This window comes from Triticum urartu, chromosome 3A, assembly GCF_056163025.1.
Source record: "Triticum urartu cultivar PI428250 chromosome 3A, HENAU_Tu73, whole genome shotgun sequence".
Classification (NCBI taxonomy): domain Eukaryota; kingdom Viridiplantae; phylum Streptophyta; class Magnoliopsida; order Poales; family Poaceae; genus Triticum; species Triticum urartu.
This window is the reverse complement of record NC_141875.1, coordinates 532,276,168-532,347,744: the sequence shown is the minus strand read 5'-3', so window position 1 is coordinate 532,347,744 and position 71,577 is coordinate 532,276,168. Positions and strand designations below refer to the sequence as shown.

Sequence of the window (71,577 nt, the reverse complement as noted above, 5' to 3'; positions counted from 1 at the left end):
CGGTCAGACCGCATAACAACATACGTTGTTCCCTTTGTCACCGGTATGTTACTTGCCCGAGATTCGATCGTCGGTATCCCATACCTAGTTCGATCTCGTTACCGGCAAGTCTCTTTACTCGTTCCGTAATACATCATCCCGCAACTAACTCATTAGTTGCAATGCTTGCAAGGCTTAAGTGATGTGCATTACCAAGAGGGCCCAGAGATACCTCTCCGACAATCGGAGTGACAAATCCTAATCTTGAAATACGCCAACCCAACATGTACCTTTGGAGACACCTGTAGAGCTCCTTTATAATCACCCAGTTATGTTGTGACGTTTGGTAGCACACAAAGTGTTCCTCCGGCAAAGGGAGTTGCATAATCTCATAGTCATAGGAACATGTATAAGTCATGAAGAAAGCAATAGCAACATACTAAACGATCGGGTGCTAAGCTAATGGAATGGGACATGTCAATCAGATCATTCAACTAATGATGTGATCCCGTTAATCAAATGACAACTCTTTGTCCATGGTTAGGAAACATAACCATCTTTGATTAAAGAGCTAGTCAAGTAGAGGCATACTAGTGACACTCTGTTTGTCTATGTATTCACACATGTATTATGTTTCCGGTTAATACAATTCTAGCATGAATAATAAACTTTTATCATGATATAAGGAAATAAATAATAACTTTATTATTGCCTCTAGGGCATATTTCCTTCAGTCTCCCACTTGCACTAGAGTCAATAATCTAGATCACATCACCATGTGATTAACATCGATAGTTCACATCATCATGTGATTAACACCCATAGTTCACATCGCCATGTGACCAACACCCAAAGGGTTTACTAGATTCAGTAATCTAGTTCACATCGCTATGTGATTAACACCCAAAGAGTACTAAGGTGTGATCATGTTTTGCTTGTGAGAGAATTTTAGTCAATGGGTCTGCCATATTCAGATCCGTATGTATTTTGCAAATATCTATGTCAACAATGCTCTGCACGGAGCTACTCTAGCTAATTGCTCCCACTTTCAATATGTATCCAGATTGAGACTTAAAGTTATCTAGATCAGTGTCAAAACTTGCATCGATGTAACTCTTTACGAAGAACCTTTTGTCACCTCCATAATCAAGAAACATATCCTTATTCCACTAAGGATAATTTTGACCGCTGTCCAGTGGTCTACTCCTAGATCACTATTGTACTCCCTTGCCAAAATCAGTGTAGGGTATACAATAGATCTGGTACACAGCATGGCATACTTTATAGAACCTATGGCTGAGGCATAGGGAATGACTTTCATTCTCTTTCTATCTTCTGCCGTGGTCGGGCTTTGAGTCTTACTCAATTTCATACCTTGTAACACAGGTAAGAACCCTTTCTATGACTGTTCCATTTTGAACTACTTCAAAATCTTGTCAAGGTATGTACTCATTGAAAAAAACTTATCAAGCGTCTTGATCTATCTCTATAGATCTTGATGCTCAATATGTAAGCAGCTTCACCGAGGTCTTTCTTTGAAAAACTCCTTTCAAACACTCCTTTATGCTTTGCAGAATAATTCTACATTATTTCCGATCAACAATATGTCATTCACATATACTTATCAGAAATGTTGTAGTGCTCCCACTCACTTTCTTGTAAATACAGGCTTCACCGCAAGTCTATATAAATCTATATGCTTTGATCATACTATCAAAGCGTTTATTCCAACTCCGAGATGCTTGCACCAGTCCATAGATGGATCGCTGGAGCTTGCTTATTTTGTTAGCACCTCTAGGATTGACAAAACCTTCTGGTTGCATCATATACAACTCTTCCTTTAAGAAATCCATTAAGGATTGCAGTTTTGTTATCCATTTGCCAGATTTCATAAAATGCGGCAATTGCTAACATGATTTGGACAGACTTTTAAGCATCGATACGAGTGAGAAAATCTCATCGTAGTCAACACCTTGAACTTTGTCGAAAACCTTTTGCGACAATTCTAGCTTTGTAGATAGTAACACTACTATCAGCGTCCGTCTTCCTCTTGAAGATCCATTTATTTTCTATGGCTTGCCGATCATCGGGCAAGTCAACCAAAGTCCATACTTTGTGCTCATACATGGATCCCATCTCAGATTTCATGGCCTCAAGCCATTTTGCGGAATCTGGGCTCACCATCGCTTCTTCATAGTTCGCAAGTTCGTCATGGTCTAGTAACATGACTTCCAGAACAGGATTACCGTACCACTCTGGTGCGGATCTCACTCTGGTTTACCTACGAGATTCGGTAGTAACTTGATCTGAAGTTACATGATCATCATCATTAGCTTCCTCACTAATTGGTGTAGTATTCACAAGAACAGATTTCTGTGATGAACTACTTTCCAATAAGGGAGATGGCAATTACCTTATCAAGTTTTCTACTTTCCTCCCACTCACTTCTTTCGAGAGAAACTCCTTCTCTGGAAAGGATCCATTCTTAGCAACGAATGTCTTGCCTTCGGATCTGTGATAGAAGGTGTACCCAATAGTCTCCTTTGGGTATCCTATGAAGACATATTTCTCCGATTTGGGTTTGAGCTTATCAGGATGAAACTTTTTCATATAAGCATCACAATCCCAAACTTTAAGAAACGACAACTTTCGTTTCTTGCCAAACCACAGTTCAGATTGTGTCGTCTCAACGGACTTAGATGGTGCCCTTTTAAACGTGAATGCAATTGTCTTTAATGCATAACCCCAAAATGATAGTGGTAGATCGGTAAGAGACATCATAGGTCGCACCATATCTAATAAAGTACGGTTATGACGTTCGGACACACCATTATGCTGTGGTGTTCCAGGTGGCGTGAGTAGTGAAACTATTTCACATTGTTTTATCTGAAGACCAAACTCATAACTCAAATACTCTTCTCCACGATCAGATCGTAGAAACTTTATTTTCTTGTTACGATGATTTTCCACTTCACTCTTAAATTCTTTGGACTTTTCAAATGTTTCAGACTTATGTTTCATCAAGTAGATATACTCATATCTGCTCAAATCATCTGTGAAGATCAGAAAATAATGATACCTGTCGCGAGTCTCAATATTCATCGGACCACATACATCAGTATGTATGATTTGCAACAAATTTGTTGCTCGCTCCATTGTTCCGAAGAACGGAGTCTTGGTCATCTTGCCCATGAGGCATGGTTCGCAAGCATCAACTGATTCATAATCAAGTGATTCCAAAAGCCCATCAGCATGGAGTTTCTTCATGCGCTTTACACCAATATGACCTAAACAGCAGTGCCACAAATAAGTTGCACTATCATTATTAACTTTGCATCTTTTGGTTTCAATATTATGATTATGTGTATTACTACGATCGAGATCCAACAAACTATTTTCATTGGGTGTGTAACCATATAAGGTTTTATTCATGTAAACAGAACAACAATTTATTCTCTTACATAAATGAATAACCATATTACAATAAACATGATCAAATCATATTCATGCTCAACGCAAACACCAAATAACACTTATTTAGGTTCAACACTAATCCCAAAAGTATAGGGAGTGTGCGATGATGATCATATCAATCTTGGAACCACTTCCAACACACATCATCACTTCACCCTTAACTAGTCTCTGTCTATTCTGCAACTCCCGTTTCGAGTTACTAATCTTAGCAACTGAACTAGTATCTATTACTGAGGGGTTGCTATAAACACTAGTAAAGTACACATCAATAACATGTATATCAAATATACTTATGTTCACTTTGCCATCCTTCTTATCCGCCAATCACTTGGGGTAGTTCTGCTTCCAGTGACCAGTCCCTTTGCAGTAGAAGCACTTAGTCTCAGGCTTAGGATCAGACTTGGGCTTCTTCACTTGAGCAACAACTTGCTTGCCGTTCTTCTTGAAGTTCCCCTTCTTCCCTTTGCCCTTTTCTTGAAACTAGTGGTCTTGTCAACCATCAACACTTGATGTTTTTCTTGATTTCTACCTTCGTTGATTTCAGCATCACGAAGAGCTTGGGAGTTGTTTCCGTTATCCCTTGCATATTATAGTTCATCACAAAGTTCTACTAACTTGGTGATGGTGACTAGAGAATTCTTTCAATCACTATCTTATCTGGAAGATTAACTCCCACTTGATTCAAGCGATTGTAGTACCCAGACAATCTGAGCATATGCTCACTAGTTGAGCGATTCTCCTCTATCTTTTAGCTATAGAACTTGTTGGAGACTTCATATCTCTCAACTCGGGTATTTTCTTGAAATATTAACTTCAACTCCTGGAACATCTCATATGGTCCATGACGTTCAAAACGTCTTTGAGGTCCCGATTCTAAGCCATTTAAGTATGGTGCACTAAACTATCAAGTAGTCATCATATTGAGCTAGCCAAACGTTCATAATGTCTGCATCTGCTCCTGCAATAGGTCTGTCACCTAGCGGTGCATCAAGGACATAATTCTTCTATGCAGCAATGAGGATAAACCTCAGATCACGGATCCAATCTGCATCAGCATCATTGCTACTAACATCTTTCAACACAATTTTCTCTAGGAACATATAAACACAGGGAAGCAACAACGCGAGCTATTGACCTATAACATAATTTGCAAAATACTACCAGGACTAAGTTCATGATAAATTTAAGTTCAATTTAATCATATTACTTAAGAACTCCCACTTAGATAGACATCCCTCTAATCCTCTAAGTGATTACGTGATCCAAATCAACTAAACCATGTCCAATCATCACGTGAGATGGAGTAGTTTATTGGTGAACATCGCTATGTTGATCATATCTACTATATGATTCACGCTCGACCTTTCGGTCTCCGTGTTCCGAGGCCATATCTGTATATGCTTGGCTCGTCAAGTATAACCTGAGTATTCCGCGTGTGCAACTGTTTTGCACCCGTTGTATTTGAACGTAGAGCCTATCACACCCGATCATCACGTGGTGTCTCAGCATGAAGAACTTTCGCAACGGTGCATACTCAGGGAGAACACTTCTTGATAATTAGTGAGAGATCATCTTATAATGCTACCGTCAATCAAAGCAAGATAAGATGCATAAAAGATAAACATCACATGCAATCAATATAAGTGATATGATATGGCCATCATCATCTTGTGCTTGTGATCTCCATCTCCGAAGCACCGCCTTGATCACCATCGTCACCGGCGCGACACCTTGATCTCCATCATAGCATCATTGTCGTCTCGCCAATCTTATGCTTCCACGACTATCGCTACCGCTTAGTGATAAAGTAAAGCATTACAGCGCGATTGCATTGCATACAATAAAGCGACAACCATATGGCTCCTGCCAGTTGCCGATAACTCGGTTACAAAACATGATCATCTCATACAATAAAATTTAGCATCATGTCTTGACCATATCACATCACAACATGCCCTGCAAAAACAAGTTAGACGTCCTCTACTTTGTTGTTGCAAGTTTTACGTGGCTGCTACGGGCTTAAGCAAGAACCAATCTTACCTACGCATCAAAACCACAACGATAGTTTGTCAAGTTGGTGCTGTTTTAACCTTCGCAAGGACTGGGTGTAGCCACACTCGGTTCAACTAAAGTTGGAGAAACTGTCACCCGCTAGCCACCTTTGTGCAAAGCACGTCGGGAGAACCGGTCTCGCGTAAGCGTACGCGTAATGTCGGTCCGGGCCGCTTCGTCCAACAATACCGCCGAACCAAAGTATGACATGCTGGTAAGCAGTATGACTTATATCGCCCACAACTCACTTGTGTTCTACTCGTGCATATAACATCAACACATAAAACCTAGGCTTGGATGCCACTGTTGGGTTTCGTAGTAATTTCAAAAAAATTCCTACGCACACGCAAGATCATGGTGATGCATAGCAATGAGAGGGGGAGAGTGTGATCTACGTACCCTTGTAGATCGACAACGGAAGCGTTAACTTGGTTGATGTAGTCGTACGTCTCCACGGCTCGACCGATCAAGCACCGAAACTACGGCACCTCCGAGTTCTAGCACACGTTCAGCTCGATAACGATCCCCGGACTTCGATCCAACAAAGTGTCGGGGAAGAGTTCCGTCAGCACGACGGCGTGGTGACGATCTTGATGTTCTACCGTCGTAGGGCTTCTCCTAAGCACTGCTACAATATTATCGAGTACTATGGTGGAAGGGGGCACCGCACACGACTAAGGATATGATCACGTGGATCAACTTGTGTCTCTAGGGGTGCCCCGTGCCTTCGTATATAAAGGCTCAAAGGGGGGGCTGGCCAGCCAAGAGGTGGCGCGCCAGGAGGAGTCCTACTCCTTCCGGGACTAGGACTCCCCCCTTTCCTAGTTGGAATAGGATTCGCGGAGGGGGGAAAAGAGGAGAGAGAGGAGGAAGGGGGCCAGCCCCCTCTCCTTGTCCTATTCGGACCAAGGGGGAGGGGCACGCGGCCCATCTAAGGTCACCTCTCCTCTCTTCCACTAAGGCCCACTAAGGCCCATATACCTCCCGGGGGGTTCCGGTAACCTCCCGGTACTCCGGTAAAATCCCGATTTCACCTAGAACACTTCTGATATCCAAACATAGGCTTCCAATATATCAATCTTTATGTCTCAACCATTTCGAGACTCCTCGTCATGTCCGTGATCACATCTGGGACTCCGAACAAACTTCGGTACATCAAAATGTATAAACTCATAATATAACTGTCATCGTAACCTTAAGCGTGCGGACCCTACGGGTTCGAGAACAATGTAGGCATGACCGAGACATGTCTTCGGTCAATAACCAATAGCGGAACCTGGATGCTCATATTGGCTCCTACATATTCTACGAAGATCTTTTATCGGTCAGACCGCATAACAACATACGTTGTTCCCTTTGTCACCGGTATGTTACTTGCCCGAGATTCGATCGTCGGTATCCCATACCTAGTTCAATCTCGTTACCGGCAAGTCTCTTTACTCGTTCCGTAATACATCATCCCGCAACTAACTCATTAGTTGCAATGCTTGCAAGGCTTAAGTGATGTGCATTACCGAGAGGGCCCAGAGATACCTCTCCGACAATCGGAGTGACAAATCCTAATCTCGAAATACGCCAACCCAACATGTACCTTTGGAGACACCTGTAGAGCTCCTTTATAATCACCCAGTTACGTTGTGACGTTTGGTAGCACACAAAGTGTTCCTCCAGCAAACGGGAGTTGCATAATCTCATAGTCATAGGAACATGTATAAGTCATGAAGAAAGCAATAGCAACATACTAAACGATCGGGTGCTAAGCTAATGGAATGGGTCATGTCAATCAGATCATTCAACTAATGATGTGATCCCGTTAATCAAATGACAACTCTTTGTCCATGGTTAGGAAACATAACCATCTTTGATTAACGAGCTAGTCAAGTAGAGGCATACTAGTGACACTCTGTTTGTCTATGTATTCACACATGTATTATGTTTCCGGTTAATACAATTCTAGCATGAATAATAAACTTTTATCATGATATAAGGAAATAAATAATAACTTTATTATTTTCTCTAGGGCATATTTCCTTCAGGCGAAGAGGACGGGATCACCTCCATGCCCATGATGCTCGTGTCGCTGACGCCCCCGTCAGAGGAGGATATCTGCGCCTCCATGAAGATTGGAATGATGGCGCTAGGAGGTAAGGTAGCCGCCTCATCAAGCATAGCAGCGATCGCCGCGATGTCGTCCTCCCCCTCACCCGAAGCATCCGCGGGGAGGACCGGGGTGATGGCCTTGGAGCGGGGCTGAGGGATCGCCGCACCAGTCCGGGGCGAGGCGCCACGGTCATCCTCGGAGGCTTCGTCTGAGCGTTCCGACACCGTGGAATGGCTCCGGAGACGGCGGCGCTGCTAGCGCCCAGAAGGGGGGCCGCCATTGCCCTCACGGTCCAGGTCGGCCTCCGGGTCCGAGCCATCCATGGGGTCCACAGGGGGAGCGGAGAGCGCCTCTTCGACGGAGACGTGGAGATCATAACCAGCATCGTTGAAGAACATCCGAAAGGTCATCTGGAGCTTGGAGGGGTCCGGGGTCTTGAGCTGGACATGGACGGCCGGCCCCTTGAGCAGCGAGAGAGGGTCAATCGACACAATCTTGCCCAGGAGCCGGGACATGCCCCGGATAGCCCCCTCCACATGAGCGATGGGAGGAAGCCCATGAATCTGCACCCACACAGTGGAGAGGGAGGCCACGGCGAGGGGATCCACAGATGGCACCAATATGCGTACCTTCAGCTGATGAAGCGCAAGGGTCAACTCCGCACTGTGGGTGCCATAGCGGAGGCTGACAGGATCAGGGAAGACTGCGGTGAACTCCCTATCAGAAATGGGAGCAACTTCCCAGTCCCAATCCGGCTTGAACAAGTGGCGAAGCTCTTCATCAATGATCCCCGGGGATGCCGTCTTGCCGTCGAGGACGGAGATGAGAGCAGTCAGGGAGGAGGCAGCCGCCGGCACAGGGAGATCCATCTGGAAGAAGCCCAAATCATCAAGCGTGTAGCCAAAGAGGCCAAGGATCCCCGTTGTCGGATGATCAGGGCATAGCGCGGAGGGGTGGTCGGCGCGCTTGCACTTGAAGCAAGCGGGCGGCCGAGTGCAGTCGACCTGGCAATGCCCCTCCATCCCATAGTTGAAGCACGTCACCGCCGGGGCCGGTGGACGGGGAGTTCCCGCCGTAGGCACAGTGGGGGGGGGGGGTTGGAGATGGAGGATGCCGGGGCGGACGCGGCCGCGGCTTGCAGATTCGCTGCGCGTTTCTTCTTCTTCGCGAAGGCACCACGCCCATTGCGGTTGTTGGGGCCAGACGGCGGAAATTGCGCCTGGCGACGCGGGGGGTCGTAGCGCCGCGGGGGGGATGCCTCAGAGCGGCCGGAACGAGCCGGAGAGCGGGAATGGCGAGGCGGAGACCGGCGGTCCCGGTCGCGGCCGCGGCCGCGCCACCGCTCCGGTGAGCGGTCCCGCAGGTCAGCACCACGCCAACCCCCATCAGACGCGGACGCCGCCCCCTTGCCCTTGAGCATCGAGTCACGGAGCTCGGCCTCCTGGTGAGCCCCACCCGGCGAGGGACGGCGCGAGGCTTGGGCCGCCCTACCGTCGCGGCCATCGGCACGCCGCTTAGGCCGAGGGGCGCCATCGCCTTGCTCGCGAGCCATGGCGGAAGGGACCCGAGAGGGCGTGCGGGAGGGCGGGGAGGGAGGAGGTGGCGGCGGAGATGGAAAGGAGAGAGTCAGGTGGGGAGGGAAGGAGATGGGTCGAGCCCTAGCGAGAGGGCAGGGGCGAGCTCTAAGAGCGGCCCGACCGCATGGGCCAGGGAGAGAGGCAGCCCGGCAGGGGCAGGCCGAACGGCAGAGGCCCGGGACGGCCCAGTATCCCCGCCTCCCCCCACAGGCCCAGAAAGTGGGCCACTGGAAGGCCGAACCACCTGCGTCGACGGCCCACCTAGGCCCAGCCTACAACCTGACCGAGGAAGGGGGGATAGCGTTTCCCCCCTAGGAGGCCAGGCCGCCGCCGCCGGCGGGGTAATGCCCGCCGCAGATGCCGATGGCCAGAAAGGCCGAAACTTGCGGCTGCAGGGGACTACCCCGGTCGAGGCCGCGCCAGTCACGCCACCCGCAACCAATGCCGGAGTGAACGAAGAGAAGACCGATGAGGAGGAGCGCCATGAAAACGCCGCCCGCCCCAACTCCGACCGACCGGCCATCCCCCAAGCTCGCGCTCGGGCCCCTCGGCCATGACGACCAGCCGAACGGCCAGCGCCCTGTGGCGCAGGGGAAGGTGGTGCGTGGTGGGCCTCCGGCCGCACCCGCAAAGGTAGAGGGAGGGGAAGGGGAGGGGAAGACACCGGGGCGGAGACGGACTCGGCGGCCGCCACCGCCGCCGCCAACTGGTCACCAAAGCAGCGAGGGGGCCGTGGCAGCCCGGCGGCAGCCGCGGCGGCGTCCAACCGGTCCTCCTCCGCCGCCCAGTCGGCCCAACTGCAAGCGCGCGTCGCTGCAGAGGCGGATGGGGGCAGAGGAGGGGAGGGCGACGAGGCAGGGAAGGAGGGCGAGGGGCGAGGAGACAGGGGGAGGGCGGCCGCACCGGCTAGGCACGGCGCGCCGGCGGGCATGGCGGGCGATGCGGGGGGCGGGAGAGAGGCGGCGGAGGCCGGTGTCGTCCCCGCAGTCGCCATCCCACACGCATGCATACCTGCGCCAACTCATTCTGTTTAATCCATCGATCGACATTGTCCAGTGTGGCAGTGTACATGCGTCCAAATACCTACTGCCTACCCAACCACAGTTGTACACGGAATGGAGACCCCTAATTTTGATTATTATTTTTTGCTAATCGTACAAAGGGCTTCTTCTGGTACAGAAATGTACAGGACTTTTCAAAGGGTTCTTTTTTTTTCAGTTTGAACGTGTCGTTTGACAAAAAATGCTACTTACAGTGGTTACTTCATATAGTATTCTTCTCATTATTTCTGGCAACGCTATAGATTACAATGGCTCAATGAAAATAACCACCGCGGTTACATGCAGATGCTATAAAACCATGAAGGCTATTAATGAGTTAGGATTTAATAATTTTTGTTTGATAAGGTTTAAATAGAACCACGACATGCTCCAAACAAGCTTGATTCTCTATTGGAGATGATAATCAATAATTAGTTCATCTTTATCTAGTACTGGCAGAGTGCAACGAATTATAAAGAGGCGGCGAATTAGACCACCGGTTTAGAAAATCTTTCAAAAAGACACTAGTGTCATGCAGCCTTTACATAGTTCACAACCAAAAAGAGTGAGCATATATACAACGAGAGATCAAACGATAGACGTTGGATAATCCGACCATAGGTCATTCGCAACAACAAAAGTGAGATAATATTTTGAATTTTGAAACCTAAGAGGATAGGCATTAATAAGTTAACTGCGTAGGGTCAGATTGACTACAAAGACGATTTTTATCTTCACGTAGCCATTACAATTAGAGAAAAATGTGTTTTTCGTCTCTCAAGTTCCCCAAAAGTCTACATCTGGTCCTTAAGAATTTCCTGGTGAAGTTTGGTCCCTCGAATTTCAAAACTAGACAAATTAGTTCAAAACCAGTTTTGACAAGAAAACTAACCACATGAAAGTTGTTTTGTTTGTTCAAAACCCGAAAGTGAATTGCACACGCAAGGTGGCGGGTTTTTGTTGCTGCAGTAGATCGGGGGTGAGGTGAGAGCGATGTATGTGGGTTCCTGTCGCCCGCGTAGGGGGCGGGGGAGGTCCCGCTCACATCTCTGTGTCGTCGGCGCTGCTGCAAATCAAAGGGCGGGACAGTGACACAACCCTCTCCGGGGTCGCCGGCGCAGACCAGCACGTCCATCGACACAAATGGATCTAAGGCGTGCCTGTGCCGGCTCACAACCGCAGCGGATCCGACAACAGCAGGAGGAGCGCGACCAGCACGGTGCCTCGCGTTGACGTGGGGGTCCAGCAAAGGTGTGGTTGATGATGCCCTGGCTTTTGAAGAATCCAAGCAACCCCTGAGGGCTCACCGGAGTAGGGATGCGACAGACAGAAGGGAAGGGAGGGGCAATGCAGTCAGGGACTGGTGGGGCGATGCAGGCGGGGTGTGGTGGTGCGGTGTGATGTGGGTGCCCAACGACGCACGACAGGGGTAGGGGCAAGTGCAGGACGATGACGTATCTAGAGGACAAAAAACGAGGACACATGGTTGGTTTTCCTTTCTAAATCTGGTTTGTTCTAATTTTGTCTCGTTTTAACACTTGAGGGACCAAGTCGCCGAAAAATTCTTGAGGGACTAGATGTATACTTTTGGGGAATCTGAGGGACAAAAACATACTTTTCTCCTACAATTAAGGGTGTCTGCATCAATAATGCTTATAGTGGATTTGTTATTTGTATATTATATAAGAGTGTTTGTCACACATTAAAATAGCAGTGTACTTATCTATTTGTATTATGTTCCCTATGTGATAAAAGTAAATTTTGTTATTTATGTCTCTCGGAAGGTTATTAATTCGATGGTGACGAGCTTAACTACCAAGGGGATGACGAAGAGGAACCGGCCCCCACGTTGTTCCCCGGGCGGGCGACTCAGGAGCACGTAGACCCTAGCCATCGGTACCCACTGCTCCTCCCCTCCTCCCCTCCTCGCTAGAAGAAGTCGTCGGGCTAAGCCCAGGTGGACGACGACGGTTGCGGGGGATCACCTCCCTCTCATGGCGGTCGGGTGGCGTGGGGCACCCAGGCTCACGGAGGTGTGTCCCCTATCTGATCCAGGATGGCTGCTCCCTTAGGGGGTGTATGATGGTAGCTTGGAGCTGATGGTGCGGCAACGCTGATGTGGAGTCGTTGAGGGATGGGTGGTGATGCGTAGAACCCCCGTGTGAGTCATTCTCCAGCCAGATCCGATCGGATGTGGTGCTATGGGCCAGTGTGCATCAGCCTCTCTATTGGATGTGGACCGCGACGTCAAGGTGTTGGCCTTACGTGTGTGCGGTGGCTGGCCGGCGGCGCTATGGTCCAGGACTTGGTGGTGGATATCCAGATCAGATCGACCGGATGGTGGTCATTGCAAATTGTATTGCCGCGACTTCCTACAGCTCCACGATGGTGGTCGTCATCGAAAGGTCTTTGGGAGGGTTCATCTCCCTTGATCCGGTGATTGACTTCGACGGTGAGATATGAATCATGGACGATGGCTTGGTGCAAAGGGATGGTTGTGCAGTGGCGGGGGTCACATCGCATGTAGCTGTTGGGATCGCGGAAAAGTGGTGGTGACAACACATGAGTGAATTCAATGGTGGTTCTACTCAAGTGTTGGGGAACGTTGCAGAAAACAAAAATTTTCCTACGGTTTCACCAAGATCCATCTAGGAGTTCATCTAGCAACGAGTGATCGGATTGCATCTACATACCTTTGTAGATCACGCGCGGAAGCGTTCAAAGAACGGGGATGAGGAAGGCGTACTCGACGTGATCCAAATCACCGGAGATCCTAGCGCCAAACGGACGGCACCTCCGCGTTCAACACACGTACGGTCAGCGTAACGTCTCCTCCTTCTTGATACAGCAAGGGGGAGAAGAGGTTGAGGAAGATGGCTCCAGCAGCAGCACGACGGCGTGGTGGTGATGGAGCTGCAGTACTCCGGCAGGGCTTCGCCAAGCTCTATGGAGGAGGAGGATGTGTTGGAGAGGGAGAGGGAGGCACCAAAGGCGTGGTATGAGAGGCCCTCCTTCCCCCACTATATATAGGGAGCCTAGGGGGGGCGCCAGCCCTAGGAGATGCAATCTCCTAGGGGGGGCGGCGGCCAAGGGAGGAATCCCTCCTCCCCAAGGCACCTAGGAGGTGCCTTCCCCTTTTAGGACTCTTCCTTTCTTGATCTCCTGGCGCATGGGCCTCTTGGGGCTGGTGCCCTTGGCCCATATAGGCCAAGGCGCACACCCCTACAGCCCATGTGGCCCCCGGGGCAGGTGGCCCCACCTGGTGGACCCCCGGGACATTTCCGGTGGTCCCGGTACAATACCGGTGACCCCGAAACTTGTCCCGACGGCCGAAATAGCACTTCCTATATTTAATTCTTTACCTCCGGACCATTCCGGAACTCCTCGTGACGTCCGGGATCTCATCCGGGACTCCAGACAACATTCGGGTTACTGCATATACATATCCCTACAACCCTAGCGTCACCGAACCTTAAGTGTGTAGACCCTACGGGTTCGGGAGACATGTAGACATGACCGAGATCGCTCTCCGGTCAATAACCAACAGCGGGATCTGGATACCCATGTTGGCTCCCACATGCTCCTCGATGATCTCATCGGATGAACCACGATGTCGAGGATTCAATCAACCCCGTATACAATTCCCTTTGTCAATAGGTATGTTACTTACCCGAGATTCGATCATCGGTATCCCTATACCTCGTTCAATCTCGTTACCGGCAAGTCACTTTACTCGTACCGTAATACATGATCCCGTGACCAGACACTTGGTCACTTTGAGCTCATTATGATGATGCATTACCGAGTGGGCCCAGTGATACCTCTCCGTCACACGGAGTGACAAATCCCAGTCTTGATCCGTGTCAACCTAACAGACACTTTCGGAGATACCCGTAGTATACCTTTATAGTCACCCAGTTACGTTGTGACGTTTGGTACACCCAAAGCACTCCTACGGTATCCGGGAGTTACATGATCTCATGGTCTAAGGAAAAGATACTTGACATTGGAAAACTCTAGCAAACGAACTATACGAGCTTGTGCTATGTTTAGGATTGGGTCTTGTCCATCACATCATTCTCCTAATGATGTGATCTCAGTATCAATGACATCCAATGTCCATCGTCAGGAAACCATGACTATCTGTTGATCAACGAGCTAGTCAACTAGAGGCTTACTAGGGACATGTTGGTGTCTATTATTCACACATGTATTACGATTTCCGGATAACACAATTATAGCATGAATAAAGACAATTATCATGAACAAGGAAATATAATAATAATGCTTTTATTATTGCCTCTAGGGCATATTTCCAACATCAAGCACCCGGTTCCGAGCTCTGGGGTGAAAGTCTAGGTCAGACCTGAGCGATTATACCTGGCAATAGTGATGTTTTTCTTACATTGTTACCTTGTTGAAGGCATTGATCGGAGTGGCGGCGGTGCTTGAGTGTTGCTCCCTTCTGAAGGTGTTGTTGTTGAAGAATCTCATCGTTCATATGAAGTTATGAGATGGTTGGTGCAAATAAGGTCATTGTTGGCAGATCTGATCGCTTTGGGGTTATTTTCTTTTTTCCTCGCCTATGCATAGCTTTAATCTTATGTAACTTCGCTAGTTGCCAGCGTGTGTGTGGGTTGGTGTTGACTGTGTGCATCCTAGTAATGCATAGGTCGGGTGTGTGCCCGTTGTGTTATGTATCTTCTTGGTGTTTTATTTTGAGACAATAAAATCACCCTTTGTCGGAAAAAGTTTGTTAATTCTACACATGGATAGAAGTGTGGGATATCTTAGGTTGCATTGCCTCAAAACAATTTTGGTGTAAGCCAAATTTGATAGAATAAGAAAGGAGAAAGGGGAAGGAGCGTCGAGGCTGAGATGGGGGCGACTCAGGTAATTATGGAGTGCCCGACGAGACCAAGCTTGGTGGCAGAGGCAAGAAAATAGGCTAGCTCTTATCACCGCTCTGATTAGATAGCTACCTCGCCAGAGGCGGGGGGATGGGGCGAGCGGAGGCGTCACAACCGGAGCCCTATGAGGTAGGCGACTGATCGGGTTGAGGGAGAGGAGGAGGCCGAGAGAAAGAAGACAACGCTCAAGTGCTGATTGAAATCCAATGGTTAGAAGAATCAAATTAAAAATATATTGAAGGTGAGTTTGGGATTGTACCTTCTACCTGGCCCACCCTCTCCCTTAATCCACTTTAATAGTTTATTAAAGACTAGCACTAATGCCCGTGCATTGCAACTGGAGACATTGTTACATGTATTATGTGTCCACTTATTTCCATTTGTCCCACTCCACTGTCCTTCTTCTCTCCCTCAGAGAGCTCCTCTAGTACCCGGACAACGAGGTTCTTCGCATTCATCAATGCAGTCCTTCGTCCACCTTCTGTCTAATTACGCACCACTTACTGAATCCAAATATGCACAATGTGCAACCTCCTTTAATTATGAAGCAAGTCATTTAATTGTGCACCACTTAATTATCCCGCATAGGACAGCATATTCAATTCTTCATTTAGCGGGACTCGTTCTCTTCTTCTCACGTCATTATCCTCATCCTCCGCCTATTGATTGTCAAGCCGACTTATTGAGTTGACCGATAATAGGTAAATCCAAGAAGTATATAAATTGATGGTTTTGGCTCTAAGGGATGAGGTGATACTATTTTTAGTGATAACAGGAAGAGCCGGTTTATTGAGTTGACGGGTTTTTTTAGACCCAACACGGCAAGCATTGTGTAATTGCAATCGACCTACTCGGAGTGTAGTTTACAAAGAAGACGCTAATTTATTTATTTTCCTGCAACCTAATTGAAGGAAAGTGTGAAGCCGGTCGTCACGGGAGAAAATAATTTATATGATGAACGGACCAAAAATTCAGAGAAATGCATCTTGTTTTATTAGTAAAAAATAGGCATAGATAGATATATCCCTAAATAAGGTATAGATGGATATATAGATATAAATAGGACGCTGATAAGTGACACACGCGTGGCATGAACACATACACATGGCAACTCCGAACGTTTTTCATGACACGCTTAGTGGCGCGAGGATGGTAACTTTAGTAGTCAAGCATGGTAACTTTCTTTTAGAATGGCAAGTTACAGTTTTTCTATGAGTTCATTTTTCTTTTCAGATTGCAACTTTAGTTATAAAAAATGTCAGGGCAGGATTGTTTTGTATCACTCGTGTGGCGCTTATCATTTGGATATAAATATAGATATAGATACCCGTAAATAAGAAGATATAATATAGATATAGAGGTATTAGAACATCTCCAACAGCCGCACTAAACAAGCGCCGCGCCGCAAATTTGGCCATTTTAGCACGCGCGCAACCCGCCGGGTGTCTCCAGCGGCGCGCAATAACCGCGTGCGCGGTATAAGGAGTTGGGCGCGCTGTCCGATTCGCTATCTCGCATGGTGTATTTGGGGCGCCCGCTTCCGCGCGCGGCACACTCGAGTGCTCGCGCCGCACTCTCTTCTCTCCGCCTCCTACGCCCCACGCGCCGGCGCCGGCGAACTGCACCCCATGGGCGCACGCGCCGGCACCCCGCTCACCCCATCCTATAGCCGCGACCCATCCACCGCCGCCGCAAACCCTAGCGCGGGAGGCGTTGGCCTCGCCTCCGCCGGAGCTCCTCCGACCATCGGCCTCGCGCGCACCCTCTTCATGCCGCCGCGGATGACCTCGGCGGCGGGTGGCGTCGCGCCGCCCCCGCCCCGAGCCGCCCCCCCCCCCCCCCTCGAAGCTCCCCAATGCGGCGGCCGAAGAAGGGCAAGGCATCCGCGAAGAAGAACAAGGTGGCGGACAGCTCCGGCACCTCGAAGGCGAGGAGGAAGAAGCTTGCAGGGCGTGGGACGGGCGCGGCGGCTACCGAAGAGCCGGCGGCCGACGCGCACAACGTGTTCGACGAAATGCCCCCAAGGTAAAAAAAATCAACATTTCTTTTCTTGTTATTTTTTGAATGCATTCATATAGAAGCGTATTCACATTGTTCAAAAAACTTTGTAGTCTCAACGATGATGCATACATGTCAACTATGGGTGTTGGCTCCAACAATTCGCATTGGTCTCAAACCAATGACATGCATTTTGAAGACCATGAGTTCGAGGTGGACGAGGAGGGTGAGGGCATTGTCGACGCGCCAAAAGAAAGAGCGGGCAATTACACCAACACCGATGACATCTTACTATGCAATACTTGGTTGCAAGTGTCGAGGGATCCATCCGTTGGAGGTGATCAAAGTAGAGATGATTATTGGGGGCGGATGAAAGAACACTATGATGTTCACAACGTGAGTGGAATTGACCGCTCCGAGAGATCACTTCGGTCCCGGTGGTCGACAATCAACTCGGATTGTCAAAGGTGGGCGGCTTGTCAAAAGGCAGTTGACAAGTTGAACCCAAGTGGCACAAATGAGGACGATAGAGTAAGTGGCATTTCCATACATGTTCATCATACTTGTTGTTGGTGTTCGAAGTGCTAACTTGCTTTGTTTTCATGTAGTACCACATTGCACAAAACTTGTTCAAAGAAGAGGAGAGGAAAACCAAGAAGGGGAAGATCAAGAAAGGAAGGGTCTTTACCTTGCCTCATTGCTATAACGTGTTGAAGGATGATGAGAAATGGAAGAAGCATGAAGATTTGGATGATTTGAATTTGAGCAACAAACGCAAGCGAACAATTGAGTTGAATGATGATGAGGAGGAGGAGGAGGAGGAGGATGCATCAAGTGACGGCAAGAGAAGCCCCACACTCAACTCGGTTTCATACTCGAAGCTAAAACGACCGGATGGGGGCAAGAAAGACGCAAAAGAAAAGAAGAAGAGGAAAGGAGATGATGAGCTCAAAAATGCTATGGAAGCTATTGTGAAGGCAAGAAAAGAAGCCAACAAGGTGAGGAAAATGGCAAGGAAACAAGATGCCGCGGCCGAGGAGAGGAGGGTGGCGGCCGAGGAGAGGAAGGTGGCTTTGGAGGATAGGAAGGTGAGCAATGAGGAGCGAACAAGATTGTTTGAATGGGAGAAGCACTTGTTCTTCTTGGACACATCTAACCTCAATGAGGCGCAAAAGGAGTTTGTCAATCTTTCACGTGAAGAAGTCTCGATCCAAAAAAGAGCCATGGTTCGTGCAATGGGTGGCGGTGGCCTCGGCGCCATGGGTGGCGGTGGCCTTGGCGCCATGGGTGGCATGGGTGGCTTCGGAGGTTCCGTGGGCGGTTTAGGTGCCATGGGAGGCATGGGTGACTTTGGAGCACCCCCCCCCCCCCCCGACGCTATGGCCGCCATGGGAGGCATGAGTTTTGCTTCTCTCATGGGAGGCATGGGTGCACCTCCGGCCGCCATGGGCGGAATGTCTTTCGATGTGCCTCCTCACACATATTCCCATGAAGGTGCCGTTGAAGATCTTGCCAACACCGTCGGAGCTTCACGTGATGCGGTGCGCGATGAGGAGAGGGGGGAAGAATCATCTGCGGAGGAGGCAGAATCGTCTTCCGAAGATGAGGACGAAGACGAGGAGGAGGATTGATGTGTCTTTCGTTTGTATCTTGAACTTGGTTGGATGAACTTATGGGCATGATTTTGAACTTGTGGGCATGAACTTTTATTTATTAACTTGTTTGTGTGAAAATTTATATGTCATATTCATTACATTTTGAATATTTTCAAATTTATTTTGTGTCCAAAATTTCATATATGCAATGCTCCGGCGAGTCGCGTGCGCTGCATTTTAGCGCGGCTGTTGGAGCCAGCGCTGACGGCCGCGCAAAATCAGACGAACGGCGTGCGGCAAACTAGTTTTTAGTATGTGGCGCGTAGCGCGGCTGTTGGAGATACTCTTAGATATCTTCACGGTACGGAGTCAATCTAAGAAGTGCGGCGCCACGTCCTCATCAAGACTGAAAAGTCTAGGAACAGATTTCCTCTCTAGCAAAGAAAGACAGAAAGACAGGAAATATGCGAAACGCAAGAGATAGATTAAGATGCTGGAAATTCTCAAAAAGAATAGATCAAGATGCTGGAAAACGTCAATATTCGCGTGGAAACTCGTAATGACCGTCCGTTGCACCCCCAAATGGCTCGATCGGCCCACCCAAAGACAAGAAACCGCCCGTCTCTCCTTTCGGTCTCTGCCCACCCGCTCTTAGCTCAACTCGTTCTCATCGGATCGGACCGATCCATGGCGCGTCGACACCTATGCCCGGGCAGCAAAACCCCTGCCGCATTTTTCTATCCTATCGCCGCGTTAGTTTAATCGGAACGGTCGGGTAAATGCATGAGCCAGCCGGTAATCCAAAGCTAGCGAGACCATGGCGACAAGCGGAACCATCCAAGCCGAGCTTAGCCAGGGTTTGGTGTCTTCCAGCGCCTGAGTCGTGAGCGGCAATGGCCCCTGCCGGTCTCGCCGGCAGCGAGTCGCGTCGGGGGCCCCGCCGCCGTCCGACGTGGCCGACCGCGCGGCCCCACGTGCCCCCGCCGGGCTCGGCCAGGGACCTCCGCGTGGGCCACGCCTGCCTCCCGCGACGTCTGCATGGCTTCATCCCCTTCTCCGGTGCGCCGGCTCCCCTATATAAACCCCTCCAGCCTCCCGTAACCAACCGCCTCCTCACACACACTCCGCGAACCAAACCTTCCAGCCAGAGCAACAAGCCGGCAAGAAACACCCACCGACCCGCCCAGCAGCAGCAACAGAGCTCGGGCGACTCACTTCCTTCCTTGCTCGCTAGCTCTGCGCGCCATGGCTCCGGCGACGGCGGACGCGGCGGGGGCGGCGGTGGGGGGTCGGGTGAAGACGGCGCTGGGGGTGGCGGCGTGCGAGCGGGACGCGGAGAAGCTGGAGCTGATCGAGCAGCTGACCAAGGGGTTCGACGACGAGCAGCAGAGGGTGCTGGCGGCGATCCTGGCGCGGAACAACGGCGCCGAGTACCTCCGCCGGCACGGCATGGAGGGGTGCACCGACCGCGAGTCCTTCAAGGCCCGCGTCCCCGTGGTGACCTACGAGGACCTGCGGCCGGAGATCGAACGCATCGCCAACGGCGACCGCTCCAACATCATCTCCTCCCACCCCATCTCCGAGTTCTTGACCAGGCACCTCCCCCTCCTCCTTGCCCTTTGCGTGCTCCAGCCAGCCAGCACTGACTACTCCTCATTTAATTTCTCTTTGCTGGGTGAATGAATGAGTGGGCTGCAGGCTGGCTGTTTCATATCGTAGTGGGCGGTAAATTGACGTTTTACTTAATTAATGCAGCTCGGGGACGTCAGCCGGGGAGAGGAAGCTAATGCCGACGATCGAGGATGAGCTGGACAGGAGGCAGATGCTCTACAGCCTCCTCATGCCCGTCATGAACCTGTGCGTGCTCTCTTCCTCTCTTCTTCTTACTGTCATCTACTTACTTATTCTTGCTTTAATTTGTCTTCTTCCTCACCTTAATTTGGTTGATTGCACCGACGACTGGATTAATATTAATGTCCGTTCGATCGACCGCTCGATCTGCATATCCAAATTAAGACTTACTAGAGATGCTAATCAAATCCTATATATATTATCACAATTACCACATCACCTAGTAATAAGTCTGTATACACGGCTGGGCTGGGGTTCAGTTAAGCTCCTGGCAAGCTAGCTACATACATACGTATGGCAATCAATCATGAAATGGTCTGTTACGCATGCTAAAAATAACGGAACGGAACAGAAGAGACATGATGGAGGTAGCCAGCAGTCATGCGTTTGTGGCCTGCTTCCCTCCTGACCTCACCCGGGGCTTGGCTAGGAAACGCGGCAACTGCTGCCTGCTGGGTCGAGGTCGCTCGCTCGCTAACTAATCATGCATCCACACCGGGCCTAAAATAATGTGTTTGTATCTTAGACGCCAGTGATGCCTTGGGCGATCCCTCTACTTTTTAGGCGCCAAGATTCCTCCCCTCCCCCTAGCCTCCACTATTTGTAAGCCTCTAACGGCCGGGCCGGCTAGGCTAGCTTCCTTCCTAGAATAACATAACATTGTGGCGTTTCAAAGTCCATCGCATGATGCCTGCGTGCGCACGCACGTAACCGGCCGGGCCGGGCCGTTGGAGTGGCAAGGCGACAAGTGCCATATCTTCCATGTCCCGCCAGAATAGGCCACTGCAGCGCATTCGGAGAGCGGACAGGACCCAACCAACTTGCGCATATATACATGTAAACACAGAGAGAGATATGCGCGCAGACTGCATGCGCAAAAACAAATCCGTTTGCTTCCGTGTGCACCGTTCCAATACAAACATTGTTGTATATTTATGCGCGGCGAAAAGAACGGTGCAACAACTGCGCACTGTGTGTATTGATCACTTGGTCAAATGCTCCATTTCTTCATATGTATATGGGTCGTGTTAACATCAACCGATCGATGGATCGTTACGCCGGTGCATATATGAATATGATGAGGATCCTTTCCGGATCAATGATTAGCACTAGCTGGCTAGCTAGCTAGCTAGGCGTGCATCAAATTCAAATTGGGGTGGTACAAAACACTTTCTAGCTACTCCCTCCGTTCCAAATTACTCGTCGCAGAAATGAGTGTATCTAGAACTAAAATACATCTAGATACATCCATACTTGCGACAAGTAATTCGGAACGGAGAAAGTAGATCAAAAAAATTGGGGTAAAATTTAGAATGCAAAAAAAAAAAACATGATGGAGGAAGGAAGCATGGCATGCATGAGTGACTGATTGGACGAGAACGTGGCATGCATGCAGGTTCGTCCCGGGGCTGGACAAGGGCAAGGGGCTCTACTTCCTCTTCATCAAGTCGGAGACCAAGACGCCCGGCGGGCTGCCGGCGAGGCCGGTGCTGACCAGCTACTACAAGAGCGACCACTTCAAGTACCGCCCGTTCGACGCGTACCAGGTGTACACCAGCCCCACGGCGGCCATCCTCTGCACCGACTCCTTCCAGTCCATGTACTCGCAGATGCTGTGCGGCCTGCTGGTGCGCACCGAGGTGCTCCGCGTCGGCGCCGTCTTCGCGTCCGGCCTGCTCCGGGCCATCCGCTTCCTGCAGCTCCACTGGAAGGAGCTGGCCCGCGACATCGAGACCGGCACGCTCAGCGCCAAGGTGGCGGAGCCGTCCATCCGCGCCGCCGTGGCCGAGGTCCTGGAGCCCAACCCGGACCTCGCCGCGTTCGTGGCGGCGGAGTGCGGCAAGGACAACTGGGAGGGGATCATCACCAGGATGTGGCCCAACACCAGGTACCTGGACGTGATCGTGACGGGGGCCATGGCGCAGTACATCCCCACACTCAAGTTCTACAGCGGGGGGCTCCCCATGGCGTGCACCATGTACGCCTCCTCCGAGTGCTACTTCGGGCTCAACCTCCGCCCCATGTGCGACCCGTCCGAGGTCTCCTACACCATCATGCCCAACATGGGCTACTTCGAGCTGATGCCGCACGACCCGGAGGCGCCGGCGCCGGCAGTGTCCAGGGACGACCCGCCGCCGCGGCTCGTGGACCTGGCCGACGCGGAGGTGGGGAAGGAGTACGAGCTGGTGATCACCACGTACGCCGGGCTGTGCCGGTACCGCGTGGGGGACATCCTGCAGGTGACCGGGTTCCACAACGCGGCGCCGCAGTTCAGGTTCGTGCGGCGCAAGAACGTGCTGCTCAGCATCGACTCGGACAAGACGGACGAGGCGGAGCTGCAGGCGGCGGTGGAGCGGGCGGCGAGGCTGCTGGCGCCCTACGGGGCGAGCATCGTGGAGTACACGAGCGAGGCGGACGCGACGACCATCCCGGGGCACTACGTGGTGTACTGGGAGCTGATGCTCAAGGGCTGCCGCGAGGCGCTGTGGCCGGAGGCGGCGGTGTTCGAGCGGTGCTGCCTGGAGATGGAGGAGGCGCTCAACTCGGTGTACCGGCAGGGGCGGAACGGCGACGCCATCGGGCCGCTGGAGATCCGGGTGGTGCGGGGCGGCACCTTCGAGGAGGTGATGGACTACGCCATCTCCCGGGGCGCCTCCATCAACCAGTACAAGGCGCCCCGCTGCGTCTCCTTCGGCCCCATCATCGAGCTGCTCAACTCCAGGGTGCTCTCCAAGCACTTCAGCCCCGCCTGCCCCAAGTACGGCCCGCCCAACAAGTGACCGCCAACCGTTTGATCGATCGGTCGACGGATTATGGCGTCGATCGGTCCGTCCGTCCGTCCGTCCATGGCATTCAGATTCAGCTAGCATACATACACTGCTGCTGCTGCTACTAGTCGATCTGTCTACTAAAATAATATGTTGTGTACTAGTACCTGTTTGTTTGTTGTGTCCTGTGTGACAATTCCTAGCTACTTTTAATTGCTGTTGGCTGGCTCGTCGTCCGGTACTTATTAGATTGTGCTAGTAGTTACATTACATGATGCAACTATGGATCTGTCGTGTCATTTCTTATGTGGAGTCAAGTCAAGTGGCGTGCGTTTGTAATGCTAAGTTGGAAACGTCATTCTTGGCCGAATGCACAATAGACCGGCCTTGTCGGGTATCCATCCATCTCACCTTTCTTTGTTGACGTGCCTACATTACATACTCTATGTATGTTTTCTTCTCTCTGGTTCTGTTAAGAGGGAGCGACAGTATTCATCTCCAGCGGAGCATCGTCATACTACATACATACCCCTGAACAATATTCAGGTACTCCTCTTCTTTCAGGAATCACAATTATTACATTACATGCATGTCTGCCTGTTGTTGACTTAATTGATTGTACTATGGTACTATGTTAATGTTACACCACTCATTTTTTCTATATTTTTACAATATGATTCCTTTAGTTAAAAGAAATAAGGATAGGGCCACAACTTCCCGCTCCCAACTTCAGACAGAACTTCTAACTCCTTGTGGTTGCTCTCAATTCTGAAATAATATAACTCTAAACTTGTCTCAACCTACTATAAGTTGCATACAGATACAGAAGACAAATAAGAGAGTGGGACGCCGTGATTGTAATGTAACTTCTCACATGTTGACTGGGAAAAAAAAATTCCCCATGTACACTTGCCATTTTGCACATTTCAAGTTCAGAACACATTTCCTAAGGGCTAGAAGAGCAGCAATTTATTGGAAGCGTGGCACAATTTCAATTTCAATAGTAATAATAAGCAAAATGTCTCCATGACCTACATATAAAAACTTTGCAGCAATATAGAAAATATGCATATAGGTGTCTTCTAAATTATCAAGCATCAGGAAACAAGAAACCCCATATTACAACTACGGGTCCACATTCCATGTTGCACATTACATAGATGGTTGTGAGAATACCAAAGATGATTATTTAGATTTATTATTAGATATTCTAAACATGATCTTTGGCCTTGTGTTGCAGCAGGTGTCCACTGCACCTTCATCTCAGAACATCTGGAAGTCTTCTCAATTTTGGTCCATGCCCCAGGCGTTTTGGCTTTATATCCTATCTTAAATAATTGAAATGTCATGCACTGGAGTTCAAAATTAAAATAGCCATAATATTCAAAATGCCTAAGAATGAAGGGGATACTCATGAGTCACAATCTGCCCATTATAACTAGAAGCCCCTTTAAAAATAAACTGAATAAGGGTGGACCTATAGAAGGGTTAGCTACAATTTACCAAGAAAATAACCAGAAACTGGCCAAGATTAATCACAAGTAGACAGATTCGATATGTCCACAATGAAAATTCAATTTGTCTGTGTGCGTTACTTTGCAAACCTCTGGAAGTAGTATTTGCATACAGATATAATGGTCTACCTCTACTTGACCTTAACTGTGACTGTCTGATCTAATCCAGATTGGTTTATAAGAAATAACTTTATGATGCAAACCACCAAACAAGTGCAACCAAGTTAACTAAGACAATTTAAGCAAGTGGAGAAAGAAACATGGATAGTCTATATACCTATATACTACCCCTACATCTGCCTATTACTGATAAGACTCACATTTTCAGGGAGTAACTGGGCACATATTTACAATGCTTTTGGTTTAAACCTAGCAGTATCGATATTGATCTGATGTGATATATAAAACGTACACACATATGTCTGCTAGTAGTTGTCAGTGGGAACCACTTTTTGGTTTCTCCAATCAAATGTCTTAAGCTAGATACAAGATCAACACCAAAGGCATCAATCACAACCTTGTCGCTCTGTTCTTATTAAGAACATGAAAAAAAGCACATCAATAAATAAAATGCACATCCTTTAAAATGTCCAGAAAACAGTTTGTTGGGGCTATTGCAGGATACCTGGTCGAATATTGCTGTAGGGATCGCAAGTGTCGCCACTGCATTAGGGGCGTCTACTATTCCAGATATCCTACCCTCACATGGACAGCATGACAGTAAAAGATAGACCTGCATATAACCCAATGTTAATACTGTAACTTTTTAAGATAATGTTCTTCTAACATGATACTTGCAGGATGACAGTAAACATACTGCCTACCTGCTCCTTGGAGTACCCAAATCTGGAAAGATACTCAATGGCATTGAGAACTGCACGCTTGTACGCAACTGATGCATCAAGGAAATGCTGTTTCCCCGACTCATCAACACTGATGCCTTCAAAGACTAACCATTCTGAGAAACGTGGCTCCACCGGACCTATCTCAAAGATAGGATTCACATGAAGTGGTGTAGGACCAACAGGAGTCAAGTATTCCTTCATCCCACCTCTTATGATCTCACACCTGCACAAAATGTGAAGGTGAAATTAGTGGAATTTCAGAAGCACGGCACGAGAAGTAAAATCGCATGGACAGATTTTGTTATCTAACCAGCAAATTCAGCAACTCCTGCAAAATTGTTGAACTGCGAATTGCAATTTATTAGGTACGATATGAATTGCCAGTGTGGTTAGAAATAAGCAATGCTCTAGCGGAGGAGTCTGATCACACGAGTAATGCACTATGCCACAGAAGCATCAGCCTAAAAATGCCATGAAGACACGACGCACTAAACCAGTGTGGTGAGCCTGTAGGCCTTGTGGCGTAGGCGTAGCGTAATACAGCTTGATCCAATGAATACATCTTCTATGCTTCTATCTCCATCTGTTTATCTCTGCCCATCTGAATCTGACAAGTTTCAAACAAGCAGCTATGGAGATGCTTCCTGCTACTGTGCCGGTCTAGTTTCTTGATAAAGAATGGTGAAACCTAATGATGGGAGGTTCTCTCACATAATGGATCTGGGCTGTTGTGACTGGTTCTTTTGGTCGACTCTTGGAGTAAGAGGTCCAGCAAACAACCATGAGATACCAGATGCGTTTAAATAAAAGCTACTAAATGTAACAAGTATTGAAAAGTGTAGACAAGGACAAAGGCAATTACTTTAGCTCAAGGAATCCACTCATTTCTATTGCTCCGCAAAATGAGACTTCACCATCACCTTGGGAGAAGTGCATATCACCAGTACTCAGATTTGCTCCGTCAACAAATACTGGTAGATAAACTTTGGAACCTCTGCTTAGATTCTTTATGTCACAATTCCCCCCATTCTCTCTTCCAGGAATAGTTCTTGCTGCTTCATTTGCAATTTTTTGCCATTCAGCAGTCCCTTCTTGAATCTGCAAACATTGCATGCATTGTCAACATATCTATTTAACCATATACTCCCTCCGTTCCTAAATGTAAGTCTTTTTAGAGATTTCAATAAGGTTTGCATACGGATGTATATAGACATATTTTAGAGTGTAGATTCACTCATTTTGCTCCATATGTAGTCCGCATTGCAATCTCTAAAAAGACTTATATTTAGGAACGGAGGGACATTTAAACAAAGTATCGATGAACACAGGACTTGAGATTTCAGATTGCGAGTTTTACGAACCTGACCAATGAATCTGATATTTTTTCCTGGCTGGTAATTTATATTTTGGGAGTATAATATGTTCTGTCTACCTATGTGGTGGCGATATTCTTGGCAAGATCATTCCTATATACACGCCTGCTGTTGTATGGAAGCTTTACAGTACCTACATGAATCAACATTTCCTTCTGGCTCATGGCTAACAACATGCGTCAGGTCAATGACATCAGTTATGAACTTTTTCCGACTTGTTCTTTGACTGTGTGGTTGTTAGACAGACCTGGCCTGCCACCTATTTAAAGTTTATTAGAGATTGTCTCATGTAACTTGGCTGTATTATGGAGTTTATGGAAGCTAAGGAATGATATGTGTTTAAAGGGGTGCTGAGGAGCATGCTGCATGGACAAACTCGATGCAGTGATGGAAACTTCTATGCAACAATACGCAATCTCAGCTGATAGATCGCTGCATTTTTCTGGTGAAGAAGTGAGGTGAACAAATAAGGATCGCCTTGAGGGATCAAATGGCATGCCAATGATGATTCAGTTTCCAGGTGATAAAGTTGACTATTTTTGAGCTATGTGCTGTGGTCATCTCTGTTCACCGTCCGACAAAAACGTTTACGAGTATAAAACATTATGTTATTTTCCAAGTGGTGCCTGGACACCTTAAACTTCAATGAAGCGCAGATAAATCTGTCTGCCCCTGAGGTCCTTCACATTGTAAAATTAATGCCGATTTCATTAATGAAAGGAAGGAAGTTAGGAAGGAGGCCCCTGTTCTTTAACACAAATAGCTTATATCTCCTAGATTAATATCTGCGTGTAAAACAGTTGTACTGGAATTCTGAGCCACATAAGAAGATAAACTACTAATTATAAGTACTGCAGTTAAAGTGAACCATTCATGAGGCAGCACACCGTACCTTTCCAAGTAAGCAGTTGTCAGAGGTTGGTAAGCTAGCAAGGGGTCTCTGATGTAGAACTTCGCACAGTTTCAGAGACTCGTGACCTGTCTCGATCAATTTTCTTTCCCTGTCGTTCCATATATTAAGAAGTTCAACTGATGGTGCAGTTCCCACTATACCAGGATGAGTTAATCCCGGAAACCGGACACCTGGTATGCAGAAATGGAACTACTGAACGATCTAAAGCTGAAACGCTTCATTCACACAAGAACTTTTACCTGGTATCTGAGGGGAGTATGCATAAATTCCTTCAAAATACCAAATGGCTTTTCTTGCACTTGGGAAGTGGTCGGTTAAGAACCCGCCTCCATTATCCTTTTCGAATATTCCAGTATAACCCCACTCGTCACCAGGGAGCGGACCGAGGTTGCAGATCTCTACGGCAAGAAGATCACCAGGTGAAGCTGGAACCCCTTCAGCATCGACTATTCTAAGGGGGCCACTGAGATAATGAGTCTGTAGAAAACCCATATTCAGTTTGGCACAAGACTTGCTTTTGATGAGAAATACTACAATGAAGCGCACATAAAACAGCATCTCTTCCATAAAAAAATTGCATACTTACAATTGTGAGGTCCAGAAATTTGATATCATCTGCAGAGTCATCATCTCTAACCCGTCCTCCAGTCCAATCGACCATCTCAACACGGAATAATTCCCCTTCAGTTACATCAGCAACAGGAGGGATATCCGGATGCCAGCGGTTATGGAGACGAACCTTCTGCTCCCATGGCTTCTTCTTCACATCTATGGGCACCACAAGTCTGGGAGTCAGCGGAGCCATGTTTTGTTATGTACCTTCAGGGCTTCATCCTTTTGTAAGCTCTGTGCAGCTTTATACTGGCAACATATCTACTTTTATGAGTCACACTGGAACCAAACGAGCAAAGACAGAAAAATCCAGGGAAGACAACATTTTAGATATGCATCCACTTTGAAAGCACGCCGAAACATGAATGGTGGTGTTTCCAAGGATTAGACACATCTTTACCTAGCAATAATAGAGTAACTGGGTCACCATCAAGTAACAGTTTTCCAGCTGGTCCCTCAAATCTCTATAGGCCACTCAGAGCTAAGAAAATGAGATATTTTCTTGTCCAGAGCGGTACCAACCAACTTGTGTTGTCGTATTCATTTGTATTTTTCACAGGCTGCGTCATGGATGACTTATGCTACTGAGGATGCACATAGTTAGCTTTTATGGCAGTATTAAAATATTAATCTCAAGATGCATCCCGTCACAAATTGCAGAAGCCCTTAATTAGGAAATTGTGTCTCCTGCACCAAATCTATTTTACTAGCACTCCAGTTCAGAATAAGTAACATTTCGGAAATCTACATGGTCTTCAAGATGTAACTTTGACCACTAATTTCCACAATATGTATAAAACCAAGAAAATAATAATAAATTGGAAACCTTTTTAAGACAAATATGCAGATACGATTTTTCAGGTTTTCAGTCTAAGCATTTAAAACGGTATTGCTAGTCAAAGTTTTATTAGTTTGACTGAAGAGATAGTCAATTAGAAATGCCTTTGTTCAAAGAAGCAAAACTCTATAACTAATAATGGCAGTAAGTTACAACAATGCTCATTTTTGTTAGAGTGACGAGCAGCCTTGTAAACCTCAATATTACAATGGAGCCAAGGATGCAAATGTATTGTTTTTACAAATGAGCAACAAAAGTCCATTGCACGATTCAGATCGACAGCTCAAAGGTCGTGCTGCTTCTTTTTTCGTGCAAGGACCATAACCTGCAGGAGGCGTGTTTCCGAGAAAACTCAGAACTAAAGGATTTGTGAAATAAGAGTTAAAAGCTTTTCTTCTTTCCCCAAATATTAACATTTATTATGGATGACTATATGCACAACTATCAGCAGTAACTAACAAAGCTGTAGCCTTAACAAACCTTTTCACATCGAACCAAGCATGTGTGCCCCAAGCAATTCCAGTCTCATTGGCACCAATTCAACCATGATTTAGGAATCCCAGACGCATGTTTCTCAAATTCCTGCTCCCAAATCGATGTCCATGGTCTCAATTTCTCATCCTCACAACTTGGAGTGATAAGCAAGTTCTTGCTTCTCTACATGCACATCAATCCACCCTCCAATGTTCCTCATGAAACACATATAATTCATCAGTAATACGTTTCTTTGGCCTGTGTTACCGCACAAAAGATCCTTGGATCGGAAACATTGGCTTCGTGCTGCCAAATTTCGGTGACAACGGCCTGTCTCCTAACATCCTAAGGCTCCAGCCTGCATCCTTCCTCAATCCTTTCTTCTTCATCCACTGCAAGATCTCCTCAGCCTCCTGCCACCTCCCTGTCTCGGCATATAAATTTGATAACAGCACATAATGTGAAGCATTCTCAGGCTCTAACTCCACCAACCTTGTCATCACATGCTCACTCAATCGTGAGTCACCATGAGCCTTACAACCCCGCAACAGTAAGCCCCAGATGACTGCATTTGGCTGTGACATTGTCTCAACGACACTAAAAGCATCATCCAGGTGTCCAGAGCGACTAAGAATATCAACCATGCACCCGAAGTGCTTGATTCCAGGTCGAAACCCGTACTTTCCTTGTATGATCAGGTTAAATATTTTCCTCCCAATGTCAACAAACCCGACATGGGCACATGCACAAAGAACAGAGATGAGCGTCACTGCATCTGGCCGGACACCATCAGCCTCCATCCTATAGAACCACTGAAGTGCCATTGTGCCATCCTGTGCAAGAGCAAGCGCTCCAATGATAGAGTTCCAGGTATAGACATTCCTCTCGGCCATTTCAGAGAATACACGAACCCCGTCGACGACATGTCCACACTTCCCATACATATCAACGAGTGCAGTGCCTAATATAACGTCCAGCTCCCATCCCTGCTTCTGCACGTACTCATGGATCCAAGCTCCAGTTTCGATGGCACCATGGGCCGCACATGCGCCAAGCGCGGCGACCATGGTGACACGGTTGGGGGCAACAGAAGCAGACAGCATCCGCCGGAATGTGGCGAGGGCGTTGAAGCTGCGGCCGCGATTCTTGTATGAGGTGATCATGGTGGTCCACGCGACAACGTCCGGTTGGGCCATTTCGTCGAACAGCTGCTCGGCGTGGGCCAGGCATGGGTCGCAGGCGGCGTAACGCGCGAGGAGGGCGTTGCGGACGTGGAGGTCGCGCGAGAAGCCGGACTTGGCCACCCGAGAATGCACGGCCCTCAGGTCGCGGAGGGAGGAAAGGGAGGTGAGGAGAAGCGGGAAGGTGTAGCGGTTGGGGCGGCCGCCGAGGCAGAGGAAGCGGCGGAAGAGCGGGAGCGGGGAGCAGCCGGGCGCAGGGTGGAGGGAGCGGAGGATGGAGTTGAACAGGAAGACGTGGGGGCGGGAGAGGGAGGCGAAGAGGGAGAGCGCGGGGGCGAGGTGGCGGAGGCGGCCGCAGGCGAGGAAGAAGGCGGAGACGACGGTGGTGGAGCGTAGGAGAGCGGGTTCGCGGAGGATGGCGCCGCGGAGGGGCGCGAGCGCGGTGGAGGAGGTGCAGGTGTTGATCGCGTGCAGCGTGCGCGTGACGGTGGGAGCCGGCGGCGCGGAGGACGGGCGGAGCGGCGGCGGCAGGCGGGCGGGCATAACGGCGGGGTGCGTGGTGGTTTTTCCGCTTCGCACCGTCGCACGTCCAAACAGAAATCCCGGCCCTTGGGGTCAAACCTGATCAGACAGGGGACCTCCTATACCGCGACCTGCGCGCTGGGAAAGAAGCCAGCGCGCGATCTTGGGTCAACCCAGGTGCGGGGCGGGGCTCCCCTGTTTTTTATTTTTCGTTTAACTTTTTTGCTTCTTTATAGAAATTCGGGATTTCGAAAGAAGTTTAGAATTTCAAAAAATGTTCACTAATTATAAGAAATGTTAAATGATTCATAAATATGTTCATAGTTTCCAAAAAAAGGAATATTTTTTAAGAATAAAATTTGAACTCTTCATGAATATTTTTTGCATTTGGTGAAAAAATTAAATTCCATGAATATTTTCTTAATTTTATGAACAAATTTTGATATGCTGAAAATTTTGAAAAAAATAATGAACTGTTTTTAATTTGGTGAACATTTTTTGAAGTCAATGAACATAATTTTTAATTTAAAAAATGTTCGCCGACTTGAAAATGTTTGACTTTCAAGAAATTCTCAGCGATTTGAAAAAAATTTCCGGATGTCAAAAAATATTCATGAATTTGGAAAGAAAAAAGGATAAAGGATAAAATGTAAAAAATAAAAAATTAAAATTAAAAGAGAAAGGAAAAAAATAAAAGGAGAAAAATGAATGAAAAAACAAGAAAAAAACTGGTTTCCAAAACCGAAAATGAGTAGTTTGACCGGCCCAGGTGTACGCACCAAATAGGATCCCGTGTCAGATAGCCCGGCACGGCCCGGCCTGGATTAAACGTGCCAAGCACGGCACCGTGCCTGCCCGTGTGACAGGCCCACGCACGGCACCTATAGTAAATGGGCTAGGCCATGTATTATTCAACCTATTGGGTTGTTTTGGGCCTATATTCAGCCGAGCTTTGCTACACCTAGAAAATAGTTACGAAATTTAATATAAGGGATTAGTTGGCAGCTTTTGATTAGAGGGGAGGAGGTCCCACCTTGAAATTCAGGGGGGTGATGAGAGCAAGACATGTACCTACTCGTAAGACTAGTCACAGTGGGGAGTAACTTAGAGTAGTAACATGCGTATGTTACTACTCTATGTTACTACCTCCACAGTGGGTAGTAATATATGTGTTGTGTCATGCATCACTTCATTTATTAGGTTATAGACTCATCTCTTTCTTAATATGTGTGATGTTACAGTAACTAGCTATGTTACCACATGCCTCTCTTTCTTCATTAATTACATGTCACATCATCTATTTTGCCTAAATAAGTGTGATGTTACCACCTATGTTACTCCCACTGTGGATAGGACTACCCACAGTGGGAGTAACATAGGTGGTAACATCACACATATCTAGACAAAATAGATGATGTGGCAAGTAATAAATGAAGAAAGAGAGGCATGTAGTAACATAGCTTTTTGCAATAATGAAAATAATGCAAAAGTGCAAATAATTGAAAATATTAAAAAATGTTGGAGTAAATGCATTTTCCATGTTCTAAATATTGAAAATTTGTTTGTTTCCTGATTTTCACCGAATTTACAGTTTACAGTTTGTTTACACTGTCAAGTTTCAGTTTCAGTTACGAGTAAACTGTCAAATTTAAAGTTTACACTGACAAGTTTCAGTTTCAGTTAGGAGTAAACTGTCAAGTTTAAAATTTACACTCAGAAGTTTCAGTTTTAATTAGGTGTAAACTGTTAAGTTTAAAATTTACACTGTCAAGTTTCAGTTTCGGTTAGGAGTAAACTGTCAAGTTTCAGTTTCAGTTAGGAGTAAACTGTCAAGTTTAAAATTTACATTGTCAAGTTTACCGAAAAAGGCTCTGGCCCCGTTTTATAAATAAAGCAAACCACCAATGCCACAGAGTACCACAACAGAACACGCACGCCACACCCAGGTCTCACGACAAATAGTACAAATGGGGTTCCGCTGAGGGCACAGCCCAACACTGTCAAGTTTCAGTTTAAATTAGGAGTAAACTGTTAAGTTTAAAATTTACACTGTCAAGTTTCAGTTAGGAGTAAACTGTCAAGTTTCAGTTTCAGCATAAGGAGTACAACATTTTTATTCAGTTTCAGTTTGTTTCCGGTCAAGTTTAAAATTTACACTGTCAAGTTTAAGCATGTAAACTGAAAGTTTATTTAATCATGTTTAAGCAAGTTTAAACACTGACTAAATTTGTCATGATTCATACACTGACTAAACACTCACTAAATTTTTCATGATTCGTGTACTGACTAAATTTGTTTCAGCAAGTTTCACATGATTCATACTTGCAGGTTTCAGTATACAGCAAGCTTCAAAACCTGAATTTTAAGTTCAGCAAGTTGCAAACTACTCCAAGTATACAGTTACTAAATCATGTGACAACTGATTTTAAAACCTGGAGCACTCCTTTTGTCTGAATATTGTTTCAGTTTCAAGTACTCCAAGTATACGCAATATTGTTGTATACTCCAAGTATACAGCAAGTTTAAAACCTGGAGTAACACATGATCCAAGTATACAGCAAGTTTCAGTTTCAATTTTAAAACTGAATTTTGTCGGTTGTTTCAGTTTCAGTTTGCAGTGGAGTAAAGTTACATTGGACATTGTATCTGCGCTTCGTCTTGTGGATCATCTTCCTCTACTCGATCATTAACTTCCTCTTGTGGATCATCCTTCTTCTGGATCTTCAGGTACATCATCCTTTTCAAAAATCCTCCTCCTCTTGTGGATGACTAAAGTTCAAATCAGGCATCATCATCCTCCTCTTGCCGGCGAACTGAATGTGCAGCAATCTGACTTGTGGTGGAGGTGCGGATGCAGGACGCTGGAACTGCAGGTGCTGCCCGGTCGCTGGAACTGCAGGTGCCTGCTGATGTGGCGAAGGAGCGCGGCTTGAGCCTGGAGGGCGAGCTGGTGGACGGCGAGCACGGGCTAGGCGCTGGATCGCGAGCACAGCCTCAGGCGCCTGGAGCGCAGGATGAGGAGAATATGGAGCGCGCTGGAGAAGGAGCTGCGACGAAGATGTAGCGCGCTGGAGGCAGAGCTGCGGGGAAGAAAGACATGTGCACGTCTAATTTGAACGATAGGGGGTGTAACAGCAAAGTTGACTTTGTGTACAAAAGTCTGTCTCCCAACGCGTCACTTGTTTCGTTACGGAGGGAATATCACACAGGTACAGATAGGAGGACCTATCACAATTTACTACTCCCTCTGTCCTAAAATAAGAGGGTGTTTGTTTTCAGGGACTTATTGGTTTAGGGACTTAAAAAAGTCTCTATAAGTCCCATCTAAACCAAACAGGAGGGACTTATAGGGACTAAGTGGGCATTTGGGACTTATGAAATAAGACTCTCAAGAAGGGACTTATAGTTATAATATGGTCTTTTAGTCCATGTTAAGTCTCAGGAACCAAACAGGTAGAGACTTTTTAGGGACTTGAGACTTATAAGTTGAGACTAAAAAAAGTCCTAGGACTTATGAACCAAACATGGCCTAAGTACCTCAACTCTAGTACAACTGTGTACTAAAGTTAATATAAAGTTGAGACACTTATTTTAGAACAGAGGGAGTACAACGAGAATCGACCGTAGTGAGAGTTAAATCATGGGTGCAACCACAGTTTACAGAAGAATGGTTCATGATACTGAGCACATACAAATTTCGCAAGAGGATGCAACTAGTTACGGGTGCTTTTCTCAACCTAGTAATTCAACTGACTACAATATTACAACAGCTAGGCCCCCGGGGGAGTATACAACTGTTAAGGCATGATTACAAAACATGACAGCCTTTGAATGACTGACATAATTGTTAAGGCATTGGTGCACATTTGCATTACCTAAGGGCGCACAGTTCATTGATTAGACCCTTGGACCCTGAAAGTTGATTGGTATTTGTGCCATTTGTGGCTGATGCTTCCTGACCTGTGAGAGATGATGCATAAGAATGTAACCCATGCCAAAACAGTGCTTATATGAGAAATGATCAAATGTCAGTACCTTCACACCAGCCATTGATAATAAGTTGTGAGAAGCAACATAAACATGATCTGAGTTGTCAATCCTTTTCTCTACAAAATAGATGACTTCAGATACACCTGACTGCAACAAAAAACAGCACAATGGTTAGAACTGGGTAGATTATTTTCCTTTTACGTGAGCACAGGTAGAAGCTACTTCCACATAAAAATAGTGTGAGTAGTTATTTTTGTTGATTAAAGGGGGGATAATTACCAAGTGAAAGGTACAAACAGTAATTTCATATTTCAGAATTTGCATGGTAATTGTTTTCTGTATATTTAAGGGAAATAGTGTAACATGAAAACTGCTGACTGAAACGTCAGACCAGTAAATCATTGTCAAATGTAGAGTCTTTGCACAAATTAGACTTATAGATTTTAAATGGCAACGTTTGTAGTGAACCAGAATGGTTTGATTAAAAAGGGCAGCCCAGTGCACGTAGCTCCCGCTTGCGCAGGGTCCAGGGAAGGGTCCGACCACTTACGGTCCTACCAGAATGGTCAGATTAAACGTGAAAATATTATGTAGTACTCCCTCCGATCCATAATAAGGGCCTCTTTGATTCATAGGATTGCAAAAACACAGGAATAGGGAAAACATAGGATTGGAATGGCATGTCCATTGGATCCCTATAGGATTTGAGTTTGTTTCATTGTGTCACGGGAAAAACAAAGGAATTCTTCCAAGAGGTTGGAGTGGATGTTAGAATTCCTACGAAATGTAGTACAAATGAATCCTTAGGAAAAAATTCCTACAGGATCCTATGAATCAAACGACCAACGTAGGAAAAATTCCTAAGGATTCTAATCCTTCAAAGATCCTATGAAAATCCTTTGAACTAACCTTTATTCAAAACTGCGACACTTATTTTGGATCGGAGGGAGTACAAACTTAGGTGCACATTTATAGAATCCGTGTTTAGAAATATAGAGAAACTTGTAACGAAGAAAATGTGAGGTTTGAATGCATTTCATCAATGTTTGAGTGAAATTCTGACTCCAAAATGACAAAAAAACATGTTCATTTACTTTAGGTACTAACCTGGATGATAATCTTAGCACACTCATTACAGGGGAACATGGTGACGTATAACTTCTGCAGTAGAAGGGGAACAATAAGGCATTCGTTGATGACTAATTAAAGAATGGAGAAGGAGAACGAAATAGCAAACCTGTCCAGCCGCTGAAGCATGGTTTGTATTTAAAATAGCATTAACTTCAGCATGAACAACATAGCTGCCAAGAAGTAAAAAAGGGTTAGATTTGAACATCTAGCTGCTATAAGAAATTTTGTGGAGGACAATGCATCATACCATAGCATTTAGCAAATGCATAGAGATCATAATTTCATAGCAATGTTAGAATTGCTACAATATCTCGCAGAAATATTAGACAACAGACCTCTTTTCTGTTTATAACAATGTAAATCAGGCAATAAAATTTACATTCTCCAAAAAAAATGGATGACAACATAATGAAGTGGCAAGATATGAAGGGTTGACAGTTTTGCAAGTAGCGAGCCAGACAATTGCTAACCAGCAGTGCAGCTATATTGCTTGTAAGATCAACTATTGCTTACACAAAATTAAGGTAATCAGAGTTTCTTTCACAATATAGCACAAAACAGAAAGGGTTATCTGGTGGGTTTTCTGAAAAACACCCAGTTATTTAGTAAATTCGAATTTTATTAAAGTTGCAATTCTTTTCTGCTAATTAGATGTGCTTACATGAGCTTGTTTTGTGATGAATGTGCTTACATGCGTTATTTCCCAAAACTGAAAGCAACAACCATTTTACTGAAGAAATTCATAACTTACGGATATTTTGTCTCCAATGGATCCCCTCTTGCAGATTTCTGCAGTAGAAAAGTAATACAAAGAAATTAATATGTCAAATCTATTTAATTGGATAAAAAAATGAACACCACATGAGAAACTTAAATTTACACTAGCATCAATAGAGCTTCACTAGTTCTTATTAGTGAATGGACCTCAACTTACAGCCCTTCTAATTAAAGCTTCAAAGATAATTACCTTTGCCCAAGGAAGCTTATCGTCCGAACAGCCTCTTGGGAATCCATTGTAGCCAATACCTGTTGGTAAAAACAGTTGAACTATATTATCAAAAGATGACAAACTATGGCACTTGGCCTATCACAACAATCCTTGTACTTTGCTTATCATTACTGCAGCCATCAATTAAAGTTCTGGATAAATCAAGTTACATATCATAAAGCAGCTTAGCCTCCATCCTTACCTAGGATAATGCCCTCTTGGCTAACCAAGCAAGCGCCAACCTGCATAAAATGGATTTTAGGTAAAAAAATCATAATGTTTGACAAATAAAAGTGAACAAAAAATGAAAAATCTTACATGATTTGCTACTTGCTACCTTATGTTGAGATTTATTTTTATGCCACATTCACTGAATAAATGATGTCAAACAAACTTTCAATACAATCAACAGGACTGTCAGTGATCCCTGATATTGCTGCTTTGTGTGAAAAGCTCAAAATCACTATAATAGTTTTAATTTTGAAAGGCTGATCAACTTTTCATTGAGTCAGCCTAGAATGCAGTCGGCCAAAGTTGCACAGATATTGATCAAGCCCCCCCCCCCCCCCCCCACACACACACACACGCACACCAGCACACGCGCGGTTGCGACCCAGCTCTAACTCCAAAGTCCCGTGGCGGCTCCACCTCACGACCCTAACTCCCTAAGCACTCCAGTTATGTCTCCTCTTTCAGCTCCACTACCACATCACCGTCGCTTCCAGCTTGCAGTTCACCGGCATGAGTTTGGCGTCAACTCTGGTTTGGAAGGGAAAACAAAGCCAATTGCCTAATGGCAAATGAATTATTCGTTGCAGTGGCTAGAGACAGCTGGTCGGCCACGTTCGGACATGGCTTTCCCATTATCTCACGCAGCAGCAGACTACCGGTTTCATTGAGGAATTTCTACGAACAGACTGAGCGCAAACACATATTTAGGATATTTCGACAGGCGTCAACAGAGATGTGCCTCACCTGCCGGTTAGGATCCTTTGAACGCTCGGCTGAAAGGAACGCAATCGCCATGAAGTAGTCGTCCCATGAGATGAACCTGCAACAAGAACCCCAAAAAATAAAAACGGGGGCACAAATCCTCCCAAGCTTAACAAGAGCGGCAACCAAGATACGCGAGGCGGCGAGGGGCGGTGAAAGAGGGCCCGGCAAAGGGGACTAACCCTTCCCTCTTGGTGGTTTTGAAGGGGTCCTGCGCTGGCGGATGCCTGGCGGCGCAGCCGTTGACGGGGAGTGGCTCGGTGCACGGCGGGGGCGGGGGCGGGCTCTGGGGCTTGGAATTGGTTGCCGAGTAGGAGTACAGGAGCGCGGCCGCGGAAGCTACGGCGCCTGCGGCGGCCGAGATGGACGCTATGGCGAGATCCCTCGTCGAGGCCATCGCTCGTCGACGGCTAGATCCGGGGCGGAGCTCCTACCTACGGAACGCGGGAAATTTTGGGGGGGGCGCTTTCCTTTCCTTCCCTCTTCTGTTAGACTTTTCCCGCGTCGAGATTTGGAATAGTCTGCTCGTCCTTTTTATGGGCTAATATTCGGTCTTGCCGGTCTGGAATTGCTGATGATTTGTATCCATAAGGTGGGCCCTAGGGGCATCTCGACAAATTTCCGGGCCGGCCCATTAGTGTTCCAAGACCTGATTCCTGATTTTGCGAAGGTTCTTTTTCCGGTTTTGGGAAGGTTCTAGAAGGTCTTCTACAAAAAGGAAGGTTCTAGAAGTTTTTTTTACTTTCTAGTTTTTTTACTTTCTAGTTTTTTTTCTTTTTGTTTTTTATTTTCTAAATTTATTTCATGTTCATTTTTAAATTTTTTTATATTTTCTTTCAAAAATCATGTTTTAAAAAAATTGTTCATTTTTTATAAAAAACGTAAACTTGTACATAATAGAAATTGTTCACATTTAAAAATGGTCATACTATTTTTAAGATTTTTCACCTTTTTAAAAAATGTTTGGGGTTCTAAATTCTGTTTACCAGTGTTCTTTTAATATGTTCAAACAACTGCAAACCAAAAGAACCCGCATAGAAAATTAGGAACACTCCCTGTTGAACGAGACACTGAGATGGGTCGCCCCGCTAAGCGTTGCATGTGGGATTGGTTTGCCTTTTGTTGAGATAAACTACACATAGGAGGGTTATCTCCAAGGGGCAGTCTAAATCGCTCCAATTGTCTGTTTGTGCAGGCTCTCGTCTGTATTTGGGCGCAAAATCATCTCTATCGACTTCCTTTAGGGCCATTTTTGAGGGACTTGTGGGTGGCTTGCAAAATAATTTGCCCCTACCCGGCTTATTCTCACACCGCTGTCTAAAATTTTATTTTAGAAGCCTATTGATTAAAAAAAGTCTCCTAAAGGAAGACATGCCTATAGTTGGTTTTTTACCATAATGAGTCTTAGTACTTGTGTTACTTGCTAAGTGAACGGCTATAGGAACATGTGTCAGGACCGGTTTTCCAGGATATAAATTTCCCAGTCAATTGTCCTTGTGCTCACCAGCCCCAGGATTACTGTTAGCTGATGAGACACAATCTTGATACAGAAATTCCAAGCAAAATATAAAATATGCAGTACAAGACCATTCTCGTCTATGAGTACAACAAAAGTTTTCTAATGGGTGACGGCGGAAGCGGTTTGCGAATCATCAGCGTCTATGGGACTCCATTTCCCACAGGAACAGCTGACCTGGATAACTCCTATCTTTGCACGGCTGCTATCTCCATTGCCTAGGTTCCGGGACTGTCGTCGTTGAGCTCCTCTCCAAGTAAGAAATCTGGCCAAGACAATAGTCAGGGACAAGCCAGTGAGTACTTTGAATGTACTCGCAAACATCATGAAAACAGGTATAACATAGCATGTGCTACTCATGCACTGAAATAATCCACGATCACTTAGTCAGTCCCAAAATAATCCATGATGCACGTAAGCAGGTCATTCGTATTAAACAGGAATAAGCGATCTGAGAATGAAGATAAAATAAACCGATCGGGTGGTTTAGCAAAGCACTGTTTCAGCATTAGTAAATCAGAAGAGTGGGAGACCATCGTCCCTGACTTTATTCTCCACCATTATGTAAACGATCTTGCTGTTATTTGAGGAATAAAGTTATTACGCTCAAAAAAATACCGATCGGGTGTCTGAAACGATGCCTCGAAAGGATAATAATATAAAGCATGCCTTAGTCGGGCGTCTGAGCGACGCCACATAAAGGGCTTATAAGAAAAATAAATAACATGTGTACCACAGTCGGGCGTCGGAGTGACGCCACCCAAAGGGCTTATAAGGAAAATAAATAATCAACATGCCACAGTCGGGTGTCTGAGCGACGCCACATAAATGGCTTATAGGGAAAATAAATAACAAGCATGCCACAGTCGGGCGTCTGGACGACACCACATAAAGGGCTTATATAATAATAATCACAATGAGTATTCAGGAGGTAGAACCATCCCAGGGATACTCAACAATTCGACAACAATATAAATGGTTAATCCATAATAATAATAATCACAATCACCATTCATCACATGTCATGATCAATATTCTGGTTTAGAAGTTTTCCTCCGAAGACCGACACTAAGATCGACACTTGACTCATCCCAGACTGTAGTCCTTAACCATGGACATGGCTATTCAAATAGATATAATCTCTGCAGAGGGTGTACTCTTTACCCACGAGTAACAGATTCCTTTAGTCCATCGGGACTAATTCCGCTTACGGTCTTTTAATTGAAAACACACCTGACTCGCACACACCAGCTTAACTTACCAGTGTCTGGAATCACCCACGACACCCGTTAAACGAAACTCTAAGTGGGGAGGCTACAACCTCGACTAGCATGGGATCACAAAATTTATAACGCGCGCAAACTAGGGGAGCTACCTGTCGTGGTTCTAAGTCTGACAGTGATGTAGGGGGGTAACTATGGAGAGGCAAGATCTTAGCTATGGAGAAGTTGTAAGAATGCAAGGTTTACGAGTTCAGGCCCTTCTTGGAGGAAGTAATAGCCCTACGTCTCGGAGCCCAGAGGCGGTCGACTATGACAGTATGAATTACAGGGGTGGGAACCCTTTACACTAAGGAAGGGGGTGGCTTATATAGAGTCCGCCAGACCCCTCCGGTCCTCAGTTATGCAGGGTTTTAAGTACATTAAGGTCGGGCGTTACTGGTAACGCCCCTAATAAAGTGTTGTGATGACCATAAAAGCTACTTAATGACCGACCGTTAGCGTGCGGAGTGACTTTAGGTCTCCTGGCCGTCGGGTGGTTGAATCTTGGTCGAGTGGTTGCTTCTTGGTCGAGTGTCTTCGAGTCCGTCGAGTGAAACACCGCCAAGTTGATTGAAATGCGATTTCTTCTGGAGGTGTCCTTGGGTAGGTTAGTTTGGACAGGTCCATGACCCTACCCTAGGTACATAGCTTCATCATTAGCCCCCGAATGGATCGAGGTTTTAGTGGGAAAGGGTTTGAGCACATCTCTGACTCATTTTTCATGTCGTGAGCATACCTTGTTTCGGATCAATGGAACAAAGTGATGACAACAACTTTCTTTCCAGTCGCCTTGATCCATTCTTAGGTTTTGTCGAGTGAGTTCTTATACTTGAAGAGTTCTGAGTGACGGTGCGGAGGAGATCTTCGGTCCGACGAGGTGTTCTGCTGCCCGCGGATTTCGTGGGATTCAAATTTCGGGAAGCGCGCGGGACGGGAGAGGCCGTAGTAAACGGATGGGATAGCGCGGAGCCGCCTCGATCCTCGCACCGCCTTTTTCACCACATATCGCGCGCGCGATCGCCACGGGATTTGGCAGGACCGTCCGGGCCTACCCGTCAGCCACTCGGAAGCAGCCTCTTATAAGGCGTTGGGCCGGGGCTCTGTTCCGCACGCCGCCATTCTCTCTCTGTTTTCTCCCGATTTCTCCGCCACCCTTGCTCCCGTCTCGTCGCCGGATCTCCGCTCGAGCTCAAACTGCCACCATGGGGAAGGACAAGACGGCGACGCTGGAACGCGCAAAGAAGGCAACCGCGAAGGCGAAGGGCAAGCGGACCAACCGGGGCGGATCCTCGTCGAGGTCCGGCCTGCCGGCGGGCTGGATCCAGGGCGACTGGATCCGCTCGGCTATCACGCAGGACGACCTCGATGACCTGGTGGAAGGGGGATTTATCCCCCACAAGCCGGCTCGGCTCCCGAGAGACGAAACTGAGCCGCAGCCCAGAGAGGGTGAGTGCATCCTCTTAGCAACTCACATAGATCGTGGGTTCTCGCTGCCTCCCCACCCTTTCTTCCGGGGTTTTTTGAACTTCTTTGGGGCTCAGATCCACCATTTTACTCCGAATACCATAGTCTATCTGGCCGCTTTCGTGTCTATGTGCGAAAACTTCTTGGGCTGTCGACCGCGCTGGGGGCTCTTCAAACATATCTTCACTTGCCGTTCCCAGTCGGTCAAAAAGACCAAGTCGAGTGACGAGAGGACTCGGGTGATCCAGATGTGCGGTGGTCTGGGGATCCAGATGAGGAGCAAAAGTACTTTCCCAGCGATGATCCTTCCTGACTCGGTCCGGGGCTGGCAGTCGACTTGGTTTTACTGCAAGGATCAGCTGACCCCTGGCCAGTCGACTGGGCTTCCTCCTTTCTCCTTGGCTCGAGTGGAGAAGCCTGCTCCCCTAAAGATAGTTCCAGAAGAGAAGGCGCAGGTCAAGGAGCTGGTCGAATGGGTCGTCCAGCTCATCTGCGACGGAGTGACCGGGATGGATCTGCTGGAGGTCTTTCTCGGTCGACACATCCAACCCCTTCAGGCGTGCGATCATCCGATGTGGATGTATTCTGGGCTCGAAGATACCACTCGGATCCACCCGGAGGAGGTCAGTGAGGATACCTTGGAGAGCTGGCTGAGAGGAATCACTGGCAACAAAGACAACCCTCGGGGATCCAGGAGGGTGACTCCATTCGACAACTCGCGTCAGCCGGAGCAGGTATGTTTCTGTAAGTAACTTTCCGACTCTCCATGTGATGTCCCGTTTGCGGTCGACTGAATGTCTTTTGATTGTTATTTTTTCAGGCCCTCATTGAAATGTACTCGATGCCCAATGAAGAGCAAGGGCAAGACTTGGAAGGCAAGACGAGCGGCGGCGACAGTGGCGAGTGGACTTCTGATGGTGAAGAGGATGGAGAAAGTAAAGACTCAAGCGATGAATAAGAAGTCGAGTCGCCTCCTCGCAGGGAGAGGCGATCCAAACTTGCCCAAGAACGACCGAGCGTCCGTGAAAAGGCGACTGCTCAAGCTGGTCAATCTTCAAAGCGTCCTCGGATCTCTTCACCAACCCCGACTGAGAAAGCGCCCAAGCACCCCAAAGTTGCGGAGCCGAAAATCCGGAAGGCATTGCCGAAGATTAAGATTGACATCCCGTCGCTTCTGCGTAAGCGTCTTCCTCTGTATACACTCGACGCTCAGCGCCGTTTGTTTTTCTTGTTTTAACCGGACGAACTTTGGAACTGTCAGCGCTGCCACTTCTAGGACCTCAGCTTACAGGGATGATGATGAGGTGATGGAGGATGCAGTCACGTCAAAATTGGGTATGACTCCTGCCATACTGTCTTTATTTTGGTCGATTCAACTGCAACGTGTACCATTGGGTGATGTGATTTTGACGATTGAACTTTGCATAGCTCCCAACGTTATTGACCTCCCTGATGATGATGAAGAGCCCGAGAGGCCTTTGACAAGGAAAAATAGGCAGGCTCCTACAAGCGAGGCGTCACAGTCGATGCCAAGGACGGAACCAGTCGTTCAGGACACTGGCGACGCCAATCGGGGTTCTGTTACCTTTGATGTGCCACTGTCGAGTGCCTTGCCCTCTTCGTCGACTGCTCAGGCTCTCGTCGACCCACCTTCAGTTTTTGCGACCCATCATGTCCCGGAGGATGAAGCGAATGCTGCCAAGGAAGCCATACGTCAGGCGGGCATCATGATGGAGAAGATGAGGATGGTGCGGGACGCCAGTTAGGCTGCCTACGACGCCAGCTCGGCCCTCCAAAGCAATGCTCAGGTTAATTGGTCACTGCTTGTTTTGTTAGGATATGTTATCTGAAGACTCTTTTCCGAAAATCTTTGCATCTGTACACCCATTGGGTGCGTCGATTGAAATTTTTGAACCGGTGGGGGCACGCTGAGTGCACCCACTGGGTGTAGTCCCCGAGATTACGGTGGACTGCTGGCAGTCGACTGTAGTCGTTGTATTTTTTCGAATGTATAAACCAAACTGGTAGTTTGTCTCTTCTACTCGGTCTGGTTGAGTGGGATCAGAACCGGTGGGGGCATGCAAAGTGCACCCACTGGGTGTAGTCCCCGAGACTACGGTGGACTGCTGGCAGTCGACTGTAGTCTGAGTTCTACTTTCTCTCTTTCTGCCCTTTTTTTTGGACTCGACTTCGGCGGGCCGGTTGAGTGGGATCAGAACCGGTGGGGGCACGCAAAGTGCACCCACTGGGTGTAGTCCCCGAGACTATGGTGGACTGCGGGCAGTCGACCGTAGTCTTAGTATTTATTGCCTTTGTTGTTTTTCGCTGTAAAATAACTTCTCCTCTTTGATTGCAGAAATCTTGTGATCTGGGAGCTCGCTTTGCTGATTTGGAGAAACAGCAGATCCAACTGAACCTTGACTTGGAGCTGGCCAAGACAGAGTTGCAAAAGGCTAAGGATGGTGCCAATGGTAAGACGAGTTTGTCGACTGGTTTGCCTTGGGCTTGAGTACCCTTCTGCTCTTTCTGAATCAAACACCATTTCTTTGCAGAAAAGCTGAGAGAAGCTTTGGCAAAGAAGGGCCAGGATTTGGCTGCTGCCCGAAAGGAAGCTGACGACAGAGTCGCTCTGGCCGAACAGAAGCTGGCTTCGGTCGGCCAGTTGGAAGAAGAGAATACCAGGCTGAAGTCTGCTCTGGATGACTCCAACAAGGAGTGCTCACGCTGGAAGAAGGCGAATCTCGTCTAGGGCGAGAAAATGGAAAGCATTGCTCGCAGGAGGGATGATCTGGAGAGCTATTTGAGAAGTCTTGCCAAGAAGTTGTTCATCAAGCTTGAAGGTGCACATTCTGTTCCGACTGATTTTTTTTGTGTCGACTCAGTGTACGAAAATTGACTTATCCTTGGATCGTGAATGCAGAGTTTTGCCAGAACTTTGAAGAGGAGACTGGGCAGATCGAACCAGGTTTGGATCCAATCAACTCTCCCGTGAAAGATGAAACTGCCATGAATCTGCTCTGACTGGAATCTCGCATCGACGGTGCCGTGGACTACTTGGCTCGACTGAAGGTCGCCATGTCACGGATCGACCCGGCATTTTGGCCAGAGGCCACACTCCAAAACGATCTTGAGTCTCTGATGACTCGACTTAACGGAATCCCTGACCGAGTGCAGGAGTGGAAGAAGTCTTCTGCTCGGTGTGGCGCTGATGTGGCTCTGTCTTTGGTTCGTGTCCACTGCAAGGAGGTGCGACAAGATAAGCTGGCCGCAATCAAGGTCGCCAACACCCAGAAGCACGACTTCCGAACTTTCATGGAGACTTTCATTTCTGCCGCCACTCGGATTGCCGATGGCGTCGACCTGGACGAGTTCGTCTAGCCTGCTAGCCCTCCTCCTGCGGAGTGAACAAACTTTTATGCCCCACCTTAAATTTGCCTCGAAATGCCGAGTGGTTTTTGTAACCGTTAAACTCTTTCGGGCTGAATGCCTGAGCACTTTGACCTGTGGTCCAGACCCTTTAGGATTTATCTGAACTCGGTTTATCGTTGAATATCTTTATGAATCCCCCGTCGAGTGGAAATAGTTCTTCTTTCGAGACAACTTTTTTGTACTTGTGGCGCGGCTCCGAAGGGGAAGGTAGCAGTCGACCTGCACCTCGTTACTGCAGAGCAGGATGGAGTGCATGTTGTATTTGTGGCGAAGCTCTCCAAGGAGGAGGTGGCCGTCGATCTGTAGCTTGTTACTGCAGAGCGGGATGTGTTTCGTACTTAGGCGAGTACCTGACCGCAGCTAAGTCTTCAAACGAGAAAACTTAGGCAAGTACCGGACTGCAGCTAAGCCCCCGAGTGGGAGGACTGCTCTCCACTCGGTAGGATTTTTCAAACTTAGGCGAGTGCCTGACTGCAGCTAAGTCCTCAAGCGAGAGAACTTAGGCGAGTACTGGACTGCAGCTAAGCCTCCGAGTGGGAGGGCTGCTCTCCACTCGGTAGGATTTTTTGTTTTTCAAACTTAGGCGAGTGCCTGACTGCAGCTGAGTCCTCAAGAGAGAGAACTTAGGCGAGTACTGGACTGCAGCTAAGCCCCCGAGTGGGAGGGATGCTCCCCACTCGGTAGGATTTTTTCAAACTTAGGCGAGTGCCTGACTGCAGCTAAGTCCTCAAGAGAGAGAACTTAGGCAAGTACCGGACTGCAGCTAAGCCCCCGAGTGGGAGGACTGCTCTCCACTCGGTAGGATTTTTCAAACTTAGGCGAGTGCCTGACTGCAGCTAAGTCCTCAAGCGAGAGAATTTAGGCGAGTACTAGACTGTAGCTAAGCCTCCGAGTGGGAGGGCTGCTCTCCACTCGGTAGGATTTTTTCAAACTTAGGCGAGTGCCTGACTGCAGCTAAGTCCTCAAGAGAGAGAACTTAGGCAAGTACCGGACTGCAGCTAAGCCCCCGAGTGGGAGGACTGCTCTCCACTCAGTAGGATTTTTTGTTTTTCAAACTTAGGCGAAACGGATTCGCAGCTAAGACTCCGAGTGGGAGGCTGGCTCGCCACTCGGTAGGAAATCGTTTTTATAAACTTAGGCGAAGCGGATTCGCAGCTAAGCCACCCACTGGGGGATTTCTTACGTAAACAAAAACAATAATAATCACTGGGAAAATTATAATGCTCTTGTCTTTGATAAATAAACTACAGGAGTTTTTTCTTATTACATCTTATCTGAATGATAACTCAAGTATAAAAGGGGCGGAGTAGCTCCGCATTCCAGGCTCGTGGCTCATCAATCTGGCGATCGACATTATAGAGGTGGTATGCTCCATTGTGGAGGACTCTGGTGACTATGAAGGGGCCTTCCCAAGTGGGAGCGAGCTTGTGTGGTTTCTGCTGATCCACTCGGAGGACTAAGTCTCCTTCTTGGAAGGCTCAGCTCTTCACGTTTCTGGCATGGAATCGACGCAAGTCTTTGCTGATAGACGGTCGATCGAATCAAGGCCATTTCTCTTTCTTCTTCTAGGAGGTCGACTGCGTCCTGCCGGGCTTGTTCTGCTTCATCTTCAGAGTAGAGCTCAACTCGGGGAGAGTTGTGAAGCAGGTCACTCGGTAAGACTGCCTCGGCTCCGTAGACCAGAAAGAATGGGGTTCTTCCGGTCGATCGATTCAGGGTTGTTCTTAATCCCCAAAGGACTGATGGAAGCTCGTCGACCCATGCACCTGCTGCGTGCTTGAGATCGCGCATCAATCGGGGTTTCAGTCCTTTGAGAATCAGGCCGTTCGCCCTTTCTGCTTGCCCATTCGACTGGGGGTGAGCGACCGAAGCAGAGTCGACTCGAGTGCCCTGAGAGGCGCAAAAGGCCCTGAATTTGTCGGAATCAAAGTTTGACCCGTTGTCGGTGATGATGTTGTGTGGAACTCCATATCTGAATATCAACTCTCTGATGAAACTGATAGCGGTGCAAGCATCAAGATTCTTGATAGGCTTGGCTTCAATCCATTTGGTGAACTTGTCGACTGCTACCAGCACATGAGTGAAGCCGCTCCTGCCTGTTCTCAGTGGTCCAACCATGTCCAGCCCCCAAACAGCGAAGGGCCAGACGAGTGGAATGGTTTTCAGGGCTGACGCGGGCTTGTGCAGTATATTGGAGTAATACTAACATCCTTCACACTTGTCGACTATCTCTTTTGCCATCTCATTGGCTCTTGGCCAGTAGAACCCCACTCGGTATGCTTTAGCCACAATGGTCCGAGAGGATGCATGATGACCACAGGTCCTCGAGTGGATATCGTTAAGGATTATCTGACCTTCTTCTGGTGTAATACACTTCTGGTCGACCCCAGTCGCGCTTTCTCTATATAACTGTCCCTTTATGACTGTAAAGGCCTTGGATCGACGGACGATCTGTCGAGCCTCTTCTTCGTCTTTTGGGAGTTCTTTCCTTAGGATGTACGCGATGTACGGTTCTGTCCAGACGGGAGTGATAACCAAGACTTCCATGATCAGGTCGACCACAGCTGGAACTTCAACTTCAGTCAGATCCGTGGCACTTTTTGGCTGCGGGGCCTCTTCAGTGAAGGGATCCTCCTGGACTGATGGTGTGTGGATGTGTTCCAAAAACACATTGCTGGGAATGACTTCTCTTTTGGAACCTATTTTTGCCAGATCATCAGCTGCTTGATTTTTCAGTCGGGGTATGTGATGAAGCTCTAACCCCTCGAATTTCTTCTCCAGCTTTCTCACTGCATTGCAATAACCAGTCATGGCTGGACTTCTGACGTCCCATTTCTTCATCACTTGATTAACCACCAAATCTGAGTCGCCATAGACCATGAGGCGACGGACGCCGAGTGAAATGGCCATGCGCAACCCATATAAAAGTGCTTCGTATTCTGCCTCGTTGTTAGAGGAATCAAAGTGGATTTGAAGAACATATCTGAGTTTATCTCCTCTGGGGGAGACCAACACCACTCCAGCACCGGAACCATTTAGCATCTTGGAACCGTCGAAGAACATGGTCCAATGCTCCGAGTGAACCTGAGTCGGCAGTTGCTGTTCAATCCACTCGGCGACGAAATCTGCGATTGCCTGGGACTTGATAGCTTTCTTTGCCTCAAACTTGATATCTAGAGGAAGGAGTTCAATCGCCCATTTTGCCACTCGACCACTTGCGTCCCTGTTGTGCAAGATCTCTGACAATGGAGCGTCGCTGACGACTGTAATGGAATGATCAGAGAATTAATGAGCAACTTTCTTTGTGGTAATATAAATCCCATATACAAGCTTCTGATAATGAGGATATCTTTGCTTCGATGGGGTCAAGACTTCAGAAATATAATACACTGGGCGCTGAACTTTGAAGGTTTTCCCTTCTTCTTCCCGCTCGACCGTAAGTACCGTACTGACGACTTGTCCTGTGGCTGCAATGTAAAGCAGCAAAGGCTCCTTGCTGATTGGGGCAGCAAGCACCGACTGGGTGGAGAGCAGAGCTTTGAGCTCTGCGAACGCTGCGTCAGCTTCAGGAGTCCACTCGAACTTGTCAGACTTCTTCATCAATCGGTAAAGAGGCAATGCCTTTTCACCGAGATGAGATATGAATCGACTTAGGGCGGCCAAGCAACCAGTAAGCTTCTGAACATCGTGCACTCGCACATGACTTTTCATTCGGAGTATAGTACCGACTTTTTCTGGATTGGCGTCGATTCCCCGTTCGGAAATGAGAAAACCGAGTAACTTTCCGCCAGGAACCCCGAATGTGCATTTTGAGGGATTAAGCTTGATATCAATCCTTCTGAGGTTGGCAAAGGTTTCAGCAAGGTCAGTCAGCAGGTCGGAACCCTTCCGTGACTTGACCACAATATCATCCATGTACGCCTCTACATTCCGACTGATTTGGGTGAGCAAACACTTCTGAATCATCCTCATGAATGTGGCTCCGCCATTCTTGAGGCCGAATGGCATGGTAACATAACAGAAGCACTCGAATGGAGTGATGAAAGCTGTTTTGATCTCGTTAGGCCCATACAGACGGATCTGATGGTACCCAGAATAGGCGTCTAAAAAAGACAGTCGCTCACATCCCGTAGTTGAGTCGACTATCGGGTCGATGCGGGGGAGAGGAAAATGATCTTTCGGGCAGGCCCGATTGATATGTTTAAAGTCAATGCACATGCGAAGTGACCTGTCCTTCTTGGGGACCATGACAACATTGGCGAGCCACTCGGAGTGGTAGATTTCTCAGATGAACTCCGCCGCTAAGAGCCGAGCCACCTCTTCGCCAATGGCCTTTCTCTTCTGGACGGCGGACCGTCGGAGATGTTCTTTGACAGGTTTTACTTTTGAGTCGACTCTTAGGCGGTGCTCAGCCAGCTCCCTGGGAACACCCGGCATGTTAGAGGGCTTCCATGCGAAAATGTCCCAGTTCTCACGGAGGAACTGGATGAGAGCTTCTTCCTATTTGGAGTCGAGTGTTGTCGAGATATGAGTTGGAGCAGCGCTGGGGTCGGTCGGGTGGGTGTGAGCTGTCTTTGTATCGCCAGCCGACTGAAAAGCTGACTCTATAGCGGGCTTCTTGGCTCGCAACAAATCACTCGGGTCTGCAGTCTTCTGGTATTCCTGCAACTCCACCACTGCCATCTGAGCATCAGCGATCTTCGAACCTTTCTGAAAACATTCTTCCGCTTTCTTTCGATTACCCGTAATAGTGATCACACCTTTGGGGCCAGGCATCTTCAATTTGAGGTACACGTAACATGGTCGGGCCATGAAGCGTGCATAAGCCGGCCTCCCCAAAATAGCGTGGTAGGCACTCTGGAAGTCTACAACTTCGAATGTCAACTTTTCTTTGCGGTAATTTTTGGAATCACCGAAAACCACATCAAGAGCAATCTGGCCGAGTGATTCAGCCTTCTTCCCAGGAATGACTCCATGGAAACTCATGTTGCTGGCACTGAGTCTGGACATCGGAATGCCCATCCCTTTCAACGTCTCAGCATACAATATGTTCAAACCACTACCACCATCCATCAGGACTTTGGTCAGTCGAGTGCCTTCAACAACTGGGTCGACCACCAAAGCTTGCCTCCCAGGGGTGGCGATGTGCATTGGGTGGTCGGACTGGTTGAATGTTATGGCAGTCTGAGACCATTTCAGGTAACTAGGTGTCGCCGGAGCGACCATATTCACCTCTCGGTTAATAACTTTCAGTCGACTTTTGCTTTCAACATCGGCAAAAATCATCAGAGTGGAATTGACCCGAGGGTATCCGTCGTCACTGTCTTCTTTGTCCTCGACCTTGTCCGACTCCTTTTCCTTACCTTTGGGCTGCTTGCCCTGGAACTGCTGGATCAAGAGTTGACACTGTCGAGTGGTATGTTTCGGGTAAATGAAATTACCCTCTTCATCTTTCTTTGTGTGGACGAGACATGGTAAGTCCAACACATCATTTCCGTCCTGGTCTTTAACCTTTTTGGGGTTCCAAGGTCCTTTAGGTTTCCCTTTAAACTTTCCTTGGGTTAAAGCCAAGGCTTCCCCGGGAGCCGCTGGCTCGGCTTTCCGCTTCTGTTTCCGATTGGAATTTCCTTCGGTTTCTTGGGCGACTGACTTGAGCTTGCCACTCCTGAGTCGATCCTCATCTTCACCATTAACGTACTTGGTGGCAATCTCCATCATCCGATTCAGGGACATATCTCTGGTTCGACCGAATTTCAAATTCAGTTCTCTGTACTTGACGCCTTCCTTGAAGGCACAAACTGCTTGGTGGTCAGGCACATTCTCCACCGAGTGATGTAACATGATCCACCTCTGGATGTAATCCCTCAAAGTTTTATTCGGCTTCTGCACGCAAGACCGTAGTTCCGTCAGCCCTGCCGATCGCTTGCATGTGCCTTCAAATATGGTGACGAACACTCGGGAGAGATCTTCCCAAGTGTAAATGCTGCTAGGTGCTAACTGGTTCAGCAACGCTCTGGCCGAGCCCTCCAACATGAGAGGCAGGTGCTTCATGGCCACTTCATCATTGCCGCCGCCAATCTGGACGGCCACTCGGTAGTCCTCAAGCCAAGTATCGGGCTTGGACTCGCCAGTGAACTTACTGACTCCAGTCGCCAACCTGAAGTTGGGAGGAATCACAGCGGCCCTGATGGCTCTACTAAGGCACTCTGGCCCCGAAACATGTACTTTGCTGCTGGTAGGTGCATCTCTGTCGTGACCTTCTCGGTGAGCCCTGTTCCTGTCGACCAAACCTTGGACGAGAATGGATCTCGCATCAAAGCCTGGCCCTCTAGGGTCGACTGGAATCCTTCGCCCACCACTATGAGGGCGCCTGTCATCCTGCTGGCGAGGCACGTACGACCCGCTCCTCGGGGGAGGCGTGGGCACTCGACGTCGATCATCACGATCGAATCGGTGATCATATTGCTCACGATTACTATGCTGATTACGCCGGTCCCCATGTCCCTCACGCCTCGGGGGCGATCTTGGGCTATGAGCCGACTGGACTGTGTCTGCGGCAACGGATCTACTGTGAATCCTGTTCCGCGACTGAGAAACAGCGGAATTCTGGTCTCCTGCTGCCCGGAGCAACGCTCTGATCTGCAGCAAGCCTCTGCCAGCCTCCGACTGGGAAGGCTGAATCGACTCTGCTATGCGGGCTGCAGCTGCTAAATTCCGAATCAGAGTTCGATATACCTGCGGGGGCGGGAAGAGCTGACATCGACTGGATTCGGGAACCCGTTGTCGCGCACGCTCGTCGAGTGCTCGCTGGAGGTTCTCCAGTCGAGTGCGCTCGGCCAAGTTTGCCAGGCGCGCGTCCTCCAAGGCACGAGCCTCGGGGGTTTCTCCAATGATAGGAGTGTGCAATGCATCCATGTTCCGGCGGCGAAGTTCTTCTCTCTGAAGGGACGTGAGAGGCTCGGGAAGATATTCCTCATGAGGACGCGACGGGTCGCCTTCACCCGCGCCTCCGTCGGTGCGGGGAAAACCGGGAGGACTGGGAGGTCCATCGACCATCAGAACCTCCACCGCCGGATCGCTGCTGTCGCACTCGGATGCGGTCTCTGCGGAGCCAGTCGACGGGTCGAACAGGCCGTAGAGGGATTCGTCAGGCTCGATCGCCGCGACTTGAGGGGTGGCCGACTGACGTGCCACCGCGTGTCTCACCCACCGCTGAAGTCTCGACCGACCGGAGCGCTTGCGCCGGCGGGAAACGGGGAGGGAGGACAACACAGGAGCCGACCGGTAGGGGGTCGACGGTTGCCGCAGGAGAACGCCGTGGACGCACGCGCTAAAGTGCGTTGCCCCGCGAACAGGGAGTGTGTCCACGTCGAGCGGAGCCTCCTGGAGCCAAGCAGAGTCGTCGACGATGAACGTGAGCGCACCAAGACGGATCTCGCAGCCCTCCACCAAAACTCCGCCGAAAACCATGATGATTCGGGTCGGAAAAGGTCGCAACTCCTCCAACAAATGCTAAAACACCTGCCCCATGGTGGGCGCCAACTGTCATGGTTCTAAGTCTGACAGTGATGTAGGGGGGTAAGTATGGAGAGGCAAGATCTTAGCTATGGAGAGGTTGTAAGAACGCAAGGTTTACGAGTTCAGGCCCTTCTCGGAGGAAGTAATAGCCCTACGTCTCGGAGCCCGGAGGCGGTCGACCGGATTATGAGAGTATGAATTACAGGGGTGCGAACCCTTTACACTGAGGAGGGGGGTGGCTTATATAGAGTCCACCAGACCCCTGCGGCCCTCAGTTATGCAGGGTTTTAAGTACATTAAGGTCCGGCGTTACTGGTAACGCCCCTAATAAAGTGCTATGATGACCATAAAAGCTACTTAATGACTGACCGTTAGCGTGCGGAGTGACTTTAGGTCTCCTGGCCGTCGGGTGGTTGGATCTTGGTCGAGTGGTTGCTTCTTGGTCGAGTGTCTTCGAGTCCGTCGAGTGAAACACCGCCAAGTCGATTGAAATGCGATTTCTTCTGGAGGTGTCCTTGGGTAGGTCAGTTTGGACAGGTCCATGACCCTACCCTAGGTACATAGCTTCATCACTACCCCCTCGGCTCCAACCAAAAACACCCATGCCCCCGGACCAGGTGGCATGCCTACCGACTGCAGCCGGTATCTTCCACCATGGCCTCTTTGTACGGTGTGTGCCAAGAGAGGGGTTGACAACTTACTGAACTGTACCCTACCGGCGGCAGGGACAAGTGAAAGTACGAAACAAGTATGGGGGTTACTGGAACAAGACTCGATCTACGGTCGACTCAGGAGGTTTATGTATTCCCTGCATGGTTAGCACAATAATGCTTTGCACAGTATTACTGACAGGGCCACCACCCCTTAGGCTCCATCATGCCTCACTGCACATCCTCGCCACAACGAGTTGTCAGTAACGTGGTTGTATCCACCAGAACACAACCCTCTTTCGGACTTTATCTGAACTACCACTAGGCATATATGGCATGAGAAGTGGCTGCTGTCATCCTTATCACATATATATAGCAGAAAGATTTTCACCATATGCTTATATGCATGAGTATGATTTCCACATAAAATAATGCCACTTCACATTATCAGAAATGATGGAGTTTTAAATATTCTAGCAAACAACACACAACTTGTATCATATCTGAGTTCAAGATGCTTGCCTTTAGTGTGTGGAGAGGTAGGGTGCACCACAAAACTTTTTGAAAGTTTTCTTCTCTCCCCATTTCCTATTTTGAAAACATTCAAATTAACATACATTTCCAAAACAGTGCAAAAAAACAAAGTTGTTGGAACATTTTTGAAATAAATATGCAAATAAACTAGATGAAATTTGAGGAATAACAGAAAAAGAATCAACTCATTTGAAGTTTATTTTTAAAAGATATAGCGAGTCAAGTTTTGGTCAACTCTGTTTTTAATAAAATCTGAAAAAAGAAAACGGTTCAGACTCGAATACGTATTAGCACAGGGAAGACGTACTCAGTGGAGGGCGCCTTCACTTAGAACCGTTGGGGTCTGGCCTAGTCGCTGACGTGCGGGGCCCACTTGTCGGGTTTCTCTTCCTCCTCTCGCGCGCCTGGACAGAGAGTAGGGGCGGGTTCCGATGATGATTGCCGGCGACAGGGGGCACCAAACGATGCGTTCCGGGTATGCACGTGCTCGGAAGGGGATGTCGCATCCATTGGAGGAGGTTAGGGGAGCGGCGGAGCTCGAGGGCGAGTAGCCCTTCCTCCATGGCGGAGGGGAGCTTCGGGAGGGAATGGAGCTTTGCACACCTCGACTCCCAGGCAAAATTGAACGCTGGAAAGGGGTCCTCGGGGTCATGATGGAGCTAATGGTGGTGATAGAGTAGAGGGAGGGGCTCTGGTGGCGTCGGAATATACAGAAAGGTGGCGGTGAGTGTCTCGGCCGGAGGCGAAGGAGATGGCATCTTTCGGTCAATCAGTGGCTTGGGGAAGCTCTAAGAGAGGATTGGGGCACTGCTCGAGGCTGAGGGGAGTCGGAGAAGGGCCTATATATAGGCGGCGACATCGGTCTCGCGGCTGCGGATAAGATCATCGGCGAACCGCCGTTCTGTTGCTGGCAGGGCGACGTGGTGGAGGCTAGCAAGGTTTGGGAGGGCGAGCGGATGAGGATGGCCTACTCACGAGGGCAGCTGGCGAATGGAGGAGGCTTGGGCGGCGCTGTCCATGGCAGGATCGGACGCGGCCGCAGGCGTGCCGCTAAGAATCTTGCTGCGGCGGCGCTGTAGGGAGCGAGGGGGCGGTCGAGTGGGTTGAGACACGGCTACACCAGTGGATCAGATCGAGCTCGGGGGAGGGGTCAACCTGGGACGCGGCAGCTCGGGCGCACGCACGTGCAAAACGCGCGCTCTGGCTGCGCCCGGTGCACGCCCGGTGACCGCTCGACTGGTGAGCTAGGAGGCTTGGATGCAAACACAAATTAACAGGGCTAGGTTATCACTAGCTAGGAGATTAGTGGACATGATGGTTTGTCCAGAAGGGGAGGTTCACAATACAGATGCATCACCATGCCAAATCTGGTCATGAGCTACAGGTGTTTGATGAAATGCCAATGACATCTAAATGACTTTGATGGCAACCAAACCTTCCAGATCGGTGTCTCCTTAGCTGAAATGAATGGTGGTGGAGTTGGTTTGGGAACGCAAAGAACTACGCAATGCAAGTTTTTAGTGAAACTCAATTTTGGACAGAAAATGAGAGGGGCAATCTGGTCAATTTAAAATATGCCTATGGGGCTGATCTCTTGGACTTAAGGGTTTGGTAGGGTTGACTACAAGTAGGAAAAATCCCAAGGTCACTAGAGGAATTTAAAATAGGGTTGCAGTGCAAAATACCAAACTGGACCAGAATGAAAAAGAGGATGGTTTGCTCAAAATTTATAAAACACAAAGCTGGATTTTTGCATAAAAATGAGTTATATGCATCTACTGACATCTCCAAATTTTTATGTAATTTTTAAAGAAATATTTAAATAGGTTGCAGTGCAAACTACAAACTGATCCAGATTTGAAAAATTGAAGTGGAGCTCAAAATTTTCAAAAGACCAAGAGAGATTTTTGCATAAAAAGTGATCTGTAGGCAATGCTTGACCTCTCCAAATTTTTATGGAATTTAATAAGAAATATTTTACGCAGTCATAGTGCAATGGGAGCCCTTAAAAGAATGGAAAAGCCATTTTAAAAGAATTGATGCTTGGCAAAAGTATTATACAAATGCTTCCATTTTCATACCCAACAAAATTCAAATATATTAAGAAAGCATTCAAGCCCCTCAATATTATCCAAAAGTTACGGATGAGAGGAAAAATTAAAATCCAGAAAAAAGAAGTAGCTCTGAAATTAGTAGAAAAGTCAGAAAATAGAAAATAAATCTTTCTGACAAAATTTTAATTAATAAAACAAGATTAAATTTCTTTGGGGTGTTATAACATGTAAGACCATTGTCAAGGATATTACCCCGCGGTATGATCCGGCCGGAGTTATAACCCGGCTGGGACTTAGTAAACCGGTTGACAGTTAAGACAGATGGCTAAGACGGACGGTAAACCGGCGAGTGGTAAACCGACATGTGTTACGGCAGGTTGTTAAACTGGCTGACAGTTAAGACAGACAGGTAAAACAGACAGTTAACCCAGACGGTAAACCGGTAGGTTGTTAAACCGGCTGACAGTTAAGACAGGAGTTGAGTCAGATGATAACTCAGCAGGCAATCATAAACCGGCAGACTATCTTAAACCGGCACCAGTTATAACCCGGCAGACAGTGATAACCGGGTTGCCATGAGTTATGAAGCCCGAGACGTTATGAAGCCCAAGATGTTAAGAAGCCCATGAAGAGAAGTCATAATAGTTAAATCTTAAGTCCGAGTTAGACTCTACATGTAACCCGCCCTTTCAACTTATATAAGGAGGGGGAGGGCTCCCCAAAGAGGGACAAGTAAGAGGGTTAGGGTTAACTAGGAGAGCCGGTTTACGGCGACTTCCTCATGATCATAATGAGACATAGCCTCAAATAGCATGTAGGGTTGTTACCGGATGATGTTTCCCGGGGCCTGAAGTTGTCTAAACCCTTGTCTTGCATTGCGTCTCTCGATTTCGCTCAACCCCTCTCAAGCTACCACATAGATGTGTTGGCCTCACGACTAAGTCCTCACACTAGGACATCTGCCATGATATTTCCACGACAGTTGGCGCTCACCGTGAGGCCTGCACATGGTGACGTTGAGTTCTTGGAGGGATTTTTTCCAGGGTTTCGAGAAGCTCGCAATTGGCCGGATGAAGAAGTATGAATTTTGATTTCAAGACAACTTAGGGTTTGGAGTTTCTGCTGTGCGCTTCCGACGCAACGTGATCCGTCAGATCCGAAGTTAAAGTCAACTTTGCTGCACGGACTGATGACGCTGAATAAACCGGCATGGGACAGCGCGGACGTCTTGAACCGCCACGCGTGTGGATAGAGATCGAGAAGGATCGCATGTATCATCGCACACATTGCTAGGTGATCCGTCGAATCCGACTTCGCTGTTTTGCCTCCACACGTGACCGAGTAAATCCGTCCGGATCAGTCTTCAATCATGATGTCAGATGCAAAAACCGAGTCAGCTAGGGGACGAGACTAGTTCGGTCAAGCTGCTGTGCAGAATCGGTCCACCACTCAGACTCGTCCCTGCCATAGCCCGTCGTTACTCCGCAAGCCGTCCGACGTGTCATCCCCGTCGCTTTGCCCGGCTCAGCACGCCCGTACCTCACCTTCGTGGCATCATCGAACCTCCAAGCAGCTGAAGACTGCCACCGTTTCACCTCGTTGCCAGGGGTTTGCCTCTGCTGCAAAGCCGGCCCTGCCGTGTCCTTGGCAGCATGTTGAGCCGGCCTGTCCTGCTCAACTGCCGTGGCCTTCCGCCGCCTTGTGGCCGAGCGCCTCGCTGTTTTTACTCGAAGCGCATGACTTTCCATCCGAACACGGTCAAGGGATGACCCATCTCCATACAGCTTAAGCTAGTTCAACCATCAACCTGAAGACTATGTTAGGTGGTCTTGCCGTGATTGTTTCGCGTGAAGAAGAGCCGGTCAGAAGGAGCTATGTCAACTCAGATTCATCAGTCAAGACCAAGAAAAAGTAATTGCAGCATACAGACGAAACACAGTGTTTGCAAATTAAATTCAATCGACCTTGGCAAACCATGACCGTCCGCGTATATCCTTCAAGATCTACAGAAATGTTGTGTGGTCGTTGCTCATATAGCTATCAAGTTACAAGTCACTGAAACCGTTTTTTTCCTCCGGTCAGAAAATCAACAAGGCTACGTTCTGAGGTCAGACAAGTCATGGCCATGGACTAGTACTCCCAGTTTCACAAGTATACGTGGTTAAAGTGGAAATTTGCTGACATGATGACCCGGACACAGATGGCCCACGGGCTCGGGCTCCTCCTGCAACCCGCCTCGTTGACCTGCTGCGGTTCCAGTGTCGCCGGTTCGCGCGTCCAACTCGTCGACCGCTGCCGAACTGCCGTTCTTGCTGCTCCCACATCGCAGTGTCGACCGAGCGCCGCTGCCACCGCCGCCAGGTCCCGCCTGGTCAAGCCGGCCTCTGCGGCCAAGGCCGCCCATCGCCTCCGAGCCAACGATGCGGGACAACAGCCATGCCTCAAGCCGGTTTCGCCTCGCTTTGCCGGGTCGCCGCGGCCGTGCATTGACCACGACCCGCCGCCTGACCCGTTGCTCCTCTACGAGCTACCCGTCGTGATGTCGCTACCTCTGCCTCGGTCAACCGGCCTTGCCTATGTTAGAAGCCGCCTCCGCCGTGGCCACGCTGAACCGCTGTGGTCGGGTCACCTCCGCCCGAGCCAGTTTTAACCCGCGAGCTGCCACCGCGGCCGTGGTCAGCATCCAATGCTTCCACGACAGTTACCGCTCTGATCCGAGTCGTCGTCTGCTGAGCTGCTCCGGATGTGAGTCGTTTTGCCTCTGAATCACTGCATCTCGGGCTGCAAGTCGCCGCCATCAGCGAGCCGTTGTTTTCGCCCTGAGTTACCGCAGGAGAGCCGCCACATCGCCGAGCGTCTCCACTTCCACCTATATCTCAGGGCACCTCGACGCATGTGCATCTCTGAACCGGCCTCGCCATCACTTTGCCGTTTCCGAGCCGCCCGGCCTCATGGTCGCCGCTGCTGTAAGTCGCCCTCGCCGTGGCCATGGTTTGCCTCCACGCCCGCCGTTGTACTGACTCACCTATGTCGTGAGCCGCCAAGTTGCCTGTGAATCGTCGTCTGCTTCCGCACGCAGCCATGGCCGACCTCCCTTGCTGCGGCAATCATAGCAGTGCCGAACCGCCGCCTTGCGTGACGGGCCCTCTGCCGCGGCCGCAGACTTCCTTCACCTGCGACCTCGACATGGCTCGACCCAGCTCAGCCTCGCCTTTAAACCGCCGAGCCCCCACCGGGTTTTCTCCGGCCGTGGCCGGCCACGAGTCGCCTGCGCTGTTTCTGCGGCCTCGCTAAGTCGCCAAGTTGCCGCTGCCGCCATCTGATACGTCTTTAATGTATCTACTTTTTCAAACATTTTTGCCCTTACTTTGGACTCTAACTTGCATGATGTAACACCCCGGATGTAACTTTCTTAATTTGTATTCCAACTCTTGCCGTTTCCGGCGTTAAGTTAATTTATTTTATCGGGTTCGGGTTTTTGTCTCCGTATGTTGTTGTCGTTGTCATGCATCTCATATCATGTCATCATGTGCATTATATTCGCATACGTGTTCATCTCATGCATTCGAACATTTTCCTCGTTGCCCGTTTTGCATTCCGGCACTTCGTTCTCCTCCGGTGGTCATTTCTACCTTTCTTTCGTGTGTGGGGATTAAACATTTTTGGATTGGACCGAGACTTGCCAAGCGGCCTTGGTTTACTACCGGTAGACCGCCTGTCAAGTTTCGTATCATTTGGACTTCGTTTGATACTCCAACGGTTAACCGAGGGACCGAGAAGGCCTCGTGTGTGTTGCGGCCCAACACCCCTCCAATTTGGCCCAAAACCCACATAAACCCTCTCCATCATCTAGAGCGTTCGATCACGATCGCGTGGCTGAAAACCACACCTCATTTGGACTCTCCTAACTCCCTCTACCTCTATTTAAAGGCCCTCCCGAAATTTCGCGGATTCCCCTCGTTTGAAACCCTAAAATCCGCTCATCACCGCGCCGGACATGTCCGATCCGGCCGGACAAGCCGCTGCCGCCGCCCGCGGCCACTGAGGCACCGCCACCTATCGCCACCATGTCGCCCACCACCGCGGCCCGCGGGAGCCCGACGCCGGCCCCCCAGGCCCGCGCGCGTCGCCCGCCTCGTCCGGGTGCCTCGCCGCCGAATCGCCGCCACCTCGCCGCCTCCGCGCCCGGCGCCTCCTCCGTGAACCCCCTTGTCGCCCCGCCGCGCCCGGCGACGGATCCGGCCACCCCGCCGCCGGATCTCGCCGGCCCGACCCGGATCCGGCCTCCTCCTCGCCGGCCCCGGCCACCACCTACTCGCCGGAGTGCGTGCGCCGCCGCCTCGGATTGCGTGCCACCGAAACCCTAGATCTGGTGGTTCCTTTTTTTCTCCAAGTCCCCGAATCTCAGATCCAAGTGCTCATGTTCATAGCCTTGTAACTTTGTGTCCGTCGCTCCGATTCATGCATATAGCATATCAAAATGTTCATCTCAGAGAGTACATCATTTCATTCCATTGCATCATTTTAATTTGAGTTCATCTTGATTCCCGAAATGCTGTTAGAAGAGGGCTACTTGAGATAATTGTCAGATCTGCTACTCCATTTAGCTTTTTGTCATTTTTGCCATGATTATTGTGTGCATGATATACCCTGATGTTCTACATATGTTTTGTTAAGGGTTTTGTCATCTTTCCATAGGTGCAACCCATGTATTTTTGTGATGTGTGTGGTGACTAGCACAAGCTTGCAAAGTGGTGCACTTGATAATTCTGTTTTCAGGGACTTAGCAATTCCACTAAGTCCTTGATCTGTTTATCTCATATTGCCATATGTTCATGTTGTTTCCTAGTGATCTGTGCCTCTTTTGAGGATGATCAGTAAGTATATTTTGTTAATCTTGTAGTGCTCTATCCATCCATGTATTTGTTTGCAATTATGGAGCACCCTAGCTTGAGTCAATCGAGCTCTACTTTTACTATTTCATGAATCTGGGCAGATTGTCTACTTGTTAGCGATTTTGCCGATGATGTTGTAGTTGATCCGTGCATACTATGCTATTGTTCTTGCCATATCTAGCTTGAATTTTGTGTATTCTTGATGGGTGTATGCTTAGATTATCATGACTTGCTCCGTAGTGAGTGCATCGAGCTCGTAAACATGCCTACTTGATATCTGTTTCAGCATGCTCCAGTTTTCACTAAGTCTGTGATCTGATTATGTTTTTGCCATGTTCACATGCTTGCAATTGTATTTTCTGATCCCTTTTGGCTCAAGGTCACTAAGGGACTTTTGTTAAGCTCTTTGAGTAGCTCCATGCCATGCTTTACTTTACCATGTTCAGGTCCTGTAGCATATAGTTTTGTTGCTCCGAAGAGTGCTATCTGATCTGAAATTCCAGACAAGTGTTAATTTCAATAAGTCTGAGATCTGTTTACCATATGCAATTTTGCCATGCTTGTTTGAACCTGTTAATGGATTAATTGGCCGTAGCTCAGTGCTAGACTTTTGTTAAGCATCATGAATGCATCCCTGCCATGTATTTTGTTGCCATGTTTGGGTGCTGTAGCATGTTCGTCTCATTGCATTTAGATGCCTACTTGCTGTAAATCGCAGACCGGTGTCATATTTGAATCGCTTGCCATTTCCAAACCGTAACTCCGATTCCGGCGTTCTTTATATCGTTTTCAAGCGATTTCATCTTATTTTTCCAGTGGCACACTTGGATTTCCAAGTTGAGGCCAGGTTCTTGCATTTCTTGTCATATCTTACATATGCATCTCGCATAGCATATCATCTCTGCATCATCTTGTTTGATCCTTGCACGTGGTTGATTGTGCCCTTGTTGCTTGTTTGTCTTGTTTGTGTAGAGCCGGGAGACGAGTTCGCTAACGAGGAGCCCGTTGAGTTTGCTTTCGAGGATCCAGTCAACTCTGACAACTGTGCAGGCAAGATGATCATACCCTCAAAATCACTACTATCTTTGCTATGCTAGTTTGCTCGCTCTTTTGCTGTGCCAATGCTACGATGCCTACCACTTGCTTTCAAGCCTCCCAAATTGCCATGTCAAACCTCTAACCCACCTTGTCCTAGCAAACCGTTGATTGGCTATGTTACCGCTTTGCTCAGCCCCTCTTATAGCGTTGCTAGTTGCAGGTGAAGATTGGAGGCCGTTGAATCACATGGCGATGTGAACTAGATTATTGACTCTAGTGCAAGTGGGAGACTGAAGGAAATATGCCCTAGAGGCAATAATAAAGTTATTATTTATTTCCTTATATCATGATAAATGTTTATTATTCATGCTTGAATTGTATTAACCGGAAACATAATACATGTGTGAATACATAGACAAACAGAGTGTCACTATATGCCTCTACTTGACTAGCTCGTTAATCAAAGATGGTTATGTTTCCTAACCATAAACAAAAGAGTTGTTATTTGATTAACGGGATCACATCATTAGGAGAATGATGTGATTGACATGACCCATTCCATTAGCTTAGCACCCGATCGTTTAGTATGTTGCTATTGCTTTATTCATGACTTATACATGTTCCTATGACTATGAGATTATGCAACTCCCGTTTTCCGGAGGAACACTTTATGTGCTACCAAACGTCACAACGTAACTGGGTGATTATAAAGGAGCTCTACAGGTGTCTCCAAAGGTACATGTTGGGTTGGCGTATTTCGAGATTAGGATTTTTCACTCCGATTGTCGGAGAGGTATCTCTGGGCCCTCTCGGTAATGCACATCACTTAAGCCTTGCAAGCATTGCAACTAATGAGTTAGTTGCGAGATGATGTATTACGGAACGAGTAAAGAGACTTGCCGGTAATGAGATTGAACTAGGTATTGAGATACCGACGATCAAATCTCGGGCAAGTAACATACCGATGACAAAGGGAACAACGTATGTTGTTATGCGGTCTGACCGATAAAAGATCTTCGTAGAATATGTAGGAGCCAATATGAGCATCTAGGTTCCTCTATTGGTTATTGACCGGAGACGTGTCTCGGTCATGTCTACATTGTTCTCGAACCCGTAGGGTCCGCACGCTTAAGGTTACGATGAGAGTTATATTATGAGTTTATGCATTTTGATGTACCGAAGGAGTTCGGAGTCCCGGATGAGATCGGGGACATGACGAGGAGTCTCGAAATGGTCGAGACGTAAAGATCGATATATTGGACGACTATATTCGGACATCGGAAAGGTTCCGAGTGATTCGGGTATTTTTCGGAGTACCGGAGAGTTACGGGAATTCACCGGGGAGTATATGGGCCTTATTGGGCCATACGGGAATAGAGGAGAGAGAGGCCAAAAGGAAGGAGGCCTGCGCCCCCCCCCTCTGGTCCGAATTGGACAAGGGGTGCAGCCCCCTTTTCCTTTTTCCTCTCCCCCTCTTTCCCCTTCTCCTACTCCAACAAGGAAGGAAGGAGTCCTACTCCTAGTGGGAGTAGGACTCCCCTTGGCGCGCCTCCTTCTAGGCCGGCCGCCCCTCCCCCTTGCTCCTTTATATACGGGGGCAGGGGGGCACCTCTAGACACACAAGTTGATCTTCGTGATCTTTCCGGTGCCCCCCTCCACCATATTCCACCTCGGTCATATTGTAGCGGTGCTTAGGCGAAGCCCTGCGATGGTAGAACATCAAAATCGTCACCACGCCATCGTGCTGACGGAACTCCTCCCCGACGCTTTGCTGGATCGGAGCCCGGGGATCGTCATCGAGCTGAACGTGTGCCAAGAACTCGGAGGTGCCGGAGTAACGGTGCTTGGATCGGTCGGATCGTGAAGACGTACGACTACATCAACCGCGTTGTCACAACGCTTCCGCTGTCGATCTACAAGGGTACGTAGATCACACTCTCCCCCTCTCGTTGCTATGCATCACCATGATCTTGCGTGTGTGTAGGAATTTTTTTGAAATTACTACGAAACCCAACAGGTATACCCAATAGTTTCTTTAGGGTATCCTATGAAGACGCATTTTTCCGATTTAGGTTCGAGCTTTTAGGTTGAAGTTTCTTGACATAAGCATCGCATCCCCAAACTTTTAGAAACGACAGCTTAGGTTTCTTCCCAAACCATAATTCATACGGTGTCGTCTCAACGGATTTCGACGGAGCCCTATTTAAAGTGAATGCGGCAGTCTCTAAAGCATAGCCCCAAAATGACAGCGGTAAATCGGTAAGAGACATCATAGATCGCACCATATCCAATAGAGTGCGATTACAACGTTCGGACACACCATTACGCTGAGGTGTTCCAGGCGACGTGAGTTGTGAAACTATTCCATATTTTCTTAAGTGTGTGCCAAATTTGTGACTCAAGTATTCTCCCCCACGATCTATTCGCAAGAACTTGATTTTTCTGTCATGTTGATTCTCAACCTCGCTCTGAAATTCCTTGAACTTTTCAAAGGTCTCGGACTTGTGTTTCATTAAGTAGACATACCCATATCTACTCAAGTCGTCAGTGAGGGTGAGAACATAACGATAGCCACCGCGAGCCTCAACACTCATTGGACCGCACACATTAGTATGTATGATTTCCAATAAGTTGGTTGCTCGCTCCATTGTTCCTGAGAACGGAGTCTTGGTCATTTTATCCATGAGGCATGGTTCGCACGTGTCAAATGATTCATAATCAAGAGACTCCAAAAGTCCATCTGCATGGAGCTTCTTCATGCGTTTGACACCTATGTGACCAAGGCGGCAGTGCCACAGGTATGTGGGACTATCATTATCAACCTTACATCTTTTGGTATTCACACTATGAATATGTGTAACATTACGCTCGAGATTCATTAAGAATAAACCATTCACCAATGGAGCATGACCATAAAACATATCTCTCATATAAATAGAACAACCATTATTCTCGGATTTAAATGAGTAACCATCTCGAATTAAACGAGATCCTGATACAATGTTCATGCTCAAAGCTGGCACTAGATAACAATTATTGAGGTTTAAAACTAATCCCGTAGGTAAATGTAGAGGTAGCGTGCCGACGGCGATCACATCGACCTTGGAACTATTCCCGACGCGCATCATCACCTCGTCCTTCGCCAGTCTTCGCTTATTCTGCAGCTCCTGCTTTGAGTTACAAATGTGAGCAACCGCACCGGTATCAAATACCCAGGAGCTACTACGAGTACTGGTAAGGTACACATCAATTACATGTATATCACATATACCTTTAGTGTTGCCAGCCTTCTTGTCCGCTAAGTATTTGGGGCAGTTCCGCTTCCAGTGACCACTTCCCTTGCAATAAAAACACTCAGTCTCAGGCTTAGGTCCATTCTTTGGCTTCTTTCCGGTAGCTTGCTTACCGGGCGCGGCAACCCCCTTGCCGTCCTTCTTGAAGTTCTTCTTACCCTTGCCTTTCTTGAACTTAGTGATTTTATTCACCATCAACACTTGATGTTCCTTTTTGATTTCCACCTCCGTTGATTTCAGCATTGAATATACCTAAGGAATGGTCTTTTCCATCCCCTGTATATTGAAGTTCATCACAAAGCTCTTGTAGCTCGGTGGAAGCGACTGAAGGATTCTGTCAATGACCGCGTCATCTGGGAGATTAACTCCCAGCTGAGTCAAGCGGTTATGCAACCCAGACATTTTGAGTATGTGCTCACTGACAGAACTATTTTCCTCCATCTTACAACTGAAGAACTTGTCGGAGACTTCATATCTCCCGACCCGGGCATGAGCTTGGAAAACCATTTTCAGCTCTTCGAACATCTCATATGCTCCGTGTCTCTCAAAACGCTTTTGGAGCCCCGGTTCTAAGCTGTAAAGCATGCCGCACTGAACGAGGGAGTAATCATCAGCACGTGACTGCCAAGCGTTCATAACGTCTTGGTTCTCTGGGATGGGTGTGTCACCTAGCGGTGCTTCTAGGACATAATCTTTCTTGGTAGCTATGAGGATGATCCTCAGGTTCCGGACCCAGTCCGTATAGTTGCTGCCATCATCTTTCAGCTTGGTTTTCTCTAGGAACGCGTTGAAGTTGAGGACAACGTGGGCCATTTGATATACAAGACATATTGTAAAGATTTTAGACTAAGTTCATGATAATTAAGTTCATCTAATCAAATTACTCAATGAACTCCCACTCAGATAGACATCCCTCCAGTCATCTAAGTGAAACATGATCCGAGTTAACTAGGCCGTGTCCGATCATCACGTGAGACGGACTAGCCAACATCGGTGAACATCTTCATGTTGATTGTATCTTCTATACGACTCATGCTCGACCTTTCGGTCTTCCGTGTTCCGAGGCCATGTCTGTACATGCTAGGCTCGTCAAGTCAACCTAAGTGTATTGCGTGTGTAAATCTGGCTTACACCCGTTGTATTCGAACGTTAGAATCTATCACACCCGATCATCACGTGGTGCTTCGAAACAACAAACCTTCGCAACGGTGCACAGTTAGGGGGAACACTTTCTTGAAATTATTACGAGGGATCATCTTATTAAGCTACCGTCGTTCTAAGCAAATAAGATGTAAAACATGATAAACATCACATGCAATCAAATAGTGACATGATATGGCCAATATCATTTGCTCCTTTTGATCTCCATCTTCGGGGCTCCATGATCATCGTTGTCACCGGCATGACACCATGATCTCCATCATCGTGTCTTCTTGAAGTTGTCTCGTCATCTATTACTTCTACTACTATGGCTAACGCTTTAGCAATAAAGTAAAGTAATTACATGACGTTTATGTTGACACGCAGGTCATAAATAAATAAAGACAACTCCTATGGCTCCTGCCGGTTGTCATACTCATCAGCATGCAAGTCGTGATTCCTATTACAAGAACATGATCAATCTCATACATCACATATATCATTCGTCACATCCTTTTGGCCATATCACATCACACGGCACATGCTGCAAAAACAAGTTAGACGTCCTCTAATTGTTGTTGCAAGTTTTTATGTGGCTGCTATAGGTTTCTAGCAAGAACGCTTCTTACCTACGCCAAAACCACAACGTGATATGCCAATTTCTATTTACCCTTCATAAGGACCCTTTTCATCGAATCCGATCCGACTAAAGTGGGAGAGACAGACACCCGCCAGCCACCTTATGCAACTAGTGCATGTCAATCGGTGGAACCAGTCTCACGTAAGCGTACGTGTAAGGTCGGTCCGGGCCGCTTCATCCCACGATGCCGCCGAATCAAGATAAGACTAGTAACGGCAAGCAAATTGTCAATATCGACGTGCACAACTGCTTTGTGTTCTACTCGTGCATAGAAACTACGCATAGACCTGGCTCATGATGCCACTGTTGGGGAACGTAGCAGAATTTTAAAATTTTCTACGCATCACCAAGATCAATCTATGGAGTCATCTAGCAACGAGGGAGAGGGGAGTGCATCTACATACCCTTGTAGATCGCGCGTGGAAGCGTTCAAGAGAACGGGGTTGATGGAGTCGTACTTGTCGTGATCCAAATCACCGATGACCTAGCGCCAAACGGACGGCACCTCCGCGTTCAACACACGTACGGTTGGGAAGACGTCTCCTCCAACTTGATCCAGCCAGGGGGAAGGAGAGGTTGATGAAGATCCAGCAGCACGACGGCGTGGTGGTGGAAGCAACGGTGATCTCGGCACGGCTTCGCCAAGCACAAGGAGAGGGAGGAGTGTCACGGGAGGGAGAGGGAGAGGCCAGGGGCTAGGGTGCGGCTGCCCTCCCTCCCCCCACTATTTATAGGACCCCTAGGGGGCGCCGGCCCTAGGAGATGCCATCTCCAAGGGGGGGCGGCGGCCAAGGGGGGTGGAGTGCCCCCCAAGCCAAGTGGGGCGCCCCCACCCCTAGGGTTTCCAACCCTAGGCGTAGGGGAGGCCCATGGGGGGCGCACCAGCCCACTAGGGGCTGGTTCCCCTCCCACTTCAGCCCATGGGGCCCTCCGGGATAGGTGGCCCCACCCAGTGGACCCCCGGGACCCTTCCGGTGGTCCCGGTACAATACCGATTACCCCCGAAACTTTCTCGATGGCCGAAACTTGACTTCCTATATATAAATCTTCACCTCCGGACCATTCCGGAACTCCTCATGACGTCTGGGATCTCATATGGGACTCCGAACAACTTTTGGGTTACCGTATACTAATATCTCAACAACCCTAGCGTCACCGAACCTTAAGTGTGTAGACCCTACGAGTTTGGGAGACACGTAGACATGACCGAGACGACTCTCCGGTCAATAACCAACAGCAGGATCTGGATACCCATGTTGGCTCCCACATGCTCCTTGATGATCTCATCGAATGAACCACGACGTCGAGGATTCAATCAATCCGTATACAATTCCCTTTGTCAATCGGTACGTTACTTGCCCGAGACTCGATCGTCGGTATCCCAATACCTCGTTCAATCTCGTTACCGGCAAGTCACTTTAGTCGTACCGTAATGCATGATTCCGTGATCAACCACTTGGTCACATTGAGCTCATTATGATGATGCATTACCGAGTGGGCCCAGAGATACCTCTCCGTCATACGAAGTGACAAATCCCAGTCTCGATTCGTGCCAACCCAACAGACACTTTCGGAGATACCTGTAGTGTACCTTTATAGTCACCCAGTTACGTTGTGACGTTTGGCACACCCAAAGCACTCCTACGGTATCCGGGAGTTGCACAATCTCATGGTCTAAGGAAATGATACTTGACATTCGGAAAAGCTATAGCAAACGAACTACACGATCTTTGAGCTATGCTTAGGATTGGGTCTTGTCCATCACATCATTGTCCTAATGATGTGATCCCGTTATCAATGACATCCAATGTCCATAGTCAGGAAACCATGACTATCTTTTGATCAACGAGCTAGTCAACTAGAGGCTCACTAGGGACGTGTTGTGGTCTATGTATTCACACATGTATTACGATTTCCGGATAACACAATTATAGCATGAACAATAGACAATTATCATGAACAAAGAAATATAATAATAACCATTTTATTATTGCCTCTAGGGCATATTTCCAATAGGGGTGGCTATGGCATCGCCGGCTAGCCCATGTTGGCATGAGAAATCTTCAAGATCTCTTAAAGGGAAATCACATCCTTGGACTAACAAATGTCTCTTTTGAGAAAGATCGTGTGTGTAGTGCATGCATAGCCGGGAAGCTACATCAATCAAAGCACCCACCCAAGAATATTGTGTCTACTTCAAGGCCTTTGGAGCTCCTTCATGTGGATCTTTTTGGGCCTCCTTCATGGGATAGTCTTGGTGGGAAAAAGTATGGACTTGTCATTGTGGATGATTACTCAAGATACACATGGGTGTTTTTCCTCAAGTCCAAAGACGAGACAAAGATCACCTTCATTGATTTTGCCAAGCAAGCACAACGCAAGTTTGACAAAGAAATCATGGCAATAAGAAGTGATAATGGTTCCGAGTTCAAGAACTACACCTTGGAAGGATTTCTTAGTGATGAAGGGATTGAACATCAATATTCCGCACCATACACCCCTCAACAAAATGGTGTTGCAGAAAGGAAGAATCGTACACTTGTGGAGATGGCAAGGTCCATGTTGGATGAATACAAGTCTCCACATAGTTTTTGGGCCGAGGCTGTCAACACCGCATGTCATGCATCAAATCGACTCTTCCTCCGCAAAATATTGGAAAAGACTCCATATGAGCTTCTAACCGGGAACAAGCCAAATGTCAAGTACTTTCGTGTATTTGGGTGCAAATGTTTCATCCTCAACAAAAAGGAATGGTTAGGAAAATTTCAATCCAAAACAACCGAGGGTATATTTGTTGGCTATGGATCAAACTCTCACGCCTATAGAGTCTACAACAAATCCAATGGATGTGTTGTAGAAACTTGTGACGTGGTGTTTGATGAGTTTAATGGCTCCCATGGGGGGCAAGTTGATCTAAGTGATGTAGGTGAAGAAGATTTGTCTCAAGATATTTTGACCATGGGTGTTGGTGCACTTCTTCCAATGGAACAAGAACCTCATGATGAAGAAGAAGATGAAAGCCTCACACATCATCAAACAACTTCAACACCCATACCACCACAAGTCCCTATTACTCAACCATTACCCATAGTCCAAGTACAATATGATGATCAAGTTCCTTTTCATGTTAATCATCAAGAACAAGATCATCCTCAAGGGCAAGAACAAGAAAGTGCAATCATTGACAATGAACCTCAACAACTGCAAGAAGAAGAAGATTTTCCACCACACATTAATGATCCATATGTAGAGGACGTGGATGATGGACATGAAGTTGAACCTCGCGAAACCTTAACCTCCATCATGCCTCGAGTGGCCGGTCGTGTTGATGTTGATAAGATCCTCACCGGCATATCGGAAGGTAGATTCACTCGTAAACAATTGACAAACTTTTGTGCTCACTTCTCTTTTGTGTCTAGTGTTGA

At 47.9% G+C, this 71,577-nt stretch overlaps 3 protein-coding genes across 3 annotated transcripts; 1 reads left to right on the top strand and 2 right to left on the bottom strand.

The window, feature by feature from the left end:
• The first annotated feature begins 19,825 nt into the window (after positions 1-19,825).
• On the top strand, positions 19,826-23,651 carry LOC125544872 (putative indole-3-acetic acid-amido synthetase GH3.2). Its single transcript, XM_048708651.2, has 3 exons — positions 19,826-20,321; positions 20,482-20,583; positions 21,974-23,651. The coding sequence occupies exons 1-3, from the start codon at positions 19,972-19,974 to the stop codon at positions 23,355-23,357; spliced, it is 1,836 nt and encodes a 611-aa protein (XP_048564608.1). The 5' UTR covers positions 19,826-19,971; the 3' UTR covers positions 23,358-23,651.
• Positions 23,652-24,352: 701 nt separating this feature from the next.
• LOC125544873 (uncharacterized) lies at positions 24,353-31,689 on the bottom strand. Its single transcript, XM_048708652.2, has 9 exons — positions 30,182-31,689; positions 29,921-29,968; positions 28,577-28,775; positions 28,230-28,467; positions 27,970-28,160; positions 26,567-26,802; positions 25,684-25,927; positions 25,485-25,592; positions 24,353-24,669 (listed from the first exon to the last, which is right to left on the bottom strand). Exons 1-9 carry the CDS (start codon positions 31,636-31,638, stop codon positions 24,604-24,606), a joined length of 2,787 nt encoding a protein of 928 aa, XP_048564609.2. The 5' UTR covers positions 31,639-31,689; the 3' UTR covers positions 24,353-24,603.
• A 3,555-nt stretch (positions 31,690-35,244) lies between these two features.
• Positions 35,245-39,244, bottom strand: LOC125544874 (Cytidine/deoxycytidylate deaminase family protein). Its single transcript, XM_048708653.2, has 9 exons — positions 38,902-39,244; positions 38,702-38,777; positions 37,929-37,968; positions 37,706-37,764; positions 37,490-37,527; positions 36,845-36,908; positions 36,715-36,768; positions 35,653-35,754; positions 35,245-35,577 (listed from the first exon to the last, which is right to left on the bottom strand). Exons 1-9 carry the CDS (start codon positions 39,114-39,116, stop codon positions 35,515-35,517), a joined length of 711 nt encoding a protein of 236 aa, XP_048564610.1. The 5' UTR covers positions 39,117-39,244; the 3' UTR covers positions 35,245-35,514.
• Positions 39,245-71,577: the final 32,333 nt, after the last annotated feature.

Coding starts and splice junctions, on each gene's coding strand:
- LOC125544872 (XM_048708651.2), top strand. CDS start 19,972: ATGGCTCCGGCGACGGCGGACGCGGCGGGGGCGGCGGTGGGGGGTCGG. Junction 20,322..20,481: donor ATCTCCGAGTTCTTGACCAG/GCACCTCCCCCT, acceptor TAATTAATGCAG/CTCGGGGACGTCAGCCGGGG. Junction 20,584..21,973: donor CTCATGCCCGTCATGAACCT/GTGCGTGCTCTC, acceptor GCATGCATGCAG/GTTCGTCCCGGGGCTGGACA.
- LOC125544873 (XM_048708652.2), bottom strand. CDS start 31,638: ATGCCCGCCCGCCTGCCGCCGCCGCTCCGCCCGTCCTCCGCGCCGCCG. Junction 28,161..28,229: donor ATACTCCCCTCAGATACCAG/GTAAAAGTTCTT, acceptor TCTGCATACCAG/GTGTCCGGTTTCCGGGATTA. Junction 26,803..27,969: donor ACAACTGCTTACTTGGAAAG/GTACGGTGTGCT, acceptor CAATGTTTGCAG/ATTCAAGAAGGGACTGCTGA.
- LOC125544874 (XM_048708653.2), bottom strand. CDS start 39,116: ATGGCCTCGACGAGGGATCTCGCCATAGCGTCCATCTCGGCCGCCGCA. Junction 37,765..37,928: donor CCAAGAGGGCATTATCCTAG/GTAAGGATGGAG, acceptor TTTTACCAACAG/GTATTGGCTACAATGGATTC. Junction 36,769..36,844: donor ATGCTTCAGCGGCTGGACAG/GTTTGCTATTTC, acceptor CTTCTACTGCAG/AAGTTATACGTCACCATGTT.